We start from the raw sequence: 72,089 nt of genomic DNA, 5'->3' as shown, positions 1-72,089 counted from the left end.
TGGACAAATACAAAAACACAGGGATTGAAACAGACTGGTATCCAGTGAGAAATGTAATTTTCACCAAGGAGCTAGAAACATTGCTACACAACCTGTGTATATCTCCAGAACCACTATTCTTAAGTTATCCTATGCAGTGTAATGGGACACAACATTATTTTTTATAGATTCAGACACTGGATCATTTAGGGAGTGGCAGGGATAATCATGGATTATTCAGTTGACAACTGTATCAGGTTGTTCCTCACAGTCTCTAGAAGACATGACACTATGTGTACACTCTCTTTTCCCTTGTCCTATAATTGAAAATGAACAAGTAATTCTATGCTGTTGTAGGATTCTTTTTTGCCATTGCAGAGAGGTTGTTGATTGGACCAGCAGCTAGGAGATACAGCAGCTGGGAGCAAGGAGGTGAGATCACATGTTGGTGAATCAGGACCCAGACCCCTCCTCCACCTATCATTGGTGGGCTTTAGGGAGCAAGCGGGGTGATTGGCTTTCATTTTCCCCACCCACATCCCTATTTACATTTCTCCCGGGGTTTTCAGAGGTCTCTTGCCATTTTTGCTGTTGCACTGCCCTTCCCCTTCATTGTAGTGTAGAAGCGGTGTTCTTGAGTAAGCTGGGGGTCTGATCAATTGGGATCAGGAAGGAATTTTTTCCCATTGGGCCAAACTGGGGAAGATCTGGTGGCTTTGCCTTGGAGACATAGGTGGGTTGAAAGGAATATAACTTGAAAGTTTAATATTAGGAAAGATAATACTGTTTAGTTTGTTGCAACATTCAGTAACTGTCCAGTGCTGATAAAGGTTAAAAGGGTCAGCTCACAGAGATAAATGAGACCTGTTATTTCATTGGTGGATCTTATGCCTATAGGGGAAGTCTTCACTGGCCAAGATCCCCTTTTTGTACTATCTATCTTGCTAGAGATGGAAGGATTTTGAGGTGGATCAAATCCTAGAGATAGGCAGAGGCTATTTGCCAGAAACTGGGAATGGGCAACAGGGGGGATAGATCACTTGATGATTACCTGTTCTGTTCATTCTCTCTGGGGCAGTTGGCATTGGCCACTGTCAGGAGACAGGGTACTGGGTGAAATGGACCTTTGGTCTGACCCAGTGTGGCCATTTTTATGTTCTTACCCAATATTATCGGTTATACTGTGGAAGTCCTGTAACCCTGCTGGATCCAGTTAAATGCTTGGCAAGGGAGAGTGGGAAGTGGGCATATAGTAACCCCCCCTCCCTGCCATGTGTCAGTCACCTGTGTGTCTCGATCAAGGTATTAACTGCACATGGGATCCTCATTGTGGACCAGTCACACAGTAAAGAAGTTTGGGAAAACATGAATATTATCACAAAGATTATGCAGGTCTAGAGTATCAAAAACATAACCACAAGTGTTGTGACCAGAAATCCAAGATCCTACCAGTCAATGTCATTTCTTAGATTATTGTAGTAGCATAGCACTAACAGAAGTCTCTCACTCACCTGTGCATAGACTTTGTTTCCAGTATATGCCCTGTTTTAAGATCAATAGCTATTTAATACATTTTATTTTAAATCTCTACACAATCTTAGTTTTATAAATACATGTTGTGACAATGTAACTTGTGTTTTAGTCTGCATGGTTTCCAAGATTATCCCTCCTTTGGAAATACCAAAGGGTTATGTGGAAAGGACACTCTGTAGACTTTCCCCCAAATTGTTCTTTAAAAGGGAGAAAAGCGGGTTGATAGGTGACCGACTGCACGCTGATCATGGGTTATGATCAAGCCCAAAATAATCAACCTCTTTGGTGCTAACTGTAAAGAAAATACACCTGGTACATGATACATAAAAGGTGCAGTAGTACACAGGCGGAGATACACATTTTGTGAATGATTGAGGCATTTGGTAGCTCCCAAAGCAATTCCTTGGGAATTTGCAAAGCTATGAATATGATTCCTAAAAGATAGTATTTCTGCTGTCTTGTCAGCATAAAACTTTCAGACCTTCACATCTTCCAGGCTTTCTACTGATGTAGCTTTGGAGACAGGGTTTACTTTTGGTAAAGTGTTAAATTATCTCTTTTTTTCCATTCAACTCAGTGAACTTTAGGAATCTTACAGGATAATTTGGATGCAGTGCTGTTGTTGCCATGGTTGTCCCAGAATAGTAAAGAGACAAGATGGGTGAAGTAACATCTTTTATTGGACCAATTTCTGTAGGTGAGAGAGTCAAGCTTTTGACCTTACATCGAGCCCTTCTTCATGATAATTTGGAGTGAGAAGAATTTTTGATCTATAATGAATAAAAGACACTGGTTTGATTGGTCTCTCATGCCAGTGTAAATTGGGATTAGCTTTGCTTCTCTAAGAGATTGCATTTATGTAGAACTGAGGTGAGAGGAGAATCAGACCCACTGTTATATTCTGCTTATACTTTTCATGCCTGATAAAAAGTTCTAAAGTGTGTTAATGTTATTTGCCGACAAAAACAAAAAAACCCTTAAATATGTTCTTAAGTTTATCTAAATGCTTATCAACCCTAGTTCACTATTTAAGCAGTACTTTTTTAAAAAAAAATAATCAGTCATTATTAACAAGTGATGGTTTTTGACTTAATGGCCTGGGGTGAAGCCAAGGGCAGATAACACTAACAAACTGGTTGTTAACCTCATTAATGACCAATTTCCTCAGGATTATTTCTATTATAATCTAAATTCAATGGTTTAGAACAGAAATTATACATTTTTTCTTTAAATTAGCTGTGACATGGTTAGAGGAATATTTAGGCAAACAGATTTTTTTTCTTTCGCTATTAATGACTATCATTACCCTGGACAGAGAGAGGGATCCAGACCTAGTAAATTTGCATTGGATAATTCTGCTAAAAAACTATGCACTTAATTTGGGCAAAGGGGGCACGAAGAAACAAAGATGAATATACTTCAGCTTCACGTCTGCATAAAACCAATGCCAATCAATATTAATCTCAAAACTACTCCAGCGGGTGCTGCTTATGTCTGTTAGTAACTTTCCTGTCTGTGCATTTCTTTCACCATTGTTACAGACGGGAATGCAATCACATGGAAACTAGTATAAATCCCATGCAAATGATTCATACTGCTTATGTGCTATGCAGATTGAATGGTCTATATTCTACCTAAATAATGCAAAAGAATGTGATGCTAGCCAAGTAGTGCACAAAGCTGAAAACTCATTTGCTTTTCTGGCTTTGAATAAAGAGCTCTGCATTCTTCTGGCAGCTGATGAGTTCAAACAGAAAACATGCCAGCAGTGTAGACCAATGCATTATCACCCAAACCCTCTTGCTGCATAACTGTGCTTCATAATATGCCATAATATTGGCAAGCACAGCTCAGAGCTCTTTAAGAACAAGAAGCAACTCATGAATAATGGTTGGATCAGGAAAGTGATAATTAAATGAGACAACTGAATGCCAGTGGAGTCCCCAGTGGAAAATATTCTTCAGTGAAGATCATTTCCACCTTTCATTTTCCCTCTCAGTTTCAGAACAGGCTAGCAGTTCATTACTGTAGATACTTTTCAAGCTCCCCCAAAACCTTTTATGGTATTTTCATATTTTAAGATGTGTACAGGTGTTCTTTATGTTTAAAGAAAAACAGGCTTTAGTTTTGTGAGCTTAATGACATAATACATCATGTTGTTTTCACAGAACTGGTAGCCTAACAACCCACTGTAAAAGTAGTGAGAGGGCTAGATCCTGCTGCTAATGTTTCCTTGTGCTACTCTGGCTACATAAGTTGGCCTAAAACCTGGCTTAAATAGCAGTTAGAGAGTTTCCCCCTTGTGGGAGAATTCTGAGGCAGTGTATCCCAAGCTGCCATACATAGTGGCTCCTGCACTACCCCACTTCTTGTTCCCACAGCACAGACTGTAGCTAGGATGTTTCTATGCCCTGGCAATGTACAGCTACTGGAACAGCACATTGGAGGCGATTAGCAGCCACGGTGAACTAAAGTAGCCTTAAGGTGTCACTACTTTGTCAGAGTCTGGCCTAGTGACCTGCATCTTCGGATGGCCCCTCCAGCTTCCCTCTGAATTGTGCTGACTGTAGTCTAGGATCTGAGCCAAAGGCCAAGAGCTCTGGGCCTAACTGTCCACTGCCTTTCTACTTTGTGTAGTCCTTTACACTTGTGAAAGTGAGTTCAGAATGGATGTAAAAAGCTTCACCCACTATAGAGAGGTGTAAATGCCCACACAAAGTCAATGGAGGATCAGGCACATTATGGACCAAATACTGCTTTCACTTAGAGCAGTAGAAAGTTGGAGGGACTCCACTGACTTTAATGGAGTTACTTCAAATTTATGCTGGTGTAACTGATGGCAGAATTTATCCAGACGTGCATAATACAACGCAGTTTTGGATCCTACGATGCATGATACATTCATTCACGCTTTTCTCTGAAATAACTACAAACCAACTTTATAAGTCCTCTCCTTATGCTTAAAAAGTTTCACAATGAAAGGCACTGTTCCATTTCAAACCAACTCAGAATTTTTATCAGTTATTTTTGAAGTATTTGGCAGGATAGCTTTGCATTCAAAATTAACAGGATATTTTTAGCATTTAAAGTATTGGGGAAATAATTTTGTTTTGCTTGTTTATCAAATGCATTGAGCAGATGATTACTATTTGACAGACACTTAAAGATTTTCAGAAAAACGTCTTCAGTGTTCTAGAAAAAAGTGTTTCCTCAGAGTGGAAGAGTCCAAAAAGTTGAAATGCTTAGTGATCGCTTAGAACTGCATATTGCTGTAGTTTTTAAAAGGCAGAGTGACTTTCAGTTCACTCACACAAAGCTATAGTAGTAACCAGACCACCCAGGTGAGTGGGCAGGGAGGCAAAATCCATTTCTCAACCTGGGACAAGAGTACAGAAGCAAATGAAATTAAAAAATGGGGGAAATTTTCAAAAAAAATTGTTTGTACAAGCTCCCTTCCCTTCCACCACCCAGTCAGCTCTAAGCACAATGTCCAACTCTTAATAATTTAGAAGTAGTTCTAATTCAGTATTCACACATTCAGAAAAACCAGATGATCTATAGTCCACACACACAGAGTCCTGTCATGTAGTCCCATTGAAGTCAACAGTATTCCTTTATGTGGAGTAGCTGCAGGACCAGGACCATAAATAAGGAGTCATAATTAAAGAATAATTTAGTAGCATACCTATAAGATTGTGTATGGTCCCTATGGCTTTAATGTTATAGGGTTTTGAAAAATGTTGATAAAATATCATTTGCCACTAGCTGGAACAGAAAGCCACAGTGTACAATCGAAAGACAGGCAGAAAAGGACAGAAAGAGGTAAGATTGCACGCAATACATTTGCCAGTTTCACATTACAGGTGATTCACGTTGCTTACAACCATGTGCAGAAAATGAATACATTAGCATTTGTCAGAAGAAAGTTTCTCATAACTCTGAATACTAATTTGCATATGGAGAGGCTAAAAGGAATTGAAGCCTTTAAATAAGTACACGTTGTATAAGAGAGAACTCTAAAAGCTAGAGTATAGTGCTTGTTAATAAAGGTATAGATTTCAAGAGTCCAACACAGCCTCTGCCTTTTAGCAAAAACAAGGTACCATCACCGTACATGCTGCTAAGATTGATTTCAGCTCTAATGTTTCTCTTTGTAATCTTTAGGGAGAATTTGTTTAGAGAGTGAGACTATCATTATCCTCTTGAAAAGGGTACAGTGCTTCCCAGAGTTGTGTATTATAAGTGCACAGATTTAGTTTAAAAAATGTTCTGTTCAGTTTGGAATGTAAATGTGGAGGGAAAAGAAAACCCACCACCAAAACACTCACAGTAAGACTCATTGACAACACATCAAGCTGAGACATGATCTTTCATCTTAATTAGCATTATTATGCACTTTGTTTTACACTGTTTTAGAAGCAAAAAAGGAGGTGAGGTGGAGCTTGGCTCTGAAATGTGCCTACCCTGTTCTGATTGTTCAATACATTTTACATGCCTATAATAAAAGTTAATACTGAATAAAGTTTGCACTTTTATTGGAAAGATATCTGCTTAATCATTTTATAGATATGATTTTTGTGAAAATATTACCTTTAATAGCCTTAAAAGGTTCTTCATGCTTTGGGAAGTGTATAATCAAAATAGTATTGTTGCAGCATCTGGTTTATTTTTCATATGTTTAAATAGCAAACTTCAAAATGTGCAGTATCACAGAGATGATGTAAAGGAGGAATGAAGAGATATAAAAAGCAGCATAGTCCAGTGAGTGGAGACAGGACTAAGAACCAGGAACTACTGAAGTATCATCCCAGTTTGCCACTGATGTGGCGGGCAAATCAATTAATCTATCTGTAAAATGGTGATAACACATACCTTACAGGTGTATTGGGAGGGCTAATGAGTTAAAATTTGGAAAGCACTTTGAAGATGAAAAAAACCCATGGGCTTGAATCTGCAACCCTTGTGCATGCTGAGTAGCACCAATAAGCCTCTTCAGAGTATGGTACTATCCAAAGCGAGCAAGGGAGGTACAATAAGGTCTGACGGGGGTGCCTTTACAAGGTTCTCTTTTACCTTTTTTACCCCTAGATAGTATCAAGATAAGTAGATATTCCCTATAAATAGGATAGAGAATACTGACAGTGCTGTTAACACTACAGTACATTTTGAGAAACATTTTGAACATTTCCCCTCCCCCAAATTATTTGTGTGAAACATTTCAAAATTGTCAGAAAAAAATAGCCAGTTTTTATTTGGATTATCTAATTCACACAAAAAGCACATTGCCTTTTTTTCCCCAGAGACTATTGGAGTTTGATAAAGGAAAGCCACTAAAACAGCATGTGCGGATGAGACCAAGAATGAGACTTGGCACTTAGGTTGTCAGCTGTGCTGTCAGTTAAGTACCCGTCGACATGTTAGGGCTCTTGCTCCCTTCCTCTGACCCCAACGTTTTTGTTGTGTTGTAGGTGTTGTCACAATACTTGGATAGCTCTGATTTCATCTATCTAGGTATTTATGTGGCCCTGGATGCAAGTCACCTCCCCTGCATCCTCATCAAGTGCACTTCAGCCTCAGTTTCCCCTCCTTCAATGCCTCTGGTTATCGCACACCAGACAACTAGTCTTCCAAATGAAAACTCCTCTTCAGGGATCTGTTTTTTACTATAACATTTAATTCCAATACTTGCAGAGGAAACCTTCAATCTACATGTTGGCTTCAGGCTTCCGCAGCCCAAATATTAGAGTGTGCAAATAGACCTTTGAGCCTTTGGCTCGGGCTTCCAATCTTGCCAACTCTTATGTTAGTTGGTGTTTTTCTTAAAGTCTTTCCTCCTGTTGTCATGGAGTTATGTCAGAATCTCTCTTTTCATTAAAAAGCTCCTAGCCTTTATGACTGTGGTGATACGCTTGAAAACAAAAACCCCAAAGAATTTTTTTTAAAGAGTCAGAAGGTAAATATAAAGAACCCAAGTTGATTTTTTGTATTGAATGGTCTTTGGGGGGCTTGACTAGTGAATTCTGAATGTTTGGGGTTGGCAGTACTGGGCTTCACTACAGTCCTATTCCTCAGCAGCAAGAGTCCCACACAGCCCTCTTCCTCCTGGGCTTTGAGTGTAATTCCAGGCAGTCCCTGACCTCTCACCAGCTTCTGGTCACAGTTCCACTCACACTTTTTTCATAAGGGTAGCTTGAAGGAAAGACATGAAGGGAACAACTCCCTACTTTCCTAGTCTCCCTCTGACTGATTATTTGGTTAGCAGGACTGACAACCCCAAGTATTAAAAAAAAATCATGGAGTTAGGCCCTGGTTCCTTTATGTTAGTAATGATAAAATAAATAGATGCATGTGAGATTATTTTTTGAAGTCAATAAATGCATTCTTTCTATTTGCGTTCTGGTTTCTGAGGCTTTATGGTTCATATTTTCCAGCTTTCCTCTGTAACTATGGAGGTTAGAAATTTAGTTTTATTGTATTTGTTTTTTTAAATGAAAGCTGAAATTCTCAAATACTCACATCATTCAAGGAGATGCGGTTTAAGATTAACGCGAAATATCATGAGAGTCACACTTGTTGGCAATGATGGATAAATCACATTGAGTCATATGATTGCAGAACTACATTCCCTATCAATCCATTTGGAATACACCTACAATTCCACTACTTAAATGGCTAATAAACACTTAAATCAATGTGACATAGGTACCTAAATACATTTGAGGATCTGGGCCTAAGTGACTTGCTCATAGCATGCAAGTTTGGCAGAGCTGAGAATTAAACTCTGGTCTCTTGAGTCCCAGCCCAGCACTTTAGGCCTGCCATACTGAGTTTAGGGTGCAATTCCCAGCTCAAGCAGACACACTCTTGCTAGATCTCAGAGTTTACATGCTAAAAAGAGAATATAGCTGCAGCAGAAGGGACTAGCTTCCCTGAATATGCACCTGTCAGAGACCATAGGCACATACTCAGGGCAGCTAGCCCATCTTGCAGTTCACACTGCTATGAAACACATTTTTTAGTGTGCTAGCTCAATGAGAACAAAGCATGAGCATGTGTCTGTGAGCTGAGAATCACACCTCCAGCTCAAAGTGTAGACACATCCTTTAACTACCAGGCCATATTTCCTCCCCAAACACACAGAAGATCTGCTCATGTTTTTACATGCAGAGAAATGTACAAAATGAGTGTCTGGAAGTATCCCTATTTTTCTATTTGTTATTCAGCATTAGTTTCTTTTATTTATTTTGTGTTGCAGCCTGTACATTCTGTAGTGCAAAATCACTGAGTTTTAATCCCTGGAACATCTGCACTAGCTCTGGAAAAGGGCACAGACCAGATCACATTGGGACAGCTGCTAAGGAGCAAACAAGACACCCTATGTGAACGGTGATAATGTTTCTAGAGCTCCTGCTATTCTATGGCTTCCAGTATTGGAAATCTTTTATGATTAAATATCAGCCATTTTTGTGACATTTCTATTGTCTGGGGATGTTTTTTGCCCTCTAATAACCTAAAAGAAGCAAATGGGATTTTGCTTAAACTTAAAAATAAAAAGTAGAATACTCATTAGCCAGTCACCAAGCATGAAACATTTCAACCCCAATAGCTTATTTTTCAGAAAGTTATGGACACAACATTTGAAAACAGGGGCTTACTAAAACTGTTTTGCAACCTTGACTATAGTGTCTACTGTTAACTGAATGCTCCAATAATTACTCTGCACAGTACATATGGCATTGGAGTGTTGCATTCATAATGCTTCAATTAAGGTTTCCATTATGAACATGTATTTTCAGAGGCTAACTCCTAAGAGGCAAATTTTGGTAAAAAGCTGTCAAGCCATTTTTGATAGATAAAAGCAAAAACGAAAAGGTTTTTTTTTTTTCTCCACTAGTATCGGATGATTTCTTGTTAATCTTTTACAAGAAAAAACAGTTGCCTTTTAAAGCACAGTATTTAATTGGCACTTATGGTTCTCTTATTAATTTTATGTAACAATAGGAAATAGGTCCATTTTTTTCTATGTTGAAGAAATACACATTTAAAGAGTGGCACCTACTGTAAGGTTTGTTACTTTAAGAAATGAATTCAGTTGAGCTAAACTGATTTGCAGTAAATGCTAATCTAGCCCTTTATCTTCAGTCAAGTTACACTAAGAGAGAGTTGTTTTGTATTTGTTGTAATATATTTCATATCCAACTGTAACAGGGTTCACTACTCACAGCTGGCATGCCTCCTCTTGGCTCACCTCGGGATTAGTTCACCACTGTTCAGACACCCACTCCTAAGGTAGCTCAGCCCATTGTGTCTCTCTCACTCTGGGTAGTTGTCTTCTTTGTGATTTGGCTCTTCTTTAGGATTTTGCCTTGTGGCCAAGTCATTATAACTGTTCCCTTCTGTTGTTTGTTAAAGTGTCTTAGGACAAGCTATCCCTCTGCCACTCTAGGCAGTCTTCTAGTCTCCATCCACAGGCTGTTCCACTTGCCCAGAAGCAGATGGAAATCCCAGGCTCATCCTCTACACCAGGTTCTAGCACAGGGACCCTGTGCTCCACAATGATGGTTTACTTACCCCCAACCTGATTGTTATTTCCCTGGAGTCTGTATTACTTCCTCCTCCTATCCCCTAGCACTTCTGGGTTTATTATCTGTCAACATTTCCTCCACAGGTGCTTCCTACCAGATCCTGTACTTGCTAACAAATCTTCCCTTCTATCAAAAATGATTGCAGACTATTTCTACTTACAGGACTCATCTATTCTCAGCTTTCTAGAAGCCCTACCTGTTCCTGCCAGGTGAGCTTCATCCTTAATTAAGCATTATTGAGCCTTGGCTCCCCTCCAGCTGCAGCCTATGTGGTTAATTGGCCCATATAGCCTACATTGGTATGGGGTGAACACCCCATCATAATTCAGTAATATTGTAGTAACTGTAGAGCCAGTTGTGATTACATTCAACAGTAACTCAAATACACTGGAAGAACCTATTTTTATTGGACTATTGGAGGGGATGTCAGCTACTCTCTTCTCCTTTAAAGAAGTTCCATTGGATCTTTAAGTTGTTCCTGAAGAGACAACGTAGGCATTTTATTCACCAACTCATCTAAGGATATTATTTTTAATTGTGCAATGCATTTCAACTTCAGCATGATGAACATGTGGTGCAAGACTTGAACTTATAACCTTTGGCCCAAAACCAAAATACTGGCACTTGAGTCATGAAGACCATTTGGTTCAGATTGGCCTGTATGCTAATATATCTGGGTTAATTAACAACAAACATTTGGACACCAAATCCAACTTTCTAGCAGAAAACTGCTGCATCAAAATTTCATATAGTGTCTAACTCAGCCACTACTAAAGCATCTGGATTCTTTGCAAATGATCAGGACAGTTCACAGTAATCAATGTTACATACCTAAATTTTACTTAATTCTATTTACACACTTCTATGGAGCCAATTGACTCAAAACAAGGAGATTTTTATAAGACAAGTTTTCCAATACTTAACAGAGTAGGATGCAAACTTTGTATCATTTCACATTTGCCTTATTTTTTGTACCATATTGTACTGTAAATATTACATAGTGAGTTCTGAGAACATGCACAGAATATGAACACGTGCATGTTTAATGTTGAAATATCTAGAACAACTTTTTAGTTATTTGTAGCCTTTTTGAAAACTGGGTTTTCAAAAAGCAAGGTGCAACATCCATGCATGATTGGGCACTTTTATCTGAGTACAGGCAGATGGACAGGTAGGCATCAATACAGTCATTTGTGTCTGAAAATACATATGTTGTGTAGGTAAATACTGATTATCTCCCCCAGAGGGATCAGATTTTCCAATGTTCTCTTATTTCACTGAAGGCTGATGTTGTGGTGCTCACCTACCACATGGCCACCTTATACACTGAGGGGAAGAGGTACTTGGAAGAGGCTTCAACAACATGCAAGCTAGTCCTGACTGATTGACTTAAAACAGCTCAATCACTTGAGCCAGCACTGTGGGGAGTGATTATAGAAGGATATTGTCTGAGCAGTGGAGTCATCATCCTGCTTCCAATTCAGGTGGCTAAGAACTAGCCCCAGGAATGAGAAAGGTACAGGCTATCCCAACAGGTTGTTTCAGAGCTAGGCTCTGCACTTGTGTAAGGATGATTTCCAGCCTGTGTCTTTGCTTCTTCTGCTCCAGCAACAGTGAGAACAAAAATTGCAGCTGTCTCTGTATGCCACTAGAGTTCTTAGAAATGTAAACTACGGCATCTCAATTTTAATGCTTTGTATAACAAAGTTCATACATGTGCATAAGTGCTGAAACCCTGGCTTGAAGTGGTTTCCATCATATACAGAGTTCACAGTTTGGTTCAATGGCTCTCAGCATCCCCACTATACAGATTGTTCCACCACCCTTGTATATGTGAAAAACAAACCAATCCAAAAAATACTGTTTCCTTACCTATTCTATCAGACATACATATCTTGGAATATAAAAAGTATTTTTCCCCACTGTTTATACTGTTTCCATATTTGTCCCAGCTAGTGCAATGAGAAACATGCCAGTTTCATTTTTTTAAGTCCGTTTCTAAATTTCACTAGTATGTTTTCATTCATTAGGAAATGTCTGCAACATCTGAGTGTAAGAGCATCAAAGGAATGTTTATCTGATAATCTGTTTCCACTAGATTTTATTTTTAAGGAAACATTTTCTTAGTGGTCTCAGATTTGGTTAAAAATGATTTTTACAAAACTTACATTTCGGACCAAAGTTGTCCAAGCAATGCCCCTTTAAAATCTCAAATTCATTTTTTGTTGAAGTTTGCCACTTACTCTACAAGTTCTGTTATGTTTGTCTCTAAAGTTTCTGTCCATATATGTCCTGACAAGCACAGATGTTATGATTCAGTGCATTTTTAAATAATCACATTCATGTTAAATGTAGGTTTCCTCACACCCCTTATCTTTTTTCCATGGTGTTATTTTCTTTCTGTCCATTTTTCTTATATTAAAAAGGCTTCTATTGGAATTTAATTTTGAGTTAAATCTTCACCCCACCGATCAGCTGTGAGGCTGCATTAAATAAATCCCACTAAAAGTAATAAACCACTCTTAGCTGCGGCCTTGTGATATCCGTTGTCAACCTGTCAGCAAATGTAAGAGCTGAATTCACTGTTACTGCTACTAGGGGAAAGAGAATTTGAAGACCAAGTAACCCACAATATCAGAAATACTATGATTAACTGAGATATTTGATGCTTACTATGTTTTAACATGCAGGGGATGATAACAAAGGTGATATTCTTGATAAGACACATTTTCATCCTGTTAATGGTAAAACAAAATGGTGGGGCAGAGATGAGAGGAGAAAAAAACTTTGCCCATGAAGTTCTGCTATCCAACTATTGGTCTGTGTTTTCAAGGATTAAGCGCAATAGACACAAAAACAGTGTATATTTGTAAATAGCCTGTAATCCACTAAGGATCATGCACATTTGAGAGAAAAGGGAAATTGTTGATCAGTACGAACTTCATTTTATTTTTATTATATTCTTTATATGCAGTCTATTGGTATGTGTATACAAAATGAGTGTGAATGTGTGTGTGAGTGTATATATCTATACACAGACAGACACTGTGAATTTCAAAGCAAATAAGCATACATGGGAAAAAAAGAGAAACCTGAAGAATTCTCTCCCACCCACAAGCACTCTGGGATACTGGGAGCAGAGCACTCTAACATGGCAGGATTTATAGGTGTGACTAATATAAGTTGACAGCTCAGTTCAGATATGTCTGCCTGTCCTTAGCTAGACCATTTTAGTGAAATATTTGTTTACCCTTAAAGAGCTGAACTTGGCTCATAGAGGATGACTATTTTTCATTTGTTTGTGTACAGCCTGGAAGAGTTAAATTGTATAAACAACTAACAAGCCGGGCTATTGGTTATTTGGTTTCTTTTATGGGAACAACAACAGCTCAGCAATAAACATCCTCCCTTCACTAAAAGCAGCATAGTCTTTCCTTTGGGAGAGTCAGAGATCCAGGAATTCCCAGGGGCTGAACGCAGAAAAAACTCAAGGAAGGTATTTTAACTGAGGGCACTTGAGTACATTGGTGGATGGGCTAGTTCTAACAATTATCACAATGCTTTCTCCTTCATCTAAGAAAAAATATTTCCAATTTTTATCAGTGAAGAACGCATATACCAATTCATAGCAAGTGTTAGCAGATGACTCTAAAAATGAAGGCTATTTTCTAAAACAATAGTGGTGAGGGGTAAACAGGAAAAACAAATATGATATGGTCTTTTTCTCAAAGAAATTCTCTGTTTATGGGTATCAGCATATTGGAAAACACATTTTAGGGCTTTGTTTAGAGATAAGCCAAATACAAATGCAGACCCTTCCACTCCTTCTCTTAGCATTTCTCAGTGTTTTGACAGTGAGGCTGTAAAAGGGGATGTGGCATTCCCTATCATCTCAGTTCTTTCCACCGCTTCCTCAAAGTCAGGATTTTACAGAATTCCAAAAAAGAGGGGAAGGTGGACAGTAGCAAAGACTGGACTTCTGATCTTAGCACACTTTTGTGAATGGGGTCCCTGAATAGGATAGTTCTCTGAAAATGTCCACTCAATGTGCAGTGGCAGTCAAAAAAAGTGAATAGAATGTTGGGAATCATTAAGAAAGGGATATATAATACGACAGAAAATATCACATTGCCTCTATATAAATCCACGGTATGCCCACATCTGGAATACTACGGACAGATGTGGTCACCCTATCTCAAAAAAGATATATTGGAATTGGAAAAGGTGCAGGAAAGGGCAACAAAAATGATTAGGGGTATTGAACAGCTTGCCGTCTGAGGACAGATTAATAAGACTGGGATTTTTCAGCTTAGAAAAGAGATGACAAAGGGGAGATCTGATACAGGTCTATAAAATCATGACTGGTGTGGAGAAAGTAAATAAAGTATTATTTACTCCTCATAACACAAGAACTTGGGGTCACCAAATGAAATTAACAGGCAATGGGTTTAAAACAAACAAAAGGAAGTATTTTTTCACACAATGCACAGCCAACCTGTGGAACTCCTTGCCAGAGGATTTTGTGATGGCCAAGATTATAACAGAGTTCAAAGAAAAACTAGATAAATTCATGGAGGATAGGCCCATCAATGGCTCTTAGCCAGGATGGGCATGGATGTTGTCCCTAGCCTCTGTTTCCAGAAGCTGGGAATGGATCACTTGATGATTACCTGCTCTGTTCATTCCCTCGGGGGCACCTGGCATTGGCCACTGTTGGAACACAGGATATCTCAGGGCCTCAACAGCTAATGCTAAATTACACTGAGCAGTGAAGAAACTTGTATAATACAGTAGAACCTCAGAGTTACTACTATATCAGGAATGGTAGTTTTTCATAACTCTCTGAAATGTTCGTAACTCTGAGCAAAATGTTATGGTTGTTCTTTCAAAAGTTTACAACTGAACATTGATTTAATACAGCTTGGAAACTTTACTATCAAAAGAAAAAATGCTGCTTTTAACCATCTTAATTTAAATGAAACAAGCACAGAAAGTTTTCTTACTTTGTCAATTTTTTTAAAGCTTTCCCTTTTTAGTAGTTTGTTTAACACAGTACTGTACCATATTTGCCTTTTTTTTTTGTCTGCTGCTGTCAGGTTGTGTACTTCTGGTTCCAAATGAGGTGTGTGTTGACTGGTCAGTTTTTAACTCTGGTGTTTGTAATTCTGAGGTTCTTCTGTAGAATAAATAAATACTGTTACTAGCAATGGAAAATAAACAAAATATTATTTAAACATCATCTAGGCTTCTCTATCCATAATAGAACTGGAAGCTGAGACACAAATGGATTTCAGTTAAACACTGATGAGGCTTCACATAATATTTATTGTTGTTAGTTTTGTTCAGCACAGTTGCAGATAAATATTTATCTTATTCAATTGCAGCCTATGGGCAGTACATAAATAATTTTAAGATTGAAATGTAACAGGCTCTATATGTTTGGTCTACTGCATGGGAACATAGAACTGTATGTGATCCACAATCCTTTATCATAAATGCAAATTATTAATCTATATGTTATCATGAACTGCAAAGTAGAGAATTTTTCATCCTTGAAATATCTCCTATTCTTATATAGTGGATAGATCCAATTCCCAGTATAGTCAACAAAAAAACTTCCAGTGGGAGCAGGTCTGTAGAAAATCATTTTAAACCTGGGTCTATAAAAGAAGACATCTAAATAGAGCTAGGTGTATAATTTCTAGAACATTTCACCTCTTTTTCTGTTGTGTTTTTTTTCCATAAACAGATTATGAAATCCCAGATGTATTCACTGTAGCTGCTATGGTAATGTAAATAAATACATTAAAATCAATCAACTAATAATAATACATAATTCATCAAATTCCTTGAGGAAAAAATATTTTAAGTCTGCAGATCATTCACATTCAGATCTGGGACACCTGGAGTCCTTCAAACCAGCAGGGGGTCCCCTTTGCTCTAATCAGCCTCTGTACCATATGATTTGAATATAGCTAACAGAACACCTATTTAAAAAAAAAAGTGTCCAAAGGTTATCTTGGTAATTACAGGCTAATAAACTCTAACTTCAGTACCAGGCATACTGGTTAAACCTACAGTAAAGAACACAATTTTCAGACAAATAGATACAAATGATATGTTTTAGAAGAGTCAATATGGCATTTGTAAAAGAAAATCATGCCTCAATCTATTTGAATTCTTTGAGGGAATAAAATATAGTTTATATATTGTACTTGGACTGTTCAAAAGCTTTTGACAAAGACTCCTAAGAAAAGTAAACAGTCCTGGGATAAGAGGGAAAGTCCTCTCGTGGATCAATACCTGATTAAAAGACCGGAAACAAAAAGGTAGCAATATATGGGGTCAGTTTTCACAATGGAGAGATGTAAAAAGTGGGATCACCCAAAGATCTGTACTGGGACATTTGCTGTTCAACACATTCAAAAATGATCTGAAAAAGGCGGTTAATAGTGAGGTGGCAAAATTCGCATATGATACAAAATTATTCAAGATAGTTAAGTCCAAAGCTGACTTCAAAGAGTTACAAAGGGATCTCACTACACTGGGTTACTGGGCAACAAAATGGCAGATGAAATTCAACGTTTATAAGTGCAAAGTAATGCACATTGGAAAAAAATCCCAACATAGAAAAAATAGGGTCTAAATTGGCCATTACATATCAAGAAAGAGATCTTGGTGTCTGTAATGGGGTTGGACTCACCTCTTGTGAGTGCCCCCTGGCTGAGGGTGTATGCCTGCATACTCTCTCTACATGTTTGTGATGGTTCTTTGCTGACTCAAAGTCAAGTCATACACAATCTATCAGTGAGATAAAAGCAAAGCAAACCCCTTTCAGGGTACAAGTCCAACAGGGGTCTCTCTCAGTATCCTCTGTGATCTCTCTCTTCATTTGTCACTGCTCCAGAATAGAGCGGTGCCCCAGGGCTCTTTCCCTGGATGTAATATCTTTGCCCTCTCAGGGCCTTTCTGGCTCCAGTTCTGCAGCTGGACCACTACAGTTCAGTCCCCCCTTTTGAGGTGCCTCAAAGTCCAGGCCACTTTCCCAGTGTCTGGTAGGGGGGACCCAGGCCTGCCCCCTACTCTGGGATCCAGCCCAGGGACCCTATAGATAGCAGCCATCCACAATGTGCCTTCAAATAAACTGTGTTGATACTATAATTCCCTGGGCTACTTCCCCATGGTTCCCACACATTTTTCATCCTTACCTCAGGGCCTTATCCTGGTGGAGTCCCAGAAGCCAGCCCAGAGCACCATCCACACTTCTCCAGCTCTAACAAGGAACTGAACTTGCTCTGACCCTACAGCTCTTCTTATACTAGCCTACTGGGCCCCGACTGGTTGCTTCCCACACAGCTGCTCTAGGCAGTCTGGAGGACTTCCCTACTTCCCTTTTCTGGGGCAGGGTGTGGCAGGGACACAAGGCTTCCAACAGGAGGGCTTCAGGGTCTAGTCCACCCTGTCACAAAGTCATTGTGGATAGTTATCTGAAAACATCGCCTTAACATACAACAGTCAGAAGAGCTAACAGAATGTTAGTACTAGGACAGGGATAGATAATAAGACAGAAAATAATGCTGCTATATAAATCCATGATACGCCCGCACCTTAAATACTGCATGAATTTTTGGTCACCCCATATCATAAAGATATATTAGAATTGGAAAATGCGCAGAGAAGGGGGATGAAACAGCTTCCATACAAGGAGAGATTAAAAAGACTGGGACTGTTCAGCTCAGAAAAGAGACAACTAAGGGGAATATGATTGAGGTCTATAAAATTATGAATGTTGTGGAGAAAAAGTATTATTTTCCCCTTCACATAACACAGGAACCAGGGCTCACTCAATGAAATTAATAGGCAGCAGGTTTAAAACAAACAAAAGTAAGTACTTCTCACAATGCACATTCAACCTGTGGAAGTTGTTGCCAGGGTAACGGTGTAAAGGCCAAGAGCATAATTGGGCTAAAAAAGGAATAAGAAAGGTTCATGGAGGAGGTCCATCGATGGCTATTAGTCAGGATGGTCAAAGATGCAATCCCATGCCCCAGGTGTCCCTAAACCTCCAACTGCCGAAAGCATCTGTCACTGGCCACTGCCAGAGACAGGACACTGGGCTAGACGGACTCTTGGTCTGATATAGTATGGCCATTCTTATTTTCTTAAACCTGTCCTCCACTCTCTACAGTGGCTTCCCAGAGAATGCTGAATCAAATTCAAGGTCTTGGGCCTTATCTTCATGGAGCAAAATGGCCTGGGCCCAGGATATCTAGAAGATCACCTAAAGAGCTATGATGGAAACTGCGGTCAACAGCTTCTCTCTGCTAGCACAACAGAACTTTCTACAAGAAGAGTTAAGCTCATCTCATAGACTCATAGACTTTAGGGTCAGAAGGAACCAATGTGATCATCTAGTCTGACCTCCTGCACAAAGCAAGCCACAGAACCCTACCCATCCACTTCTATAACAAACCCCTAACCTATGTCCGAGTTATTGAAGTCTTCAAATTGTGGTCTGAAGACCTCAAGCTGCAGAGAATCCACCAGCAAGTGACCCATGCCCCACGCTGCAGAGGAAGGCGAAAAACCTCCAGGGCCTCTGCCAATCTGCCCCAGAGGAAAATTCCTTCCCGACCCCAAATATGGCGATCAGCTAAACCCTGAGTGTGTGGGCAAGACTCACCAGCCAGCACTCAGGAAAGAATTCTCTGCAGTAACTCAGATCCCATCCCATCCAACATCCCATCACAGACCACTGGGCATACTTATCTGCTGGTAATCAAAGATCAACTGCCAAAAGTAAGCTATCCCATCATACCATCCCTTCCACAAACTTATCAAGCTTAGTCTTAAAGCCAGATATGTCTTTTGCCCCCACTACTCCCCTTGGAAGGCTGTTCCAGAACTTCACTCCTCTAATGGTTAGAAACCTTCATCTAATTTCAAGTCTAAACTTCCTAGTGTCCAGTTTATACCCATTCATTCTTGTGTCTACAGTGGTACTAAGCTTAAATAATTCCTCTCCCTCCCTAATATTAATCCCTCTGATATATTTATAAAGAACAAGCATATCCCCCCTCAGCCTTCTTTTGGCTAGACTAAACAAGCCAAGCTCTTTGAGTCTCCTTTCATATGACAAGTTTTCCATTCCTCGGATCATCCTAGTAGCCCGTCTCTGAACCTGTTCCAGTCTGAATTCATCCTTCTTAAACATGGGAGACCAGAACTGCACACAGTATTCCAGGTGAGGTCTCCCCAGCACCTTATATAACAGTACTAACACCTCCTTATCTTTGCTGGAAATACCTCGCCTGATGCATCCTAAAACTGCATTAGCTTTTTTAACGGCCATATCACATTGGCGGCTCATAGTCATCCTGTGATCAACCAATACTCCAAGGTCCTTCTCCTCCTCTGTTGCTTCCAACTGATGTGTCCCCAATGTATATCTAAAATTCTTATTATTAATCCCTAAGTGCATGACCTTGCACTTTTCACTATTAAATTTCATCCTATTACTATTACTCTAGTTTACAAGTCATCCAGATCTTCCTGTATGATATCCCAGTCCTTCTCTGTGTTAGCAATACCCCCCAGCTTTGTGTCATCCGCAAACTTTATTAGCACATTCCCGCTTTTTGTGCCAAGGTCAGTAATAAAGAGGTTAAATAAGATTGGTCCCAAAACCAATCCTTGAGGAACTCCACTAGTAACCTCCTTCCAGCCTGACAGTTCACCCTTCAGTACAACCCGTTGTAGTCTCCCCTTTAACCAGTTCCTTATCCACCTTTCAATTTTCGTACTGATCCCCATCTTTTCCAATTTGACTAATAATTCCCCATGTGGAACCGTGTCAAATGCCTTACTGAAATCGAGGTAAATTAGGTCTACTGAATTTCCTTTGTCTAAATAATCTGTCACCTTCTCAAAGAAGGAGATCAGGTTGGTTTGGCACGATCTACCTTTAGTAAAACCATGTTGTAATTTGTCTCAATTACCATTGACCTCAATGTCCTTAAGTACTTTCTCCTTCAAAATTTTTTCCAAGACCTTACATACTACAGATGTCAAACTAACAGGCCTATAGTTACTCGGATCACTTTTTTTCCCTTTCTTAAAGATAGGAACTATGTTAGCAATTCTCCAGTCGTACGGTACAACCCCTGAGTTTACCGATTCATTAAAAATTCTCGCTAACGGGCTTGGAATTTCATGCGCCAGTTCCTTTAATATTCTTGGATGAAGATTGTCTGGGCACTCCGATTTTGTCCCATTAAGCTGTTCAAGTTTGGCTTCTACCTCAGATGTGGTAATATCCACCTCCATATCCTCATTCCTGTTTGTCATCCTTCCATTATCCCTAAGCTCCTCATTAGCCTTATTAAAGACTGAGGCAAAGTACTTATTTAGATATTGGGCCATGCCTAGGTTATCCTTAACCTCCTTTCTATCCTCAGTGTTTAGCAGTCCCACTTCTTCTTTCTATGGCTCTAGAACCTTTTACTATTGGTTTTAATTCTCTTTGCAAGGTCCAACTCTACATGGCTTTTAGCCTTTCTCACTTTATCCCTACATGTTCTGACCTCACTCAGGTAGCTTTCCTTGCTAATCCCACCCTTCTTCCACTCCTTGTAGGCTTTCTGCTTTTTCTTAATCACCTCTCTGAGATGCTTGCTCATCCAGCTTGGTCTACATCTCCTGCCTGTGGTTTTTTTTCCCCCTTTCTTGGGATGCAGGCTTCCGATAGTTTCTGCAGCTGCGACTTAAAGTAATTCCAGGCCTCCTCCGCATTTAGATCCACAAGTTCTTCAGTCCAATCCACTTCCCTAACTTATTTCCTTAATTCTTTAAAGTTAGCCCTCGAGAAGTCAAAACCCTAGTCCCAGATCTATTTTTGTTTATCCTTCCATCTAGTTTGTACTGAATTAGCTCATGATCACTCGAACCAAGGTTGTCCCCTACAACCATTTCTTCTATGAGGTCCTCACTACTCACCAAAACCAAATCTAAAATGGCATCCCCTCTTGTTGGTTCTTCAACTACTTGGTGAAGAAATCCATCTGCTATCACATCCAGAAAAATCTGAGCCCTATTATTCTTGCTAGCACTTGTCTTCCAGTCTATGTCTGGGAAGTTAAAGTCTCCCATGATCACACAATTCCCATTAGTGTTTACTTCATTAAAAACATTAAAGCGGTCTCTATCCATATCCAAATCAGATCCTGGTGGTCTGTAGCACACCCCAAGCACTATCTCAGGGGAGGCTCTAGTAGCTTTCTTTCCCAGTGTGATTTTTGCCCAGACAGATTCTGTCTTGTCCATTTCATCATTTCTTATTTCTTTACAGTTAACCTCCTCATTGATGTACAATGCTGTGATGGTGAATGAGCTTTCTCAAGGGCTGGTCTGAGATGGTGTAACAAACTCTGTCAGGAACTAAGGACCATTACAACACAAACCGCACCACCTCCTACCCTAGGCACATTTCTTTGACCTTGCCGTCTCTAACACAGACACATAACATCATGTCCGTGAGCACCTGTGGAAAGAAAAAAGTAATTCTAAAAAAAACACTGCACACATTTCTCCCTCTGGGGAGAGGATGAGAGACCAAACAGTTGACAAACATTAGTCATGTTGCTTAATGAACTACTGGAAGATGCTCAAACACTACAGAGATACATGCATGTAGGCTAGGATAGAAGAGAAGAGAATCCTGGTCACATTAACATCAATGGCAAAACTCCCATTGACTTCAATAGGACCAGGATTTCATCTTTGTATTCCCAGAGCAGGATATGTAGCACTTTGGCTTTGTCCTGACCCTTCCCTCCATTCTTCAAACCACACAGCTTTTTTATATTGCTGTTCTCTTGTGAATTTTTTATGCAAGACTATTTTTGTGTTGAATATACCAACCATACCAAGTAGGAGGCTATAGATTATGCATAGGAGTAGAAGACAGGTTTTGAAGCAAATTGCAATGTGCTTTTCAGCATTCAAACCATAGGAACATATGGCCAATATTCACACTTTTAAAATTTCATTATAGAGCAGATGAAGACTTTTTTGTTGTGGGTTTCTTTCTTTTTTTCCTTCTTTTTCTGCACCTTTGAGTGAGAAAAATTGGAAAATTGAATATTTGAGATTAAACTAACTAAATTTCTCCGTTTCTGCATTGCTTATGCTTTAGCTAATTGTGGTTGTGGTGTCCATTTTTTATACAACTTTACTAGTAGCAGATATATCCTGACCATAATTTATTTTCAGAACAAATGCATATATAATCTGAGGACAAAATGTGGCCATTTTCAACCACTGAAGCTGATGGGAGTTTTGCATACATATGCTAGAACTGAATTTCACACTTTGAGTTAGGTTCAGTATCAAATGAAGTCAAGGCAAAAATTCCCATTGATTTTACTATAAATTAAGGTTCAAACATGATAATAATTTCCGGTCCTGTGAGTGGAATAAAATGAATATTTATGCTGCAAAATTTGTCATCATGAATGCCATAAAATACAGTAAGTATTGCAGGTTTTAATTAGCAGAGAGAACTGAAAATGGTTCTGTTACATTTATTTAATTTTAACATTAACAATGGCAATTTTATTGCTTGCTTTATCACCATATTAGAAGTGTTTATTATATTTGTTGCTATTTTAAGAAAGACAGATATACTGTATTGTATTGTGTCTAACATTATGCTGGATGATTCATATTTAAAAAGCCACAAGTGATAGTCCATGGCTGCTGAGATTGAACATTACTATATGGGTTATTTAAATTCCACTTGTAACTGACAACTAGCACCTCATAGACTCATAGGTCAGAAGGGGACCAATCTGATCATCTAGTCTGACCTCCTGCACAAGGCAGGCCACAGAACCCCACCCATCCAATTTTATAGCAACCCCTATCCCAGGACCGAGTTATTGAAATCCTCAAAAATGGTTTGAAGACCTCAAGCTGCAGAGATACCACCAGCACTAACACCCTAAAGGTTTTTACAACTTTGATAACCATTTAACATTAAAATAGTCTGGATTTTCAATTGAATACAAATATATATGTTAATGAAAAGAACACTAGTTATAAAATATGCAAGCTTCCATCAGTCATTTATTTGGAATCTTTAGAATGTACTTGTGATGTGTCATTCCATATTCTTTATGAAAATATGCTTACGAATATGACATAACAGATATACTTTATGCAAGATGGCTCATGTGAGATATCATTGGAAAGGTTTTGATTTACTGAATGTGATTATCCTATTTGTATGCATGTATCTGAAATTAGGAACATTGACTATGTATTTGTATTTCCACTATGCTACTTTGGGTGACGTTAACTGCTGACACTTCAGGTACAAGGATGGAAAAGCCAGACAGGGCAGATGGCCCATCAGCAAGGACAATAGACTGTGAAAAGCTTGGCATTTCTGTGGACCCTCCATACTGCCCCTGTCTCATGGACGCTATAATCCTACCGAGTCAGGTGGTCTTGTCACCTGATACTAAAACATTATCTGGGACTTCTTGTAACTTTCCACTGTAAGAGAAGGGTGTGGGGGGGTCCTAACTAGGGAAACAAAGGACTCCTGCATTATGTAAATCCTATTTAAGGGTGGGAAGTGAGGTAATCCTGGTTGTCGGTTCTCCCCTGCTAGCCCACCCAAGATTACAGCTGGAAACAACTAAGACTGAACTGGGGGAAAGAACTGGGCCCAGGCTGGAAGGGCATCTGGACTGTGAAGAAGATTATTAGAACCACATTTAGAGTGAGAATTTACATGTAACCAGATTCTTTAGTGTATTAAGATAAGTTTGCGTGCTCTGTTTTATTTTCTTAGTAATCTGCCTTGTTCTGTCTGCTACCTCCTTAACTACTTAAAATACACCTGTTACAATTAATAAGTTTATTTCTGGTTTATAATGTAGCCCAGTTTATATGATTTCTAACTGTGGGGGACAGGGAGAAATTGTGCATACCTTCTTCCATATTGAGGCAAGAGGAGAATATAGTATATCTTTGAGTCTGTATTCCAAGGAAAGTGAACATCTGAGTGCTGGAGCAAGTCCCTTAACCTAAGTCTTCCCAGAGCTGATCTGCAGCTGGGTGTAGCCCTGCCTCTGTGTGTGTTAGAGGAAGTTTTAAGAGCCTGGCTCAGCAAGACAGTTAAAAGGGGGCCCATGTTGGTAGAACAGGTAGAGTCAGCGGTATCTCAGCACATTAGGTGACTTCCCAAGGGGTCTAACCCATCACAGCACTAACTATAGCAGGTTTTTTAAACTAATCTTACATTTGAAAACATCCAAAGGCTTTTTATTTAATCTAAAAAAGTTATGATTTGAACTTGCTGTGTGACAGAAGAATAAGACAGGCATATTTTACAGGTTTTCCTTTTGCCAGGGAATTTCTTTCACACTCCAGGACCTACACTAAATGCAAGAACTAGAATCATAGGACAGAAAAGGACCTTGAGAGGTCATCTAGTCCAGTCCTCTGAAAGTCCCGTTCCCTGATCAGGAATGAAACCCAGGCTGTGGCAGCACTAAGTCCTAACCACTAGACCACCAGGGGTGCAATTGATAGAATCACAATTGGCTAAGCCATAAACTTCTGATTATTGGCAGTATTCAAATTTTTCCATTTTTGTGAACACTCCATTCTATAACCTTTGAGTGCAGAACCATCTTCATTGCTCAGAGCTGTTTTTTTTTTTAATTTGGTCTCGGGCTATGAAAGGGGCCTAAGGGAGTTATGTACCCAACTCCCAAAGACTGAGTAGGATTTGGGTTTCCCAGGGCTTCTTTGAAAATCCAAGTCTTACTCATTTGGATTTAAACAACTGCAAGAGAACGGCTATACCACAGACACCGTTATGGTCTGTTCAAAATGCAACCTGTATACACTACAAAACGGAGAAAAACAAAAAAGAAAAAACCTCTCCAAAGTATCATGGTCATTCAGTAAGAACATACTCCAGAACAAAATCAACCCACAACACAGCCCCACCCATTAGCCTTCCCCAAATACTACCCAAAATGGTGGGCTTTGCAGTACAATGCAAAAGTCAGCATTTTCAGACTACTTTGAACAAAGCAGGGGAGTGAGTTCTAAAACTGAGGGATCCTCATAGAGAATGCCCCTCTGGGAGGTCAATATCTTATATATCCAAATAAATCCATCTCAAATGCCTCTGCTGATTGGAACTGAGGCACTGTAGCTGGTGGGGGGGGAAGAGTTAGACAGAGATTCTTGGTATATTCCTCCTTGCATGATACAATATATTTTAGTTTAGGATTTTATGCCTATGTTACACTAAAGACTAATTATTTCTCTGATTATGCTGCTGTAGATTTTATGTATTGGTGCCACCATTTAAAAAGCCACCTTTACAGTTTCTTGATCTTGGGGCTGCCAGGAACAGATATGGCTTCAGATAGAGTAAGTCAGAGCAAGCTCAGGGCTCCTCTAATTTATAATGACAATGAATTCCCCTTATATACATTATCCTGCTAGTCCAGGATCACTGGAATGCACTACACTTTGGACATATCCCCAACATGACCTCTATACTAAGGAAGGGACTGTGAGAAGGTGATTCAGAACCAGCTACACCAACTAGGGATTCCTCTGTGCTAAGGAAGTTCCTAGTTACCCCCTTCAGGCTGCTCTCCATCTATTTTGCTATGAGAAGTAACAGCCACAGATCTCAGCCTACAAGTTTTGGGTATGCAAGGGCTCTGTTTACATACAGCTGCTCCACTATAGTGCTTAGTGAGGACACTACCTACACCGACAGGAGAGTTTTTCCCATCGTCATATGTACTCCATCTCCCCGAGAGGTGGTAGCTTTGTCAAGGGGAGAAACCATCCTATCAACACAATTCTGTCTACACAAGGTTTTAGGTCAGTATAACTATGTCGCTCAGAGATATGAAAAATCCACGCTCCTGAGCGACGTAGTTATAGCAACATAAGTTGATAGTGTAAACCAAGCCTAAGGCAGTCAGGACCAGATGTCACAGCAAAATTCTCTCACACCTGTGTATACCTGGCAAAACTCCCCTATCTTCAGTGGAGTTACTGGATTTACAACAGTGTAACCGAAAGGAGGACTTATCCCTGGATGCAGACAAATTTTAGGGATGTTTTAAAGTATCTGATTTGATTTTTTTATATGTTTATTATATGTATATATTTCTCTATTTTAAAGAATTGTTGGACCAGTATGTAAGTGAATTAGTGCCTGAAAATATAATAGCACACATCTCTTTGTAGAGTTAGGGTACGGTATTCTCATCTGAGTTACACTGGTGCATATAACGGGCAACTTCAACAAAGTCATTGAGTAAATCCAGAGTAACTGAATCTGTTCCAGGGTCAGTATGTTGATATCACATCTTTTCCCCAGTGACAAATGGTGAGGTTCATCATGCTTCAGTCTTCTACATATAATTCGCATAAGCATCAACTACAGTGGAAGGTACTTCTGGAAACTGAGCTACGGACATAAAATAATTATTCTGGATGCACTACTTTCAGAATAACCTCACAAAGTGGTGGATCAGTAAGAATCTTATACCATATAATTCCCCTTAAATCTGTACATAGACCCTCTGTTCACAGATCTTCTCTTTCTCTCTAATATATCTTAATATAAAATATACTTTAAAAATATTACTTTGATTACAGTTAATAAATAAAAGGGTAGACATTCATGGCCCGGCTTCTCCTCATGCTTAAATAAGGACTAGCACTGTTTAAGTCAATGTGACTAATTCTCTAATGAATTACATCAGTGTAACTCTATTCATTTCAATAGGGTTACACCAGAATTAAATTAAGCTAAGGCAGTGGAGAATGAGGCCCCGTGGAGTTACATGATTGTGAAACCATGGAGAAGCAGGTCATTACATATCTGGCTTTTGTTTGTTTGTTTGCACATGCTGTAGGTCAAATTCTGGATTAGTATGAGTAGGCAAAATTCACTTGATGTCCACTAGAATTTTACCCACTTACACCAGGCCTGAATTAGGACCTAAATATTTTGCACATTGTATGCTCAGTTAATTATTGGTGTAGTCTCCTTGAAGTTGATTGAATTATGCTGAGAGGGAATGTGGACTATTTTGTTGTTGTTGTTCATGTAAAAGTTTGATGAAATTAAAGTGTTGACATATTTTGCCTGATTCTACTCACATCTACACATTGACATCAGTAGGTTAACTTCAAATTTACAATGGAGCATGAGTAGTATTTGGCCTGATACATTGTTTGAATTGTAGAGCACTTATATAACACAAACTAGCTTTTAGGTAACTGTCATATTGCAGGAATGTAAATTTAATACAATTTCTCCATGCTGTATGTATAAGAACTGCCATGTTAAGTCAGACTAATATCCATCTAGCCCAGCATCCTGTCTCTGACAATGGCCAGTACCAGAGCACTGGGGGAATATACACAACAGGGCAGATGAAGTGATACACTCTTGTCTTCCCCTCACAGCTTTGATCAGTCAGAGGTTTAGGATTGCCTCAAGCATGGAGTTGCATCCCTCTTGGTTAATAGTAATTGACAGACCTATCCTCCATCAATTTATCTAGTCCTTTTTTGAACCCGGTTATACTTTTGGCCATCACAGCATCCTTTGGCAATGAGTTCCACAGGTTAATTTTGCACTGTGTGAAAAAGTACTCTCTCTTGTTTGTATTAAATCTGCTGCTTATTAATTTAATTGGGTGACCCCTTGTTTTGTACTGTGGGCAAGGGGAAATAAGTCTTTTCACTTTTTCCACACCTTTCATGATTTTATAGCCCTCTATCCCCCCCCCTTAGTCAAGCTCAACAACTCTAATTTTTTAGTCTCTCCTTGTATGTAAACCATTCCATCTTCGTTGACCTTCTCTTAACCTTTTCCAGTTCAGCTATGCCTTTGAGATGGGGCGACCAGAACAGGACACAGTCTTCAACATGTGGGTGCAACATGGATTCATATAGTGGCATTATGACATTTTCTGTCTTATTTTACATTGGTTTCCTAATAGTTCCTAACATTATTAGCCCTTTTGACTGCTGGAGCACACTGAACTGAGGTTTTCAGAGATCTGTTTACCGTGACTCCAGAACTCTTCCTTGTGGATCAGCTAATTTAGAACACACCATTATATATGTGTAGTTGAGATTTTTTCCAATCTGCATAACAATTCTGCTACTGTGTATACTTCAGCATGTTAAAATCTTTTCCTCCACTGACACTCACTTATTATAAAAATAATGACATGATATGCTAACAAAAGACTTGCTTCTTTAAAAAAGAAAAAGAAAAGATGTGTAAAGTTAAAAAGGGAGAGAAAAAAGAACACTGCCCCACAAGAGAAACACATAAACCTTGTACTTAAGTGAGAGTCTTTTTTCCTGCACTTTTTTTAGCTGACTGTGTTAAAGATATCACACCTAAGTCAATTAAGAGTAAGATGCTCCTTTACTTTGTTCACTCTGAATGAAAGCTCCTACGTAGGGATAAGTGCATTGTATAGCGAATGCTGAGGTCAGAGTAGAAAGCATAAAGCCTTTTCATCAGAGAAAAATTGTGATTTAAAGTTTAAGCTCTTTCAAAAGCTCTCAGTGGGAAAAAGTCAGTCTGTTAAAGGTAGAATGGAAAGAAAACTGAAGCAGCTCTATACACCCCCATTATTCATCACCACTAAATAAATCAGGGACAAACATGGCCTTGTCTTGCTGAATTGTTCATGTTTTAAAAGAAAACTAGTTAATCAGAAATCTTTGCACTCTAGCTGGAAAAAAAAACCTCAACCTTACGGGGCCACATGAATCTCTGATGAAATAGCATTGTGTCTGATTTAAATGAATACTTAGAGAAGATGTTTAAAATCTGGGTTGATACCCAGATTTTGAATCTCAGATCTGAATGTCCATAACCTAAGGGCTTATAAACAGTCTCTTACCATTATTTCCAAATCTTTAACTGAATTTTCTTTGGATTTTTATGATAACATGGGCAGGAAGTTGGGGAGTCAGAGCACTCCACCTTGGCAGCCTGTCTTATGGACTTTTTTTTTAAAACCATGACATTTTTCATGAGACAAAATTTCTATTTTCTGACCAGCTCTACCCTGACCAGCTCAGTTTGAACTGTCATGCCTGTTAACTCCTGAGATCCAAGAAGATTTTTAAAGGGGATTTAATGCTGCTTGAGACCTCATTACCTCCTGGGTCCCTCTGCAGCTACTACTAAGTGAAATGGTTCAGGTCATCCCTCTTTAACTGAGCCCAGAGGTTCATTAAAGCCCTCCACTCCATCACCAGACAGCCACAAGAGTTAGTTCTCTTATTCCCCATCCCATTCAGGGCAGGGACAATGTCTTTCTAGGTGCTGGTACAGTACCTAGTACAATGGAGCCCAAATCCTGACTGACGCCTCTGAGTACAACCCTAATACAAATATTAAGTGACGGAGCTGATGAGACAATAATGGCTGAAGTGCCTGCAGTATGTTGCTGACACTCAGTTGTATATCTCCATTGTAACAAACATATACAGTACCATCTCCCAGCTTCTCAATGCCTCACTGATGATGAGCACACCACTCAGGTGTGCTGTAGTCTACACTGGCCCCCTTTCAAGTTTGAGGTTTCTGTGCTCATGTTCAAAGCTCACCACAGGATTGGCTCTAGCTACTTTGAAAGACCATCTCTCCTTCATGTTACTTCCTGGAACAAAATCAGTATGGACAAATTGTGCCTTTGCACATGGCTAGATATTCCATTGACTTTAATGGGAACCACCCATTCATAGCCAAGAAAACTATTTGGCTCCTATTTAATATAAAGATGACTTACCTACCTAGTTTTATATCCCCCTGAAAAACATCATTTTTCCCCTAGCCTCTGTTTCCAGAAGCCGAGAATGGGCGACAGGGGATGGATCACTTGATGATTAGCTGTTCTGTTCATTCCCTCTGGGGCATGTGGCATTGGCCACTGTTGGAAGACAGGATCCTTGGCTAGATGGACCTTTGGTCTGAACCAGTATGGCCATTTTTATGTTCAAAACAGATGCTGACAGAACTTTTACTATAATACAGTGACTTCCCTTAAAAAACTGCCAGTTTGGACATAAATAAAAAAATACAATTACTTCAGAATTTGCAGTATATTTTGTGCTTCACTTCATTTACTATATGCAATAGTTAGAACACTGAAAATATGGAGATAAACATAACTATTTATCTAAGGCATTTGGCAAGTTTGACTGCTCTAGCCTTAATACTGTGGACAGATCTTCGGACGCTGTCAAGTGACTTTAACTGAGTTGAGCTATTTAAACCAACTGAGATTCTGGCACTAAGAACTGTTAATCATGAAAAGCTTGTTTAAGTGATCACTGTCAAGGCTGGTACTGTAAGCTTAATATCTGACTTGCTGGGAAGCTTTGGTGTTAACTTCTTGATTCCAGAACTGTATTTCTTTTTTAAAAAATGAACAAACAATCTCTATAGAGACATAACATGAATTAATGTTAACAACTTCTTTATTTGGTTATTGGCTACTTCTCTATAAAATTATCAAACCATACAAGATTCTTGTTCCAGACATATTTCATTTAGCCATCGCATTGCTTCAGCAAATATGGGGTGGGCTATTATAAAGAGGAAGTAATCAATTGTTCTCCACGTCCAGTGAAGGTAGGACAAGTAGTAACAGGTTTCATCTGCAGCAAGGGAGATTTAGGTTAAATATTAGGAAAATCTTTCTAACTATAAGGATAGTTAAGAAGTGGAATAGGAGGCTGTAGAATCCTTGTCATTGGAGATTTTTAAGAACAGGTTAGACAAACACCTGTCCGGCATGGTCTAGGTATACTTGATCCTGCCTCAGCACTGGTGATGGATTAGATGACCTCTCAAGGTCCCTCCCAGCCCTACATTTCTATGATTCTATGGTCAGTCATATGATTAAGACAGAGGACCAGCCGGTGGTGTGAAGGACTCCAGATGAGTCAAATCTGAATGTGAATGGTCTGCAGACTAAGAATGATTTCCTGAAGGAAATTGATGAATTTAATAATTATGAATTATTAATAGTATTAGTAGTATTACTAAGCACCTACAGTGAATACATCTGGGATTTCACAATCTACTCGTGAACAAATCACAAACAGAAAAAGAGGTGAAATTTTCTTGAAATTATACGTGTAGTTCTATTTAGATGACTCTCTTTATAGACCCACTCCCACTGAAAGTCTTTCTATTGATTACACTGAGAGTTGAATTGGTTCCCTGTATTAAACCAGGAGACAGTTATAAGATGCAGTTCATGGTAACATATAGACTGATAATTGGCATTAATAACAGAGGACCGTGGATCACATAGAACTCTATGTTACCATGAAATAGACCAAATATAAAGTCTGTTACATTTCAGTCTTGAAACTATTTATGTACTCCCCATAGGCTGCAATTTAATAAGATAAATATTTATCTGCAACTATTCTGAACAATACTAACAACAATAAATATTATGTGAAGGCTCGGCAATGTTTAGCTAAAATCCACTCTGTCTTGGTGTCTAGTTCTATAGACAGACACCTAGATGACGTGTAAATAATATTTGTTGCCTCTTCTCCATTGCCAGAAACAATATATTTATTTATTCTATTATATAGGTTTCTTCACTGCTCAGTGTTGTTTAGCATTTGTTATTGGAACCCTGAGATTTCAGCACAACATTTAAAGACAGAACCAAGAAACCTGGCTTGTATTGGAAAACCAAACCAACTCACACTTGAAGGATTGCAAATCTGCATGTGTGTGACATACCAGGGCACAATGCTAATGAGTAGCTGTTGTCACCCCTGCCCTGCAACCCTCCATGCCTCATAATGCACTGCTGAAGTAGCTTCTACCTGGGTTACTCAGAAACACCCTTCCAGCATGAAAACCACACCCTGAGTATCTGTCCATAACTGCTGTCTGCCAGCCACTCTTTGGTTATGCTTTGGCTCTCACCAGCCTAGGTTATACTGTCTCCTGGACAGTACAAAATATTTTAAATGCTATTCCTTAAATGATAACACAGTAATTCAGACACTTCAGTTTAAACACATTGGATTAGATAAAACAGTAACTATTAACTACAAAGACAGAGATTTTAAGTGAGTACAAGTAATGAGGCATAAAAGCCAGAAATGGTTACAAGAAAAATAAAGCTAAGATGTTTACTAATACCTACTTTAACAAATAATATCAGATTCAAGAAAAATCTCATCACATTCTTTCAGCAGTCTTGCTGACCAAACCCTATCAGTCAGGACCCCTTTCCCAGAGTCCAACAAATGCTTCCTTTGTTGCTCCAGGTGCAGTGAATGCAATGGGGAGAAAAAGGGAGGTGTCTTGGGGTCTTTGCCCCTCCTTTTTATAGTTTCAGTCCCTCTCTTGAAAAACATTTCCATCTGGGCATTAGGAGACAAAGTCTATGTGAAAGGATGTTCCCTGCTGTCTTTTTCTCACCTGTTTGAGCTTTCTTTTGTTCCTTTCCTGCTTAACGACTCTTTTACTGCTTAAATGCAAGTTAAGCAGTGCACACATTCCTTTGTTTAGGACAGACCTGTTTGCAAACCTCTGTTTGGGCAGGGCTGTGGGGTTTGGAATATGTGTTAACATAATACAGGGAAATCTTATAACTTTGCATATAATGTTGCCACATATATTTTATCAGGACAATACTGACCCGCTAATTATGAGCTTCAAATGGTACCTTACAAGACATATTTTGTAGTGTGCAGGTGTGAATATAGGCATGTAATTCCATCACAAATTGGTGGTTAGAAAGGGATACTAACTCAATGAGTGTTCTAGTAGTGCTCACGAAGTGTGGAGAACTCCAGGTCATGTTCAGGATGGTGCGTTCTGGGGACACAGTCCTTCTCTGGTTAGGAACAGATGTGTAGCACTGGAAGGGGGCATACTGGGGCTAAGGAGTGGCTGGGCTGGTGGTGCAAAACCCAGGACTATTTTTGTGGAAATTTGCTGTTGCTGTAACATAGGCTGCTGCATTGCCTGTAAAGGGTTGTGGTACCAGGAGTTTCCAGATAACTCACACAATGGTAAGTAACTCCACACTTGATGCTGCAAGCTCCTCTGGATAAGGTGTGGTTAATCTCCTCACTGCATCTCTCTCCTGCTCCATGAAAGAACAAACCCTAAATGGGGGAGTAGTGAACTGTATAAAGATAAAGATGTGAATGATAACATGAGCATGAGCCAAACCAGCTAACTCCACTCAGGTAAATCTTCCATTGAAGTCAGCATTTGGTCTGGGTCATTACAATGGAAACCTTACATGTACCCCATTTGTGATATCTTGTCCATCATTTGAAATCTCACAAGACAAGATATCTTTGTAAAACATAAGCTACACCTTAAATAAAAGCTAGGGACCTGATATAGAGATTATTGAGTAAGGTTATATGGTCTGTGTTATACAGGAAGTCAGCTGGGATGGCCTTAGAATCTATGAAAGCTGTAATAGCTCGATATCTCTGTCTTCACTGCATAGTACCCACAGTGGGCTAGATCCCTTTACTCTTATGATTTTCCTTCACATGCACTCTTCTGTAATACATATTGCTTGCTACCTTATGCAGAGGCAATTTTTATAAAACACGGCTGTGCTAAACCTTTAACGCCACACAAGGAAGAGCAACTATAAATAAATCATTTAGAAAGGAAACACCTGTGTGGACCTGCTCAGTGCCTTTTCCACATTCATTCTATCATTTCATGTGCGCTGGTTTGTTTATGTTGGATATCACATTATGTTGGATATCAAATCACATAAGTAGATCTGTATGATATTTGCTTTGTATGATATTTTGTTTTTTTTTAATTTCATGGCCTTACAACTTGGTTTTCAAAAAACAATTAAATGGATGAAATTAGGATGCTAATATTTATAACCTATAATAAATTTCAAGGTGGTTCTACCTTCCAGATGCTGATCTAACCACTAAACCAATATTTCCTGAAGCATGGGAGCAAAAAGTATGATAGCAAAGTGCCATAACTTATTGCTGCTAGACACACATTTGGTTTTAGGCATAGGTTTCAGAATATTATCTGGGAAAGAACATAAGGGAAAATTCTTAAAGCTGAATCAACTTTTCCTTTAATTTGGCACCCACAAATTTGTATTCACAATTGATTGTGCCTGCAAATGATAGCACTTTCAGATCTAAATAATTGATTTGTAGGCACAATCAATTAATTGTGGGTGCAAAGCAGAGCCTGTTTTTTTAAAAAACAGTAGCTCAAATAAATCAAAACAAATACTTATTGTCAGAGAAAGATTATAGAAAGCATCTTTGCATGGTTTTAATGTGTTTTTCAGACCACAACAGAAAGGGACTGTTTTGCATTTTGAAATTCATAATACGTCTTTTATAACCACTCGTGAATGATTTGTTAAGTTCTTTTATCAGGAATCACACCTCGATGATATTTTTTAAAGATATCAAGCTAAGCTTATTAGGGCAGGGACAATGCCTTCTTACATATGTTTGCATGGCATTTAACCCATTTTGGGTACTACTGGAACAGAAACAGATAGTAATTAATAATGTGTGAATACAGGCAGATCAGAGCTGTAGCCAGAGACACAGGAAGATGCAATGGCATGTAATTCCCTTTCCTGTCTCTCTCTTACTGTTGTTCACTGCAGACTCAGAAGACATCTAGAAAGATGTCATCACAGAAGCCCATGACAAAAAAGATAGATATGACCTTTAATAAAAGTGCTATGGAAATTTCTTACTGATCTCTATGTTTCTAGCTGCAACTGATATTCCTGTCTTGATGCATGTCTTCAAACTGACAATGGATCCAATTCTCAGAAGGACTCTGCAATCATGAAACTTACTCTTATGCAGAATCTCTTTTAAAGTCATTAAGACTCTGCATAGGAGTAAGGGCTCATGCCTTTGGATCCCTTTGCAAATGAATGCGTCAGCGTCCTGCATCATTTCATGTCACTTTTTTTTTTTTTAAACAGAGCATTGCAGCTTTACTTTAACACTTAACCCAGACTCACAAGATTCTAAACATTTTTAGGTACAGTTTACACGTAATCTGTAACACACACTGTGCCTTTCCCTCCACTGGTGTGAATTCAAGCCTTACTTGTCAATGTCTTAACTTTATTAACATGTGTCATAACAGATAATAGGCAAGATTGCATTTGGTATCTTCCTATTTCAATGATAAATTTTTAATAGTTGCTTTTTATTACCAGTTCATTGAGAAATCCTTTTGAGTAGAAATAAGCTTTAACATGAAATTAATTTCAAGCTGTATTTCACAGTCAGAGTATTTGGATGTAGAAAGACCAACAGAAGTGGATACCTGTCCTGTATGATGGAAATACTAAATATTGACTTATTGTCCATAAAGACTGAAATATTCTCTTTTGTATAGCCTTAAAATAAAGGTAAACTAGATGAAGGATCTTAGTGGCATTTTTTATGTGGTGACCTGTAAAAAAGGAATGTAGTTTTAATGCAAATATAAGGGGTCAGTTTTTAACTGCATAAATTCCAGAAATGCTAAAAATGTGCAAAATATCAGCTTCCAATATCTAACATTTTTGCAGCAAAACAGACTCTGGGTTTATGGGAAGAAACAGCATCATGAATAACTCATCACTGTTGGTGATATTTTATTCATTATTTGATAGTCCTTAGGGGGTCTCACCAGTCTTGAGCCTACTGAAAATGTTAATTTTATTGCTATAGGTCCATGTATCTTGTATACAACACTGAGTCAGGAACTTCATCTGACCACTTCTTCCTGTTTTTCATAAAATATATACAATACTTTGATTTGTCTAGAGATTTATTTTTCCCTGCTTGTAAAAGTCCTCTTATGATCATGACAACAGAGTTTGGAAAAAACAACCAATCTGGTATATATTGGTCAAATTTTCAAAAATATAATGTAACCACAATATCTGTGCATATATGCATAAACTCATCATTATTATTTTGCATTCATGATCTTTATAAGGAATTTCCCCCTATGCCCTCAAATTACTCTGAGTGACTTAGTTTATGGTAAAAATAATTAGAACAGTAAAATAACCCACAATAAACTAAAATACTGAAGGTAGTAAATACAATAGTCATGATAGTTAAAATAAATAGAATCTTTACCATAAAATCGTTTGCTGTTTGATCTCCCTGGAAATAAAAGCCTCAATCACATTGTAGTGGCTCTTATTACAAAAAAAAAAAAAATCAGCAAAGGGGGGGAGCAAAGGAGGGAAGGGGAAGGAAAATGACAATACACTCTAAAGAAAGAAAAATAAAAAATTTGAAAATTACTGCACCAAAATATTTCATTTGATGTCATTATAGAAAGCACAAATTAAAAAAAACACAAGGGCACATGCTCAGCTGGTGTAAATCAGTGTAGCTCCATTGACTTCAAAGGAGCAATGCTGATTTATAGCAGGTGACAATCTGGCCCATTGTCTATATTTATAGACTCCTCCCCTCCCATTTCCCAGTAGCAGAATTACAGATTCAGAATGAAACTCCAATATACCAGCTCTTCCAGCCACTAATTCCAAAGAATAGCACTAATTTAATTCCCTGTCAGCTTTGACATGTGTTGTAAAAAAAAAAAAGTCAACTAATTGGTCAGAATTGTAACAAAATAGAGACTTTATTGTCCCACTTAATTTGGCATATTCAATGATAAAATAATTTCAGTTCTTCCTTAATTTATCTAAGGGATGATAAAGAATAAAATCTCTCTTTGGGAAACTATAGTTTGTATCATGGTTGGAAAAACTAGTTTACCTAAACGAAATGAGGAACAATACTTATTTAGAGCCCCTGGTGGGAAAACCCCCGAGTTCCTTACTTAGAGCCAGATTCTGGCCAGCCCACTATTAGTGTACCAGGAGGGGAAGGAGTGGGAAGTTGCCTCAGAACTTGTATCCCTGCCTGTCCAGGATCTCATTGACCTGCTGTCCCAAGCTAGTGCACCTGCAGATGCTAGTTGCCTGAAAGTGGCTGAGGCTACAGTGGTGGTTTCAATAGGAGCTGCGGGATGTTGAGCACCTTTCAAAACCAGGCCATTAATTAAGGCACGTAAGTACAGACATAAGAACTTCATGCCTGAATCAAAACCCGTTGAAGTCTATCAGAATCCAAACTCTTTAAATGCCTATTTTTGGAAGGTTTAGCCATTATCTACATTTGCAGTAACTTGAAGGCTACGCTGCTTAAGCCTTGCTGTATATTTTTTAATCTTGTGTATTTGACACATTGGGCCAATTTCACCCCTGGTTTCATACCATAGGATTCAGAGGTGTAAAGCCAGGGATATATTTGAGCCCTTCATTTTTACAACTTATTTACAATAAGAAAATAAGTACTGTCAACAATTCTGTATACCTTCCTTACAAATAACTATAATTTTTCTAATCTCTCTCATTTTTCAGCATTCAGACTGCCATAGTTTCAAAATAGTTTTTGCATCTTTAACTGTCACAAGTTCTATTGCATTCTAACAACTGAAAACAAGTTCTCTTTACACAATATACAAGCATTCAAAAGATACACAGAAAATATCCATGTTCAATGCACAAAGTATATCATTCATCAGTCCTTGGGAGATACTTTGTGATTTTATGTCCTTTTTATACAGATACAAAATTTACAGTTTTCCTCATTAAGGTCCCTATTCAGCAAAATAATTAAGCAAGTGCTCAACTTCAGGCACATTAGTAGCCCCAATCAGACTCATGTGTTTCAAGTTAAGTATGTATTTATGTGCTTTGTTAAACTGAGATCTTATTTCATGAATATTTTTCTGGGCCATCTCTTCTGTTCGTTTTTAGTTTTATTGGTCATTTTTCATGTTAAGGAGTTGAGGTGTTCTTTAATTATAATCCTCAAGTTCTAGTTCAATTTCCCAAGGCACTGTAGCTGCTGGATTAGACCACTACTTCCTGTCTGTGAAGTATTTGGTGTAAATGTAAGGATTCCCTTCAGGTAGGTGGGGCAACTAAGCAGTATTTGCTACTAACTAAAGTGCGTATTGCCATCTGTCATCCTTTGGTTATTACAAATACTGCCAGTGCTGTCTGGTACTCATTTCCTAGTCCTTGATATAAGGACTAGTTCTCATTTTCTGGGCAGCTTTATTTGTGCGTTTTTGATGGAAATCAGATATGTAATCAAATTATTTTGATTTTAAGAGCTTTAGTGTGATTGCTGTTCTCTCTTTTCCTTTTCCCAGAGATAAACCTTTCCTTGCTATCATGTGTTATCACTTATCACAGACTATAAAACTTCATTATTACTCATTACTTGGAATTTTCTCTGTATTTTTAACTATATGTTTTCATTAGGCATAGTTAATTTTAATTAAGGTAGTATTTCCAATTCCAGAGCACCATTTAAAAAAAACAACTTTAAAAATAGAGTGTCAAGGATTAATTGGTGGAGAGAATTCTAAACAAAGTAGTAAAATACTGCCTATATGTGACTGATTACTATCTATCACTATGGGCTTCTGAATCTAACCACAACAGTTTGCACCTCTCTATAGGTTATTTTAGTTTGTAGAAAACACTCTACAAAGAAACAATATAGTTATTCATCTTTGTGGCATGGTATGAATTATGTAAAGTCTCTTTTACAAGACTGAGTTAGATTTTTGGAAAAATAAGGAGAAGGCACATGGTTAAGACTAATCTTTAGGACTGGTGCAAGTTAGAGCATTCTGTGGGCAATAAGAATGTTGCTTTCTAGCCATTATTACCTTGGCCAGTGCTGCTCATTAATTTAATCTGATAATATGATGACCACTTTAATTCAATTTTTAATAACAATTTTAACTACTATGGGCCCAATTCTCCTGGGCATTATGGCCACTTTGTGCCTTACTGCCAGCATTATCTTGCACTCTCCATTTAGACACATTTTTATTCCCAAGTACTTAGAAATGCATGTTTAATTACAATACATCAGTATTAACACTGATCCAAAATATATACAATTCTTTTGTCAGTAATCTAAAAAAACTGAATGAACTTAACACAAAAGCCTTCTGAAAAGAGAACGTAATTATATAAGGACACTTCAATGGCACCTATTGATCAGCCTCAAACGTAAGTCCATAGATACAATTTTAACATAAATCAGTGTTCTATACTTTTCATATTAAAATTACAAATACATTATTCTCAGGAAACAGCAACAATAAGTAAATTACCAAAAAGCTCCGTCAGTAGATAAAGATATTACATGATATAATTCCCACGCAAAAGCATCCATTAAAAGAGAATAGTTATTTTCAAAAATCAAGATAACCAAAATGATACATTAAAAAACAAACTATGGGTCAGAGTGAACAGCTGTAGTATTGGGATGAATTATGCATTTATCTGTACTTGATAAGAATAATGAGTTTATGAAGTTGGCAGTATGCAATTTATAGTGTCCTTAACTATTCATTTCCTTGCTCCTAAGTGTTTGGATTTTGTGAACAATATAAGAGGTAAATATATTGTTTTTTCACCTTTATTTATTTATGGTCAGATCTTCCGCTTGTATAAATTTAGGTAGCTCCTGTAAGCTGGTTAACACTAGCTGAGGACATGGCTCTTTCATAGTTACATAAATAAATGTCTGTCTAGGAACCTACATAACTTGCCACATATTAAATATACAATTGTAGAAGTACAAAGTTAGGTAAACCCAGCACCTTCCCAAAATTAAGAATAAATAAACTCTAACCAAGCCATAAATATCAGCCTGGCATACACATCCCAGCTTTCAAATTACATCAAAAATCCAGAGAAAAGAGAACCTTTGTAATGTTCTGTGAAGATCAATAGACCTAATTTTAAGGTTTAACCCTTTGCTATCACTTAGAAAAACTACACTGATTTTTGGAATGAAGTTCTCTTTTTGGTTTTGGAATATATCAAGACATAACAAGTAACAGCAGAGTGTAGTATAAAAAGTATATGTATGCAATGAGCCTGAAATATGGTTGCTACCAGAACTATAGCTTCATTGCCATCTCACTTACACAAGTATAAATCAGGAGTCACTTCATCACTGAAGTTATGCCAGTGTAAAACCAATGTAAGTGAAAATGAATTGGGCCTTATAACTCAGGAGTTCTTTGTTATTTATACATTAATTCATCATTTTGTATTGTCATGCTGTTGGTTTTACTATTTGTCTTCAGACACAAGGAACAAAATATTATAATTTAAGTGCGCCTTGAAACCTGTTTCCTCCATTTGTTGAAGAGTCGGCAAATCACAAAATATTGTGATGACAAATGGTGGAAACCACCTACTCACCCATCCATCATCTCCTAGTGCAACACTGACAGGAAAAATATTATGGGCTCATTTTTTCCAGAGTTCTGAATACCAATGATGATGGCTGCTTTTTTCATAATACTTACAAATCTATGACAAGATACACCCTCATTGTTATTGTTAGGCCACACCCATGACTACTCCAAACTTCATGGGGACTGTGAGTCGAGAATTTAGATTCTGCTGGCCTCAAGGCCCAGACCCTTTTCCCTTGACCTAAAGAAGGAGCTTTTCTATCCATGAGCAGTATGAGCCTATAGTGCAAGGCTGAGAAGTTCTAATTCCATCCAGTAGAGGCAGTTGCATGTATATACATTTTTCACCTTATTAGAGCACCATATGCATCTTTCACTGGTGCTCTGTTACACTATATTCTTACAAGTGGAGGAATCTCTTCGCCTCTGTTTGAAATCAGTACTCAGCTAACTGGGTTTCCAAACCATGCCCATATACTGGGCCATGCCTTTACGCTTTTTTGCTAAATTCAGCTTAAGAAAAGCATTTCCCTTTTTGTGTATACAATCTAAGGTCAAGAAAACAACCAGTATGCTTAGGTGCCAAAAATCAGTTGAGATCAGAATCTGGTTTTCCACAGTCACAATAAATCCCAGAAGTTTATAAAAGGCTCAGTAATATATTGCGCTGATAGCTATCACCAACAGTTGATTAATGGCAAACATTTACTCAAAACCTTGCAGTACGAAAAGGGGAAGTGCAGAAACCAGGTTGCACTGGAAATAAGTGTGACATTGTATGGCATATGGGAGACACTTTATGATATTGTTGATACCAATATTATAAAAGTGCAATGAGTCTGACCTGCTGTGTAAGTTATCTGCGAAAATGTTATAATATGCCAAATATGATAATCTTGTGCATCACCTTTGTATTGTGAGTTATAGATGTGTAGGGTACAGGGCCGGCTTTAGGAAGTGTGGGGCCCAATTCGAACATTTTTGGCGGGGCCCTGGCAGGGATGACTTAAAAAAAAAAGTGGAAAAAAAAGCCTTTCATTTCTGTCATGTATTATTTACTTTCCAGAACTATATGAATAATAAAATTATATATTATATACATTGCATCATATATGCTGTTGATTGGCTATTAATGACTGCCGTTTCACATGTGTGGGTCCCCGCCAGTCCCTGGGGGCGTGCACATGTATTGGTCCCAGCTGCTCCCTGCCCCCCCTCATTGAAGCAGGTGTGCAGGGTTACTGCCTTGGAAACTGCAGGGCAGAAGTGGACATGGAGCTGGCTGGAGGCAGGGCAGGGGCTCACTGGAGGTAGGGTCTGGCTGCAGGCAGGGCAAGGGGTGTGGGGCTGGTTGGGGACGGGGGTGTCGGACGGGCTAGCTTCAGGCAGGGCCGCCGGGGGGTGCAGCAGGGGTTTGCAGGGCTGGAGACAGAGGAGTGCAGGACCGGCTGGCTTCAGGCAGTGGGGTGCAGCAGGGGTTGACTGGAGACAGGGCAGGGGGTGCGGGCTGGGCAGGGTGTGCAGGCAGCAGTGTGTGTGGGGCTGGCTGGCTTTGGGCAGGGCTGCAGGGGTGCGTGGCAGAGGTTGGCTGGAGACAGTGCAGGGGGTTTGGCAGGGGCTGACTGTGGGCATGGGGTGCAGAGCTGGCTGCAGGCAGGGGGTGCTGGACTGGCGTGGGCAGGTCAGGGGGTGCAGCAGAGGCAGCTGGAACCCCAGCCCTTTAAGTAGCCCCCAAACTCCCTTCTACCCCGCCCTGGACCTTTTAAATAGCCACGGGAGTGCTGGGGAATGCATGGGGGAGGCGGGGCTCTGGCGGCTATTTAAAGGACCGGGGTGGCAGAGGCAGCTGGAGCCCCGGGCCCTTTAAATAGTCCCCAGAGCCTCTCACTGCCCCAGGGCTCTGGGGGCTATTTAAAGGGCCCAGAGCTCCAGCTGTGGTCACGGGACTTGCCATGCTCTGGCCGGAGCTCCAGACGGGAGAGTGGGGCTTGCTGCACTCCAGCCGGAGCCGCCGGGCTTGCCGCACTCCGGCCGGAGCGCAGCAAGCCCCGCGGCCTCGCTCTCCCAGCCGGAGCCCTGACCGGAGCGCAGCAAGCCCCGCGGCCCCTGCTGGAGCTCTAGCTAAGAGAGCGGGGCCGCGCCACGCTCCCGCCGGCACTTCGCTCAAAGGAGCAGGACCATGGAAGACCCAGGAGCAGACTGCAGCCGGGGACCGGGATAAGTAAAAAAAAAAAAAAATTAAAAAGGTGCCTAAGGCGCTAGGCCCTCTTAGGTGCGGGGCCTGATTCCCCGGAATCGGCCGAATCGGCCTAAAGCCGGCCCTGGTAGGGTATATCTGCATTTCCAGTGTTGTGCTGTGTTTCTGGGTGACACCCCCAGACAGATTGGCATCGGCACTGCCTAGCCTGTTTGATGGCCCATCAAGGGCTATGAGCGGTACAACAAACCCATTGAAAAGCCAGAGATTACACCTTATGAGTCCGCAAGGCATGTAGGGGCAGGGTGGAGAACAGAACTCTAAGGTTTTTCCATGCCATGTGCTGTGCAGCTTGCGTTTGGGACACAGGAAGTACAAGCCACATGGCAAAAGAATATAAAAGGCAGCTGCATCTTCTCCATTTTTTGTCTTCAGTCCTGATTCTTGCCTCTGGTGTGATTTTTTTCTACAAACTGAAGCTGTGAACAAAGGACTGAATGACTCATCCAAGCTATAGATGTATCTAGAGGGACTTTCAAGCCAGCAGACTCACCAATACTGCTAAGAACCTGATACATGAACTTTGAATCTTTGTATGTATGTGACTGCTTTACCATTTAACAACTCTCTTCTTGTTCTCCCTTTTTTTCCTTTATAATAAACCTTTAGTTTTAGATGTTAAAGGATTGGCTGGCAGTGTGGTATTTTGGGTAAGATCTAAACTAATATTGACCTGGTAACATGGCTGACCCTTTGGGGTCAGAAGAACATTTGTATAGTGAGCAGAGTTTTTAAAATAACTTTCACTCTACTGGAACTAGGTGCTGATTTGGAGCCAGAGAACTGGAATGCAATAAAATGGGCTGTGTCATTTCTTTTTTAGCTTCTCGATAACCTGTGTGGAGGATCAGAAGCACAATTTGTGACTGTCTGGGAAGTTTAATTTCGGTGTTACCTACCAATCTTGGTAGTATCTGCTCTCCTATTTGCAGCCTGCCCTGAACTTGGCATTTCCAGCGAGGGCTACCCCAGACACCCTATGCCACAATAAGTACGAGAAAATATTTACCATAGAATTCAGCAGGAATGTTATCATTATGAATCATACTAGTCTGATCTATTTAAATTGAAAGATGTAATCTATATGTCACATGGAAAACAGAACAAAGGGCTGGTCATTTATATTCAATTAAGATATTCCTTTAAAAGTCACCTTGAAGAGTAGTACTGCTATTTTGTTGATTACTATTCATTTGTTAATAGATGTGGTAATTTTCATCTCTGCTTTTAGACGTTATTATATCCCATCAGGGTTTCAGATCATCTATTTGATGGAGTTAACAATAGTAAGCAAAAATCTCAGTAAAGTATTTATTTTACTCAGCTGTTAATTAGGCTATTTTCAAAGCATTCTCACTGATGCTTGTCCTGATAAGTAGCATGTTTTAGGGAACATACTACTGCAACTTCACCCTATTGGTGACAAAGCTTCTGCTGGGGGAGCTGATACATCCATCCCCATCCCTTCTCTGACCATCCCTCCCTTCTCTCCAAAGATACTCCCTTCCTTTATTGATGGCAAACTGTTTGTTTTCTTAGGGCATTTGGAAGGTATGTTTCTATACTACATATGATGTAGTTTTCCTGGCACACTTAAACATTGTCCTTTGCACTACTGCTGAATTCATGCCAAGCTGGTGTAAAACACTGCATCTGGTATCATTTTACAGCTGCTTTGCATGGATGTGAGTGACTACATAAGGTGCAGGGCAACAATCACCCGCCCAGTATTGTTGTCTTTTAGTTGTCTATGCAACAACAGAATTGCCTGGTGGTGGTGATAGTGAGTTTATATTCCCATTATTTGTCATTTTTTATTTTATAGTGTTGAAGTGTGCTCAGCACTTAACATAAAAAGCTTACAAGTTCTCTGTATACACACTCTTATTTTTATGATTTTAATCTTCAACTTTGCAGGTACTACTTCCATTTCACTATGGTTTTTAGTTAGTCAGGAGGTAAATTTCAGTAACAGTACATGTAGAATTTCATTTTCTGGAAAGATCAGTATTAATACAATAAATTTCTTAATGAGAGAACTCTACAGTTAATTACATATGAACAAATCATATATATAGTCTTACTGCAGAGCAGTAAGCACTCAGTTGATCAGGCAACCTAGTACATACATAACTTTTGTGAAGCTGCACATTTATGCAGTTTAGACTTTGGCTGGACCAGAAGAAATGAGAGAAATAATTAGCTAATTCAGAGACAGAGTCTTTTTAATACCAAATCCATATCTCCCAAAGTGGTCCAGAAGATACACAATCCAACCCCCACAGCCAACATGCATCCCCACCCACCCACACCCCATCTCTGGGGATTACACAAAAGACACAAACCAATTCCAAGTGTTCACCTCTTTTGACCATAGGTTTGGACCACCTTATCATTGTTAAGATAAGTTCCTGTCTGCATCCTAAAAGACTTGCCCATACCGGTATTGCCCTGGCCTCTTCCTTTGTCAGTCAGTGTTAAAGGCATTCTGAACTATATGCATTTCCTCACCTTTTGGGGGCGAAGCCAGACTTTCAGGCACTTGCTCCCCTACTTGGTGTAAACTTTGCTTGTACCAATCAGAAACGAACACACACAGTTTTTGGGCCCCGTCCCCTATGACACTTCTATGATGTCATAGTGGGTATTTTAGGCTGGTCTGCCATGTGCAGGCAGAAGAGGAGAAAGAAAAACGAATCCTGTGTAGCTTGTGCACACCCGTAACCGAGCCTGATCACCTCAAAGCCTCTCTCAGCTCACGTGTTTTAAGCAGAGTTTCTACGTTTGTCGGTTGTTATGAGTTGGTTTGTATTCGTAAGTATTGGTTATTACTAAATGCTGCATCCGTGTTTATAAATATTGTTTACTGCATCTTTGTTTATAAATATTGTTTAATAGTAAATACTTTAGCCATTGTATGTTTTAAGTTCCATTAACCCTATTAGCTAATCATACGCTGCTCCCCTACCCCTTGTAACTATCCCCAATAAAACTTTTAATTAATTAATTTTAGTTGTGTGCGTGCCTGCAGTTTGCATCGTGACCCAGACCCTCCTTGCATCCCTTACCTATACAGTCTATTGCCACGTGCAGCCTGGTAAATAACAGCTCTGCATTTTTCTTTCGCCCCTAAAAGTACGTGGCAATCTACAATCATAACTTTCATAGATAGATAATTGGGGAGGAAGCTGGATATGGGCTGGGAGGAGTGGAGTTAAAGAAAAATCTAAGAGGATCTTTCCTCTCTTTGGGCCATTGGTCTGAAATTTGTTGCCCTTATGCACGTGTCTGCACTTTTCTCAAGAAATGTTTTCTACTCCCCCTGTACTGTCATGGCTTCAACACTGGGGAAATCTCTCTCCGTTGCACTAGTACTGATGAAGCTCTACCTGTGCTAGCAGCAGTAGAAAAACTGTTGTCTAGCTCTGCTTTGTTGAATCAAATGGCAAACAAGGAAATGTGGCTCCCACAAAGAGATCTAACTCCTGGCTGCCTCCCTTGAAAAACAAGTAGGACACTGCTATGCTTGTAATCACAATCTCTGTGCCCCCTTGTTAGTAACAGAACATACCAGTCATATCTATATTGCAGACATCCACAGAAATAACCACTGAAAACAAGGGGAGAGAGAAGGGGAAAAAATCAAGAACTTTAGGCCCTCAGCAGGGACTGAATCCCTCTCTGGTGCAAATATCTTAGCTTACTCAGTGGGAGTGGATTTTTTGCTCTTCCCTGCACCTGCTTTGCCGAATTTGGCCTAATGCAATGAAACTTTGGCCTAATGCAAGGAAAAATTAAAAAGGGAGTCATGAAATGGAAAAGTCTGCTAAAGCAAAGGCTCCCAAACTCCAGGTCCAATAAAGACATCAGCATATGATAGAGAAATGGCTTCATTTTCAACCAAAGGTCTGTCACAGTATGCAGGAACTCAGATACCATATGTAGTTGCCCATAAGCCGAATATTTTTGGTAAAAAAGTGACACATCAAAGAGCAGGGGTCAGCTTATAAATGGGTCTATACCAAAGTTTGATGATTTTAAACTTTATGGACTAATTGAATTGAATATCTAATACATTGTCGTTTTGTTTACCTGGGGCGTCTGCAGGCATGGAGCCCTTTGTCTCCCTGTGGCCGAAGTTCGCTGTTCCCAGCCAATGGTAAACAAAAACATCTAGGCCTGCTAGTAGCTTACCCTAATGGGCCAGGAGCCAAAGTTTTCCAACCCCTGAAATATAGGGTATTCTTATGAGAGGGTCATACAGTTTTTTGCTATTTTTACCTAACCATCTTGGGGGGTTGGAAAAATCTGAAAATACTGCATTACTACAAGGGTATCATTCTTTATAATAGGTTAATTATTGTGACAACATCCAAAAATTGCTCTGGGACCTGAATACTATCAGCACTGACATTGTCAAGGTGCCTGCAAAAACCCAGTGGAGAAGCAGAGTGCTCTGGGGACTGTTACAAAACTAGACCACATGTGACAGAGCCAATTTTGGCAGAACAATTACTTCTCATAGTTTCAATCCAAAAGAAGTAGAGAAGGGTCTAAAGGAGCTATTTCACCTTGAAAGGATGGAGGAAAATATTTTGGAGACTAGATGGGGGGGACGTGCTAGTCATTACCAGTTCACAGATTGACATTTGTGCTTTCTATAATGATATCAATGTTTTTTAAAGAGGTGCTTCAGGATAAAAGCCTAAGGCCTGATTCTGCTCTCATTTAAGTCAATGGGAGATTTGCCATTGACTTCAAAGGGAACAGAGTTGCCCACATTAAATAGAACATGTGCCTGATTCACCTCCAGTTGCAGTTAGTGGTAGACCTCTAATTGACTTTAATAAGAGTTGGATTAAACCTCAAAGGACCTGTAGGTGTTCACTGCAAACTTTTCATTTTTTGATGTACAACTGTTCAGAAAGAAGGAGATTAATCTGGGTCACAAAGTTCAGGTTTTGAGATACAGAGTTTTGGTTCAGAGCCATCTGCAGGTAAACAAGAGGCAAAGCTTGTGTTATCTATTGTTTTAGCTACACTACAAATCCAGAGCTTTTAGAATAAGGGATAGGCGAACAGGTTTTGATGAAATAAATACCTGTATTTTTGTCTAAAACTTGAGCCTATTTTGATGTCCCCCCCAAATTTTCTCATTGCTTTTCATTTATATGTCTTGCTGCACTTTTGGGTTCCAGCTGGGCCAACAAGCAGAAGTGCTAAAATGCACCAAGAAAGCATGTTTGCAGGATTTGTGGACCCTGGGTGTTCAGTAAATATTCAAATCAAATCTGAGAACTTTCTAAACTTCAGCCATCCTGTAGCACAGTTTCAGTTGGTGCGACGAGCCGTTGGGGATGGCAGAGAACTACTGCCTTGCCAAAAGGCCCTGGTCATAACTGTCTCTCAACAGGGAATTAGCAGAGGGAGGGGTGCCATCACAGTTGGACTGGCAAGAATCTGTGGCACAGCCTGCAAGCAGGGCAGTGCTGGCAAGAGTCTGTGATGCACTTCTCAGGCATGGGAGTGCCGGCAAGAATCTTTAACACTTTATTGGGGTTCTGCCACCCTGAGGCGGGGTGGCAGGGGTAGGGGAACGCAGTCAAGGGCCCTGACAGTGGCAGAAGAAGAGGGTCCCACCACTTGGTCAGCGGGGATCCACCTCCAAAACACTGACCAAACACCAACTCACTGCACTGTCCTATTCCGCCCCTAAACTACTTCCTACCTAGGGTCTCTTGAGTGGGTCCCTTTGGTCCTTTCAGCTCACCATAGTGTTCAGCAGCTGGTAGCCCTGATAGCTCCAGCTCACCCTCAGCATCAGACTCAGGTCAGAGCCCAGGGTACTCTGTGGCTGGCAGTCCTGGTAGCCCAAGTCCTTCGTCTGGGTCAGGTTTCCCCTGGCTCGGCAGCAGGATCGACAGGGAGCAATCTGTGTCTGTCTCCCTACCTGGTGCAACCCTAACTGGGCTAAGGGCTCCACCTTTTGTACTTCCTGTTCCACCCCTTCCCTTCCCAGGGGTGGAGTAAGCTTGGCTGGCCCCACCCACTCAGGCTGAGATAGTGGCTCCTCACCCTATGGTTTGGAGGGAAACCACACCGGCTCCCTACACATCTCTACTTAAAATAGTCTCTGAGCCACCTTTGTTTTGTGATGTAACTTATAAAAATATAAATAACTATTCATTGGAACTGCACTGCCAGGGATAATAGCCTGGAGCTTCCAGGAAGAAGGCTCAACCCGCCCATTAATCCATGAAGATTTCAGCCCGCATGTGGAGTTTGCTCTTCAAATGCTAATGCCACTGGTCAGAAGGGTTCCAAAGAAATGCCAGGAGATAGACATCAAGCTCTTTAAATTCTACCTGCAGATTTCCTGCACGAAGGGGCTATCAGACTCTAAATGTGGGGAACAATTTATACTGTAGCATGAGAAAGTTGAAAGGAACTGTGTGTCTGCATTACAGTAACCTGATGTATACATATGATGGGGGAACAATGAAAACAGGAAAACCAAGGCCAAATTCTGGTCACTGTCTTCAGTGGACTTGCACTGAATTTACCCTGATTTAAACACTATTTAAATCTGGTTCTAAGTTTCCTAAGTTATCAAACTGATGGCGAGGGCTATAGCTGTGTGATTTCCACTAAAACCAGTGGCAGTACTGCAGCAACCCTCTGCTTCAACTCTGCAAATGCACCCCTGCATTGGTACTTGCACCTAATTATTTCTTTTTTAAAAAAGAAAAAAACCCGAAGTTTTTCAGCTGTAACTGGAGCCCCCTCAAAACTATGAAAAATGTATCTTGCTTACCATTGAATTTGTACCGTCTTGGGCACTGGGCTTCTCAGATCTCACAAGACCAATGAGGTCAGAGCTGGTCAGTATTTGGATGGGATACTACCAAGAAAAGAAAAAGACTGATGCAGGAAATTGGGTTTGTAATGCAATTGGTGTTGCTTTTGCCTCTGAGTCAGTACTAAATTAATGCTCTGATCACAGAGTGACTCCAGCATTAAATCCAGTCTCTGCTTTATTTTCCCATCTGGAGTCTGATACATAAGTCATAAACAAAATAGGGTCCAAAATCACCTGGGTCTTTGGCTACAGTCTCTCCCAAATGCATTTCAACCAGCTTCCCAACACAATTGTAGTATGGAATTGCTTAATGGAGGCAGGGAACTTCCTTTCTCCCCAACCTGAGACCCTGGAAGAAAGCTCATACTTGCAGTGGGTTTGCAGCAGATACTGCTTTAGTGACCAAGGTGACTTCCTCCACCCCAGTGGAAAGTATCCAAACAAAAACTGAGCCCACATATATAAATGATTTTCCCTGTCCAAGGTTTCTTCCTCTTCAGTCCCTCAGTTCTTCTATCCCTTTCAGATCTGTCTCAGAGAGACTCATAATCAACAGCTACCAATCTTCTCAATGTCTTTCTCCATCACGATAGAGAAGAATGTTTATATAGCAGGCCTTACATTTCTGTCCAAGTTAGCATAATGCAGGAACAGACATCTATACATTCCATTATACCTCACTATGGTTTTGGGGACAGTATTGTTGGAGTTGTAGGCCAAATATTACTCTCCTAAACCCTGGCAAAAATTCCCAAAAATTCCACTGACTTCAGTGGGGATACACGAGATTTACACCAATGTAACAGAGCAAAATCTGACCTGATACTGTTTTGATAAGGAGTAAAATGAAGATCTTGACAACTTACACTTTTTGTAGTCTGGGGCTGTTAATTTAAGTGTCCAGACCAAATTCCAACTTACAATTACAATTTGCTACCTAAATTCTCCCTTCCCACTCCAGTTTCCACTGGATGCTGTATACTTCTTCACTTCCTGTCCTAAGCTTTAAGTAATGAAGGCTGGAGGACTAGTCATGGAATAAGTATGTAGTTTGTCTTGTATCCTGTCCATATAGTGCGGGGGGAGGGGAGAATTGTGTTTCATTAAATCCACGCATATTTCATCTGCATAAACATTGTTTATTCAGGATTCCAGCAGGCTGTGTGTAAATTTCACCTGACAGGTTTTTATTGGTCTTAAAAGAGAAGAGGGTTTTCACTGACATGACATTCTGAGCCTTCATCCTTTTACAGGCTTTCTGTGCCAGTGGCTGCAGTCACAGAGTTCAGAGCAAACAGCTTCCTTTTTAAGTTAAAGCCTAGGTAGCAAGGTGTGCAAAGCTTAACCTCTCTACATATCAAGTATGTCATTCCATTTCATGCTTCACTTCCAGCATCAAGCTGGTGAATGAGAGAACAAAAGTCACTGCCCTCAAGCCAGGGTCTCCACATGCCTCTCCTGAAAAGTGCTGTTGTCACAATGCCAGCATATCAGACTTTCCACACCTCCTCCACCCCCAGGTGTTTGTTAATAGCATGGTTAAACCTTCAAAGGAGGTTTGATTGTAATTTTTGTTTGGTAAGGATCAGAATTGTACTATTTTACAATAAAATGACTGACTTCCTCTCAGTGCCCCCAGCTGAACCCGAGGCTCGACCAGGTGTACAGCCAGCGCTGCAACCAGGGAGTTGCAGCGCTGGCCGTGCTTTGCAAGTGTGGCCACATCCTAAGTTGCAGCGCTGTAACCCCCTCACCAGCGCTGCAACTCTCTAGTGTAGCCATGGCCTGAGTCAGACATTAAGCAGAGCATAATCTCTGCCTCCTCCTCACAGGAGCTCTCTAGCACTAAAACAAAAAATTCAAAAGCCTCAGGTGCCGTGTATAAATCTTACTCTTCCAACAACCACTGGTATTGCTTCCATGTTCTGTAACAATTCAGCCCCTCATTGTGACTTGACTAAAATCTGCTACATTTGACTGTCCTGTCAGTTATGCATATTTTTGGCACTTGAAGTCAGATACCAATCACAGTGTAGGGTGTTATTATTGTACAGTTAAGTCACATTAGCAAAACCCAGGACAGATTTTTGTGTAAAACTTTCTACTGATCTGGTTTCATTAGGACAGATGAAATGGTAGGAGCACAGTGTTTCAGGCTGAATTGTAAAGGGATACTGCTGCATATCTTTTCTTATATAGGGTTACATTGTTGCCATGCTTGCTAGTGTGTGTAATACTTTGTAGCTTCAAAATATTAAATTATATGAACATCCTCTTATTTTCCCATTAAAACTGTCCATTTTTATTTGTTTTCCCCCTCTATTTTCAACAGGGCTCTGTAGTAACTACTACACTGAATAATATTAATCAGTTATTCCTTGAAAAACCACTGTAAGGTTGCTCAATATTATTATCTACCTTATCCACATGGTGATATTAATTAAGGAAGATAAGTGGGGACCAAGCCCACACAGCAAGCCAGTGGCAGGAGCTGAGATTAGAACTCTGGCTGTAGTTCCCCAACGTGGTTTGATTTTGGCTACTACTTTGTTCCCTGGCATCTTCAATAGTGTTAGTTTATTTCTAGGAAGAGTGATTGCCAATTAACTTCTTATGCATTTGCTGCCTGACCAGCTAGTTTGTTCTGCTGCAAAGTTTTTTTTTTAAATCACTTCAAAAGAATTTAGGGTTTTAAATATGAATGACAAAAGAGCAAGAGTTGAAATTTAAGGGTTAAAACTCCTCTCTAGATTTTAGGAGTCTATTCCTCTTTCCCCACTGCCAGAATGGGTGAAAGTCACCCTGGTGCAGCAGGACTGTACAACACCTATGCAGCCTTTAAGCTTCTTAAACTTTATTTTGAATTTCACCTGACTAAAGTAATTTCCACAGGATTCAATAGCAGATTTATTCATATCCTTAGGATGGAAGAAAAAGAGCCTGAAAAATTTCAAGGTGTCCAATATGGTGCTTAAAGTGTTTTGGAGCATCACTGAAATATGGAGACAATTTAAGGACTAAAATATTTCAAAATGTTGAGTTCTTAATGAGAATATGCCATTTTTCCCTCACGCCACATTAACCACTATTTTTTCCAGCTAGCTTGGAATAATCTTATCATGTGACAGGAGCTCAGGGATGTACTCAGTGCCAGACTGGAGTGAAGGAGCATGACTAGGAGGTCAGTAGAGTAAATAATCAGACAGTTAGATACACATTCAATCAGGTGCTCATCCAAATCCCATTGAAATTAATGGAAAGATTTATATCCAGTTCTCCCATTGAATCAAGCCTCTAGTGACACATGAAGCAACACTATTTTCATCTGTTAACTTAAGCCACTTCTTCAGTTTTGTGGAATGTGTGCTCTACAGAGAAATATTTTACTCTCCCTAAACTGCTTCAAAACTCTTAGCTTATACCTTCGTTAATTCAATGCATGATACACTGACAATCCTCAAAAAGGACCTAATAATCTTGACAAAATGCACTTTTTAAAAAACCAGGATCCAGTCTCTGCTCAAAATTGCAGAATTCTTAGCAAATTAAACAGTTTTATCTGCTGCCAGGAGAAACAATTTTGATGGCATGTCTTTTTAGAAACCCAGAATAAGAAGGCAACAAGCCAGGGTAAAAATTAAATGGCAGTGTAATCCTCCAAGGAAGATTCAGTTAGATATTCCTTTTAATGGAAACTTTGTTTTGCAGACAGCATGCACTTTAGCCGCACAAACACCAACAACATCTGCTGCTGCTGCTAACAACTGACCTCTTAATCATGAGCTACTCATTTTAGAATGATTGCAGGCCGTTAGAAGAAAAGTCTTCTTGAGAAGTCTCTTTAGCAACAAGACTGAAAACAAACAATCATCTTTTACCTTCCTTTTTCACAGGAAATATAGTAAGCCTATAGATATGAAAATCAGTCAATGCCTACAGCGAAGAACACACCAAACCAACCGGAGGAAAATAGCCTGACTTCCTCTGCTCTGTTCTATAAGCATTTTGCCATCATTCGGCATCTTTGTTTTTCAGTGTAGATTTTTCCAATCAGGATAATTTTTTCCCCTTCATTTTCATGCCATTTGTCTTATAGTTTGAGCTCCAGATGTTTTATTATTGTTACTTGATTACTGGCACCTGTTTTCTGTCATAGTTCTAAAGCTGCGTGTTTCTGGCCTCGCTGTTTCCTTTGTTTGAAGGCTGGATTATCAATTGTTTGGCAGAGCTGGATCTAGGCATGTGGCAAGTGTGCTGCTGCACAGAGATTTACACTTTTAGGAACCCTGCTTTGTTAAGGACCCCAGGCACCATGTACCTTATTCAGTGATGCATTAGGACTGTCGCACATCTTAAAGGATGAACTATGAGGGCCTAAACATTCTTCCACTTTCCAAAGTCTACCCCTGCATACGCATTTTCTGACTGATAAACTCCTTCAGCCCATGTTCTTTGTATCTAATAAGGAACTATATTTCAGACTAGGGTCACTGCATGCCATCAGAAATGTCTAGAGTGCTGACCTTCTACCTCCCTAATTTGCTGAACTCTCCCATACCCACTTAATGACTCATCCAGCTAACAAATCCTCCCATCCTTAGATATGCTGTGTGTGTTACAGAAGTTAGCCTGAGGCATTGCATGTCTGACACTGCAAAAGGTTCTGAACTGTGTAAACCACTGAATGATAGAATAGATTGGCCCTCTCCTAGATGTACTTCAAACCAGACAGAGCTAGAGGAGCTCTGATCCCTGTGCTCCGCACTTTGCTATAAAATTTGGTGGTGTTTGAGCTGCCTGGCCTTCTTGTTGGTTCCAACCATGAAGTCAGAGTGCTAGAAGAGATGAAGTGCCCACTTTTCAGAGATGCTGATCACCTGTAGTTAGTTATTTTGAAAAATGTATCCCTACTTTCTCCCTGATCACTACAGGAAGGGGAAAGAAGACTGATTAGATCCTCTTGCTGCCTTTATATAAGTGAGATGAAGGGAAAGAAAAGGTTTGCTGTCATCTCCCCAAATACGTAAGATGAATGGAGAAATGGAGCCAGGCCAGCACTGTTAGCAATGGATAGGTTCAGGTTGGGTAAATCAAATGTCTTACATAAAATCTTAGTCTGCAGAAGAGAAGAGTAGGGGATATTTGATAGCAACCTTCAACTACCTGAAGAGGGGTTCCGAAGAGGACGGAGCTAGGTTGTTCTCAGTGGTGGCAGATGACAGAACAAGAAGCAATGATCTCAAGTTGCAGTGGGGGAGGTCCAGGTTGGATATTAGGAAAAACTATTTCACTAGGACTGTGGTGAATCACTGGAATGGGTTATCTAGGGAGGTGATGGAATCTCCATCCTTAGAGGTTTTTAAGGCCCGGCTTGATAAAGTCCTGGCTGGGATGATTTAGTTGGGATTGGCCCTGCTTTGAGCAGGGCATTGGACTAGATGACCTCCTGAGGTCTCTTCCAACCGTGATATTCTATGAATCTGCCACAAACATATGATTTCTGAATCCAGGATCTTTCAAATTCTGAAGTTTATGATTTGGATATATTCATGATCCAAACTGCTGTATTGCGAGGTTTCTCTTTGCCTTGTTCAAAGAAAATTACTAGAACTGGTTGAATTGTTTGGCTGGAACAGTTTAGCCATCAGCAAAGGCAATTTCCTGTGGCAGATGAGGAATAGAACGCAAATCATTTTGTAGGAGCATGTTGATTTCAACAGCATTTTGGATGGAAAAAGGCTGAAATGAAATGTTTTGACTTTATTATTCTCTCAAAATAACATCAAAAAGTTTCATTTAGATAGTTTAAATTTATTTCATTCTGATAAAGCCAAAAGGAAACATTTTCACCCTATCAGTTTGATTCATTTGACTTTTATATTTAAATGTTAACTTTAACGTGATATATAGTTAATATATTTTATATTATATAATAATGTTTCCACATTGTCAAAAATGATTTAACATTATTGAAATGAAATATTTAAATGGTTCCAAATATGGTTTTGGAACATGATGGAGGGTATTAATTTTTCTTCTGCAGGAAATTGCAATATTTTGTCTTTTCATTCTGATTTGGAACACATTTTGAAATGTCAGCATTTTCCACAGAATGAAAATTCTATTTTCCAACCAGCTCTGAGCATTGCTGTAAGGAAGAACTAAAATATGTAGATCAGCAATGGGCAGGAGACAGCAAATCTCCGATGATTCTTGCTACTTTTAGAACTTGGGGCAACTGATATTTCTCCCTCACAGAAGATTGACCCCCTGATTATGAAACATTTATTTCTATGATTTTCTCTGGTTAGTAACGTACTGAAAAAAATAAGAACAAAAACTATCTTCTACTTCCTCTTCCACTGAGCTCTTTTTTTTCCCCCGTGCCAAAACTTTGTTCAGTTATATAATCATTTGACTTCCATTTATTTTAACTGGTGATACAGAGCTTTATGTTGTACTTTGATATTTTTTTCTGGTCTCTGACTGTTTACCTAGTAAATATTCTAGACTGGGATTTTCAGAGAATCCTGAGTATCTCTCTAACTGGGAGAGCAAATCTCTCCCATGACATACTGTCAGAACAGAGGTCAGCAAAAGTGCTTGAGCTAGATGCCCCTCATTACAGAGGAGGCTGCCAACAGAGTTTTTTCTATAAGGGCCCCAGGACTTTGAAACATACTCTCCCTCTTAGTCTGAAATAGCCTAATTGGTGACCTACCAGGCACACTGCAAAAGCCATTGGATAGAGGTTTAGGAAAAGGCTGAGGGTATGTTCCCAGAGACAATTCGGATGAAAAGGAACTTTTTTGTAGCTGATTGGCTGGCTGGCTGAGCTGCGTTAATTTGTTCCTGTTTAAATATTTGTTTTTTCTTAAATGCTGCTGTATGTATCTTGCTGTTGTAATATTAATTGTCAGGGCTCCTAGAGGTCTTGTATAGATTTTCTTTTACTATTACTTAAATCCAAACAAACAACAATAAATAAGGGAAATTTAGTGGGATTGGAGTGCCTAAATACCTTAGGCTCTTTTGGAAAACTCATCTCTAATTTCCTCAGTGTCATCATGAATGGCTACCATAATGAAGGGTTGCATTGCTCTGCAAAGTTATTACCATAATATGATGCTGTAATGTTCTCCTTCCTGTTACAAGAAAAGACCATGCACAGATGTTGCTATTGCACTAGCTGAAAAATTAGTGACCAGTCTAACTGGAACGGCTGAGAAATCCACTAGGATCTGTTAAAAGGCAGCTGCAAAGACACATCTAGCTCTAGTGCTAAAATTGGAGAAGATCAACCCCTGCATTTTTTGCAGGCTCTGATATTTGAAACTTTGGCTCTTGATGCTTTTACCACAAACACATAGAGATGTTACGGTGCTGTCCATCTCAAAGGACTTTGAAGACCTTAGTGAATATAATGACAAAATTCAAGTGAGGCAGGTAAGATTTACTGTCTCATTTTCCAGATGAGGCAACTAAGGTGCAGAGACACCAAGAGCTTGCTTCTGCTCCCACTGAAATCAATAATGAAACCTCAGTTGGAAAAGTATCAGCATAAAAGTCTTGCTTAAGGGCACATTGGAAGTCTGTGGCAGATGAAGAATAGAAGCCAGGTCTCCTGATGCTCAGTCTTGTGCTTTAACCACAAAACTGCTGTTCTGCCCACAATTCTACTTTGAACATTAGCACTCAAGTCTCTAATGTAACACTTACAATGAGGCGCAGGCTTCACTACATTAGTAACCCAAACACACACAACTCCACTTCCCTCACCCTGTTTGTCTATCATATTTATCTAACTAGCAAAATGCAACACATCAGCTTATAGAAGGACCTGCAAGTTAGTGATGAAAAAGTAAACAAAACTGGGGGAGAGGAAGAATCTCCGTTCTAGTAAAACAAGTTTAGTTGGCTGTGCAGGCTTAGCTGAATTTAGCTCAATATATTTACCATAATACATTTCAAAAAGGGGATCCTGACAGCAAAGAGTTCAGGGACCCTTGTTCCAAGATCTTTTTTATTTAAATCTCATTAGTTTTCTTTCTGGGGATATATTTTAAATAGGTGTAAAACAGTTCTGCTCTTTTAGAACAATTACTTTAATGTTCTTCCTTGTTTTACTAGACTTGGTGCAAAGTTCCATTGCTTCACATGTCATGCAGTTATGACACTAAAGGAAAAAGGAATTAATTCATTTTCAGTGAAGCAACACAACTTAAGGTTCTTATTTTCCTGCATGGATATACATACTCTCAAAGGCATGCCCTTTGTTCTAGATCTAAGACAATTCTAACACAAAATAACGTTTAGGGCATGTCTGGTCCCTCAGCTATAGTAATCACAGTACTTCCTAGACTAGTCTATTCAAAGTTACCATTAAACAAACCTATATCAAATCAAGGGGCTCACTTGTTTAACCTTCTGTAACATTTCTTTTGTAATGTGTTTCAACGGTTTAATTGTATTCTATCTAGAGGCATACTCTAATCAAAACTCCACCTCTGGATCTTGATTTAAATTGAGTTGGCAGCTCAAACTTCAGCTTAAGGGGTATGGAGTGGCTGCAGTATGAGGAGAGATAAATAAGACCGGGACTTTTTCGCTTGGAAAAGAGATGACTAAAGGGGATAAGATACAGGTCTATAAAATCATGACTAGTTTGCAGAAAGTAAATAAGGAAGTGTTATTTACTGCTTCTAATAACACAAGAACTAGGGGCCACCAAATGAAATTATTAGGCAACAGGTTTAAAACAAAAAAGGAAGTATTTTTTCACACAATGCACAGTCAACCTGTGGAACTCCTTACCAGAGGATGTTGTGAAGGCCAAGACTATAACAGAGTTAAAAAAAGAACCAGATAAATTCATGGAGATTTGGCCCATCAATGGCTATTAGCTAGGATGGACAGGGATGGTGTCCCTAGCCTCTGTTTGCCAGAAGCTGGGAATGGATGACAGGGGATGGATCATTTGATGATTACCTGTTCTGTTCATTCTTGCTGGGGCATCTGGCGTTGGCCACTGTTGGAAGACAGGATACTGGGCTAGACAGACCTTTGGTTTGACCCAGTATGCCCATTCTTATGTTCTCTTTGTGATGACCAATGGACCAGATTCTGATCTCACTTGCACTTGTTTTATACTGGTGTAACTCCTTTGTCTTTACTAGTGTAACTCCTGATTTCAGCAATAACTGAGGCCACGTCCAGACTAGAAATTAAAATCGATTTTAGATACGCAACTTCAGCTACGTGAATAACGTAGCTGAAGTCGAATTTCTAAAATCGAGGTACTCACCAGTCTGGACGGCGCTGCATCGATGTCCGCGGCTCTCCGTGTCGATTCCGGAACTCCGTTCGGATTGATGGAGTTCCGGAATCGATGTAAGCGCGCTCGGGGATCGATACACCGCGTCCAGACTAGACGCGATATATCGATCCCCGAGCAATCGATTTTAACCCGCCGATGCCGCGGGTTAGTCTGGACGAGGGCTGAGATCAGAATCAGGCACAACTCTGAACTATTCAAACTTTAGGACAAATCAAATTCAAGATCCAGTTACCAAGTCCTTCTGGTTGACAGCACTGAGAATTTTGGTTCTCTCCAATAATGAGATACAAAGTTCAGATGTGGAGTCCAGCTACATTGTTTTGATTTAAATTCCACTTTAAATTCCACTTTCCACAAAATGCTCCCAGATATTTCCATGAAAGGCATCATGTAAGAAGAGGGGATAAAGACTTGGTTGAAAAGTGTAAATGTTCACCTGTAGGATAACTTGTTTTATTTTTCCAGTGATCTTGGACACACCATTTGGTGACATTATGCTCCTTCAGATGCCTGTATAGCATCATCATAATGTCTAAGTTTCTCTCAAATATTTAAAAATAGAAATAACAGTAGTCTCCTTCCTCTGTTTCTTCTTTCTCAGCCTCTAGAATAAAGAGCTTAATCAATGTAGTGTGTGTGTGTGTGTGTGTGTATACATATATATATATATATATAAATAAAGAGTTTATTGAGGGAATGCTAAATTGAAAAAGTTTTGCATATAACAGAGAATGTAGTAAGGGCTGTGGCCATTAGTTCATCTGTTAGTGACTGATGAATATCTTCCTATTGGTCAACAGTTTCATTGTTCCCATGGAATGAAGCTATCATGGGAGGCCATAGTCATGGAGGAAAATGTGATTACCTAGATAGCTTAGCCCATTCCTATGGAGGACTTTCAATATCAGGACAGGGACCTTGAACTGAATTCTATATTCAATGAGCAGCCAGTAAAGAGCGCAGAACCCTGGGATGAGGGCCTCATGGCAACCAGTGTTGTATCAGCTGAAGCTTTTGGGGGTATGTGATTTTATTTGTAGGTATAAAGAGTTGTAATAAGCAAATCTGAAGGTCATGAAAAATGGAACACTGTGACCAGATCTTTGTCAGCTAGGATAGCTAACCAGCTGCAGATATGAGAAGGCATTTTTGGCTTTTATAGATATTTTGGCATTCAGTGTCAATAAGGAACCCAAATTATCCTAAAACTGTGGGCAAATTTAACAATCTGAGGGCAGGTGCCCTTAAGACTGAGGGATGTTATAGAGGAGGCTAGTTCTTCAAATCTCTTCCTCTTCCTACCAGTATTACCTCAGTTTTGCATAGGGTCACATTTAGACAGTTCTTCATCCAAATGCTGATTTGAATAGGTTCAGAGAAAGCTAGAAGAGTGTATTTTTGATACTGACAGTTCTAGTACAACGCAAAATCATAGATGCTATCAGCCAGGACAATGTTTTAGTAAGATTTTACTAAAAGTCATTTAGATCACTAGTATAAAGTGCAACAGATTTGATTTCCTTTAAAATGTTCATATCTCAGACTTGGAAGCTACAGGCTAACTTCTGCCATTTAAAATGTTAGAAAACAAAGGACATTCTTGAAGGTTAAGCTGCTAAAACTTATTCCTGCATAAAGTGACTATTCAAACTGGGGGCTGGTCCACACTACGGGGGGGAAAATCGATCTTAGATACGCAACTTCAGCTACGTGAATAACGTAGCTGAAGTCGAATATCTAAGATCGGATTACTCACCCGTCCACACCGCGCGGGATTGATGTTTGCGGCTCTCCCTGTAGATTCCGGAACTCCGTTGGGGTTGATGGAGTTCCGGAATCGATATAAGAGCGCTCGGGGATCGATATATCGATAGATTAGATGCGATATATCGATCCCCGAGCAATCAATTTTAACCCGCCGATACGGCGGGTAGTCTGGACGAAGCCCGGGCGGCTTAGCTAGCTAGATTGTTTGTGACTCAAGTTCAAGTAAGGTGAGTCTGAGCTCTTTTACCCTGTAGTGAACCTGAGTATTTCATATTTTAATTGACAACATTCATATCTTTGAGCCTTTCATTTAAACTTTGATAAAATCTGCTCACAAAGGCAGATGGCAGGCTGTTATTTTTAATTCACAAGCCATGTTAAATATATGCCATATGTTATAGAACTTTTCAGGCTCAGCCTTTTGAATGCTACCACAATAAAATTACAAACTTACATTAAAGGAAATCTGACAGGCAGAATGATGCAGTTGTGGATTACATTTCTGAAAATGGAAGTAAATGACTTGACTTTTCGCTTGATAAAATATCATTATAAAAACTATAAAACTACCATGGAAGTTTTAAGACTGGTGTAAAAGACAAGTAGGTTTGGGTTTTTTTAATTACTATTCTGTGTCTGGAAATGATACCCTGTATTCACAGTAGGGCGCTATCATTTTTCTAAAGGAGCTATAAACTTTGGGACTTGCCTTTATTCATGTAAATAAAAAGCATGTTATCATATTTTACACTATGTATTTTGAGAGTGCCATACGTAGGGTTAAGTAAAGTAGTAAAATAAATGGCCTGAGTTTTATGCATCTCAGAGACTGCCTCTCCTCTTGTGTTTTACTGATGGTGATGTTGCCTGAGGAGCCACTCAAGCTGCAGCTCTCAGCATAAAAGAGAGGATGTTGCCAGCAGCGCAGTTTCTGTGAAAGCTCCTTGACTTCATAATACCACCTGGGGAAGCATCTTAACAAGATGGCACATAGCTAAAGAAAGAAGTCCACTGACTTACTTTGTGACGAATGGTACATGGACAGGTCTTTGGGTACCAGCTACAGAAGACCTGCCACACCCTATTGTGTGTCTAGGACATCCTACTATTAATTAACATCTATGGGGTTAATTCCCAACCTGGGTTCAGAGGCAGCTCAGTGATGCACTCCCATATGTGAGTTAATGAGGTGCAGCCAAGTTTACAAGAGGATACACAAAACAGTTTGGGTAACTCCCAGAGAGGAGAAAGAAAGGAGGTTAGTCATGCTGGCTAAAGCCAGGGATCTCTAGAGAAACATCAGAGGTATTTTGTATAATTTGTATTTTTAATTTCACTGATTAGAAAACTGCATGGAAGCTGCATGTACAGCAAAAGACTTTTAGTCAAGGTGATGTCCATTCAAGTTATACCAGAATTCCCACAATAAAACCCAGCTCAGCTAGATGACTGATGTTCAAACCTGAGCATCCAGCGAATTTCCTGTTTCATAACTCTGCCCTACCCCTGTTTTGTGTATCCTCTTGTAAGCCAAGGAAAATTCTCATTTGTGTTGAAACCAGACATGGAAAATTTAACCCAAAAAAGAATTTTTGAGAAGGTTTACAGCTGTAAAAACATGCATTGCATTAAAAATTGAAACGTAACCTTAATTATAGCTCACACTAGTATGAAAGCTGGGAACTTCCCAACTAGGTGACAGGAGCCAATTGCAACCCAGATCTTCCATTGGGGCTCCACCAATCATCAGTAGGTGGGGATGGGGAGGGGGAGGCTTAAGTGGCTCCCAGATACACTAACTATCAGACTGAATTAATAATATGGAGGTGCTGGTAGTGGCCCCACAGCTAATGTGATTATATTAGTTCAGGTGATTCTGCATGGGCAGGTTTATTATGCTTCTGGATTTTATTCCTGATTTTAATACATTTCAGCAGCTGAAAACTGCCTGGAGCCACTGGAATAGGAGCTTTAAAGAAATAATATAAGTATGTGCTGAATAGCAAGAACATTTCTGTATAGTGCAGGGATGGCTGAATTATTCATTATGAATAATTTAGCCAACAAATTTTGCATTTTTTCTTGAATACATTATTTATGATCCCCCCATTATTTAACTGAATGATCGAATAACATTTGGCAAATAATATATTAGCAATTGTGAATATTTTTTTCATTATTTAACACAGCATATCAGCTGCTCCTGATTAATCCAGTCACATTGGGAACACCAATATTTCTTATGGCTTGTAAAACAATAGACTAATGAGACTCCAGCATTGTTAGAAAGACAGCAAGAGAAATTGCATCACACTGTTTTGTTTGTTTTTAAATAAGAGTCAATATTTGCTAATACTGTTGATGGCTGGACAGAGCTACATAAATTCAGAGAGCTTTGTTTGGTTACAAGACATAGATTTCCAGAACTTGTAATGGTTTTAGCATTTGGTCAGCTTTAGCAGAGTCATTGAAGGGACTTTAGAATTCCATCTTAAAGTAACTTCAGAAGTTTCTCCTAACTCCCATATCTATTAAGTGGAACTGATTTGGATCTTGGTTACATTGGGGGTAAATCCAGAGTAAATTTATTGAAGTCAGAAGTGTTACATTGGTGCAAAACCAATACAAGCAGGGGTGGTTCTCAGCACCTTTGTATGGTGAAGGTGCTGAGAGCCATTCAACCTAACTGTAAACCCTGTAAATGATGGAAACCACTTCAAGCCAGGGAGTGCAGATGCACCCCCAGCACCTATGAATATAAGTGATAGAGATAAGGCAGGTAAGATAATATCTGTTATTGGACCAACTTCAGTACAAGTTTTCAAACTACACAGACTTCTTCCTAAGGTCAGGGGAAAGAAATCAGAGTGTCTAAGCTAACTACAAGTTGGGCCAGATAGTTACATATAAGGAACAACATGCTGTAAGAGCTCACTTGAGGTGGAGTGGGCAATAAGAGTTAGATTGGTATGCAAAAAGAGTTTGAAGGGCACAATTATCTTGTAGATATTTGATGTAGGTGTATAAGGAGGTGACATCCAGGGTGACAAGGATGGTGTACTGGGGGAGGCTGTTAATATTGCAGTTTCCTGAGGAAGTCAGTAGTGCCTTGGGGGAAGCTGGCCCTTTGTGTGGTGGGTGGTCTGAGGTTGGTTTCTAGGAGTCCTGATATTCCTCCGTAAAAGGGCTGTGGCCAGATATGATGGGTATGCCAGGCTTTCCTTTTTTGTGTATCTTTGGGAGGTCCCTAGGGTGAGTTTGTGGGGGGATGAGGTTGTAGAGTTTTTCTTAGAGCTGTTTGGGAAAGATCTGAGGGTATCTTTAAATTCCTATGTTTCATATAATACATGCAGATGTGCCATACAATAGTCAAGGTCCAGAAACAAGGCATGAAATTCCATCCAAATAATAGAAAGATGTTTATTAGCCCTTTGCTTAGTGTGTATATATACGATCAAAGTTGCTACTGAAAAACGTAGGCTTTTGAGCCTTTCCAGTAAAAACAAACAAACAAACGTGCGAAAATGTCGTGATAGGGAGCCACAGTCAAGTGAACTTTGGGAAAGAGGATCAGTTTCCTCAAAAGTCTCTTAGATGTTGACGACTAATTCCCATCTCTGTGGAAATAGATGTTAGTTGGGTGAGTATAGGCAAAAGGATTAAAAACACAAACTTTCTACAAACTTTCTCTTGCCTGGTTTCCATGGAAATGAGAGTGGAAAGGCCGCTGGCAACCAGTAGCTGAGTGTGAGAACTCTCACTTGAAGATGTCAGTTGCTGACTGTTCACTGAATGCTGAAAGTGTTGGTTTCAAAAAAATCAGCTGCAAACCATAAGTCTTATCAAATCTGCAGTTATTTACATTTGAAAAAAAAAGTTAATAGTTTAAAAGCTATTAAATAAAATCTCTACATTAGCCCCTCATCCTTCCATTTTAACGGCTAGTTGACTTCATTTTGTATGCTAAGGACTGAACAAAGATATGTAATAGAATTTGTTTGAAGACATGTAATATTTTACATAATGAGGTGGATAAAATGGATAGGCCAAATTCATCCTGATAATTGCATCCTGGTAGTTATATCAATTGCTTCAATGGAACTTGTCCCCACAACAATCCATATTGGGCATTTCCCTTTGCTCTTCATATAGATGTTGAGGATTGTGCCCCAGCATTGTCCTCTGGGTATTATGCAGTGCAATTCACTGACTGAACTGCTGCTCTCCAACCCAGGCAGCTGCATTTCAGTGTTGTAGTATGCGTACAGGGCTAAATTATGGCTTTGCTACAAGCGCTGTGCATGGGGCAGCACCTTGTTGCACTGTTCTAAGATGATTGTGACAGAAATTGCCTGCCTGTCTTGTGTTGCCTCAGTAGTTAAGAACATCTGGCTACTAACAGCCCGCACATATATATGTGGGAGGGCTGGAGGCTTGGCATTCTCTGTCACCATCTTCTACTCTGCAACTGGCTTCCTATTTGGTCCAGCAGAGCCTGAATTAATTGCCCTACAGGACTCAGCTACCTATGAAGTTTTTGGAATAGTAAATACATTTTTGGAAGGGTGTAGGTTTTTGTAGGGAGAGGGGCAGGTAGGTTTTTCATATTAGATATACCGTAAATATGATTGTGGCGAAATTGATGGGTCTAGCTTTACCTCTAAAACCAAATAGATGTATAGTAAAAAAAGAAAAGAAAGAGAAAAGGAACATTTCAAGGGTGTATAGTAATTATATTGGTTTCTCATGGTTTACTGGTAGAGGGCATGTTCCATGTTTTCAATAGACTCACTCATTGTGAACCCATGTTCACATGTACTACTGAAAACTGTTAACTACAATGTAAATCTGCCCCTCTTCCTCCGCATGTTACAGAGAAAAGCTGGAAACCCACATGTGCCACATGTAGCCAATGTGCACTCTCTGTATCATACTAACCTCCGATCCATGCATTTATTCCGCTGTGTACTTTCATAGCCAATTTACTGTGCTTAAATAATACACAGTGGAGTAATGAGTAAAAGGTGTTTTTCCTAAGATTACAGTCTTGAAGACAGATAAGCATTTTTATGGTTTACAATAATTATCAGAGTAATGTATAATTTTCCCTGGATTGACTGACTGTTAGTGCGCTAATTCAGAAAGCACTAACTCATTCACAAACAGCATCATTAGGAGCGGAGGTAAATAAGCAGCTGATCTGCCTTGTACAGTACACTGAAGCCTCAAGACTTTCTTTTTCCCCACTCATTAATTCAGTTTTCATGGCTGCTGCAGCAGGTGGAGCATTCTATCTTCTCATCTCATTAATCACTTGTGGGTACTGAGGAGGACTCTATTAATACCTGGTCAGGAGACAGAGACAGTATAATCCATAACAGCTCCAGCAATAGCACAGCCAGCTGTGGAGCCAATGTGCTGTAATGTAACTAAGGCTTAAGCAATGTATGTAAACTAATGTGAGGCACCTGTAAGGTAAACCTGCATTGTTTATATACAAGGAACAGGATTATTGCTTAAACACAAGACAACGTTGTAATTATACAACAGTAAAGTTGTGCACATTGATTGGATGATAAATAGGATTGAGGATTTTAACTTTGCTGATTTCTTACTGCCGTCTCTTTTTTACAGAGACATATTCAATCTCAAAGCAGTTGCAATTTTAACTATCCCTTGAATTGATGCAATTTTAACATATAAAGTTGTCTCTTGTAGTGCAGCATAGAATAGAGATGAAAATGACCTTGCTATGAGTGCCCTCTTTCTCTCTCTCTTTTTAAAAACAATATGTTCTATGCCATCTCCATGCCATCTCCAATCTGCTGGGATTCATCAGTGAAGCCAAGGAAGCATCCAGTGCCCTGAAGGGAGCAAGATGGGATAGTTTGGGGCACAGGGACAATGCCGTATATAGAGCTTCTTACTGCTGCTTTATGAAGCAGTGGTGTTACATGCCCCACCAGTGTGTATTGCCAGACACTGTGAGCACTCAGAAATGGGGACCAGGTCATTCCCATCAAGACAGCTGATCAGCAATTTTTGGACCATGCAGCACCAGCTGAAGCATTAACCAGCTGCCTAACCTGCATTCAAGGAAGCACTGGTATCCACATCTGTCTGACTCCCATGTCGGTGCATTGAACTCCTGCACTCTTCCCCCTTTAGCCATCCTATTGGACATTTGAGGCTTTCCACAGTGGTTGGGCTGGTCTCTTCCTTCTATCAGCTGGTACTCCCACTCGTCTCCTCTGAAGCAAAGCCCCACACCCCCTTGACTGGTGGACTAGTGGAGAAGAAACAAAATATTGCAGCATTTCCTAAGCAGTGAATTTATATTCACATTGGAGTTGCTGCAGATGGTGACAATTGACATTTGTTGGCCACACTGCTCTTTAGATCTACTGGGGCTTACTCTGTGCTAGGGTATGCCTCACCTTCCTTGGCTATCTACTCACTAGGCTCCTTCTACCTGCAATCCCCCATCTATTTTCTTGTTTCCTGATTCAAAGGTCTTATTTTGTGGGCAAAGTTTCCATCTTAAATTGCCCTCTCTAGCCAGGCCAGAAGAGCTCCCTAAACTTGGATTTTCCAATCTTCAGCTAATTCTCTGTCTTTCTCTCTCTCAGACATTTTTTTCTCCCAGTTCCCTCACATGTTTTCCCATTCACCATGATTATTTGCAATGGGAATCTTCCATACCGGAACACCTCCACTTTATTAGGTCATGAAAGGGGCTTCTTTACCACCCGACCACAACATTCAGGAAGCTAAGATAATAAAATATGATGATTTATACCAGCTGAGGATCTGGCCCATTCTTTTTAAGAAGCTTGCAAAAACAGGGAAAACTGTTATAGAGTTAAAATATACTAAAATTTAGCTGAAACTGGTTTCAATTACACAACAGTTTATTTTTACACTGCATGAAAAATGCAGTTTTTCTTTCTGGGGATAAACTAGTGATTTATATTGATTTACATTTTTACACATGATTTGCATCTAAGTTTTTAATCAGTAAAAGCTAAATAAGTATGTGCAAACCAAAGTTTGCAATCAGTTTATGCAACGTATATTAACATTTAAGCTTTTAATTAACTCCTTAGGGTAAATGTTCCTGTAAACCTGATAATAGTACAACTGAACTCTCTGATAAAGCAGTGACTGACATTGGGTAAATCATATGCACCCATAATCCTGCACACTGGAAAACATCACACCTCCAAGCTGTGTATATAAATTAGAGAATTACCCCACATTACCACTAGTCCACAGACATATGTAAAGTGCATTGTTCATGCACTATTGGAGGTTTAATGCCTTTCTTTTAATACTTATTTAATCCTGAAGAGGGAGTGAATAAATGTTGGTGTATGGTTATCACTGAAATGTAACTAACAGAACTACTGTGGATGCTGTAAGCCTGACAAATATATGACCCTGTCTGCACTTCATTTCCTTCTACATGCCCAGCCTCCCTTAAAGAATCCTATGTCTCATTCTTCTATTCACAGCCTCATGCTTTTTAATATCAGAAGAGGCAATTATGATCATCTAGTCTGGTTTTATGTTGCTCTCTGTGCCCAACACAGACCATCTCCTTCAGGGAATTAAGCAGCATGGCTCTTCCCCTTCTTGGATCCCTTGAAAACTCAACTTTCTTGACCAGCTTCTGCCATCAGCCATCCACTCCTGCTCTCAGACCTATCCTCATCATCATCTACTTTCACTCACACCAAGACATTTTTCACTCTCCATTTCATTTATTATTTAGCCCTTGCTATACTAGGCATTTGCTGAACTGGAAAAAACAGCATTTAAGGCAGGGACTAGCTCATCTCTATGTTAGTACTGTGTCCCGTTCAATAGGGCCCCGATCACATTTGGGGCCCCTTGGTGCTACTGTAATACAAATAATAAATAGCTCTCCCTGTTCTAAAAAGCTGACAATATAAAGAAAACACAGTTTATAACAGCTTTTAAAAAAAAAATCTTTAAAACCAACAAGACATATGATAGACTTGCAGCTCAATCACTTTTCCTGAATATTAGCCTCCTTCCCTGCTTGGCATTTAGCCTAATTTACTGACAGACCCATAGGCCACTGAAGTCAATAAAAGTCTTTCCATTTAGTTCAATGGTCTTTGGATCAAGTCTTTATAAACAAATAAAATAATAATACAAATCAGATATTCATTATCCTAAGCCAGGCTGTATTAGTACCCTCTTGGATAGAAACAGGAAAGAAATACTGTTCAGATTCCTGTTCTGTCCTCCCAGCTGCCAAGAGGGAATTTTAAATAGTTTGCCTTTCTTTGATTGCATTGTTTCTGGAGGATTGATATGTATTTCTGTGATATCAGAGCATCATTCAATAAGTGTTGTTGTGTTCAGGTTTCATCTATGGCAATTGCATAATTTCATCATTTAAAATTTGAAGTAGTTGGTGGCCAAAGTACCCAATTTATCTTTAGGGTTCTATCTCTGTGTCAAAGGCGTCTAAACCAGTTCCATCCAATCTCTAATCTGGAAGAGCATTCTATATTCATCCCCACACCCCTTCATTAGCATGTACTTTTGAAAGAAAACTAACTCAGTCTTAAGAAAGAAGCATCTGATAGAGAGCACGTCGAGTGACAAATCAGACCCTTCTAATGGCAAGACTTGTTCAGTCACATTTTTAATCACAGACCTTCTTCCATAGCACATGGTAGGGATCAAATGTTCCGTTAGAAGCTTCTTTTAAATATGCAGGATCAAAATCACATGTACTGAGCTGAAGCACCCAATGAGAATTCAGAATGACCTTCCCCAAGAAAGCAAGAACTTCTTGAGTCATTAGCATACAGCTGCTAAGTGTCACATAGTGCAGCCGGATTTCAGTCTTTCACCACCATCTCACCACAGTACCCATATCACGAATTTCTAATGACAAAAGACAATAATCAGCAGGACCACCCTGCTCAGTGTTAAAAAAATCATAAAATTAAAGAAATAAATAAGAAATGACCCTGGGTTTACAGTGAATATTCAGTGACATACTTCATGTGATAGACCACTAATCACTCTTGATTCTATGATAAAGTTGAATACTAATCGCCTTTGAATAGGGATTAAGCTTCAGTGTATAGGGGAGGGATTCATTAGAATTCATCTCATCAAGACACAGCATGAACGAAGTTCATAGATCCTGTATATCACAGTCTTTTCAGAGTGACAACCAATTGCCAACACTAGCAGAATTACCAGTGAGTGACTAAAATCAGACTGTAACCTGTGAACGTTCTTATTTTCTGTCAGGAGCTTCCATTGACATGACACCTACCTAAGAGAATACTAGTTGTAGGCAAAACAATTCCTAGGAAATCACAGTTACAAGAAGTAAACTATTGCACACGCATAAAAATAATGGTGATGATGGATGAGGAAGATGGTAGTGATGATATGGATCTCTAGATTCCCTCTCCCCACCTGTGATTTATGCATTATCCCTCCTGGATTTGACAACTATCAAATTACTTAACCAGTTCAGTGTGGAAAACAGCTCTGACAATAATCTATCAGTGATGATCTATCTAGATGATCACACTGGTTCCTATTAGCCTCAGAATCTATGAACTGGCAAGCACTTTCCCATGAAACATTGGCAAATACTGGGCTAAATTCTAGTGATAGTTCACAAAATTTAATATTACTACACACAAATGCACAAAAAGGCACCTAATGTGATTATGAAACTAGGCTTTTTTTGGTGTTTAGATATTTTCACCTTTAACCTAGAAAAAAATTTTTGGTACCAAATCCTCAGCTGGAGTAAACCAGCAGAGCTTCACTGACCTCAGTGGAACCATGCTTATTACATGAGCAGAGGATCAGGTCAAATAGCTGCAAAGTTCATGTTAGGGTGGGGAGGGACTAGACTGTCTGAGCTGCTTGAAAATCACCCCACAGTTGCAGGGTAGGATTGCTCAGGGAAGGCAGCTAAAATGCATTGCATATAGTTTCTCTGAACAGGAGCAACACGGACACCTTGATAGCACTTGCAATACATGTGCTAATTGGCTAAGGAGAGTGGCCACAGCCCACACCATTATACTGCATCCTGTGGAGAAAGTGTGTGGGGGCCAGTGCCAAGTGTTGTAGATTTGAGGTTACTATATATTATTTAACTTTAGGGTTCATGTTTTAGATTTGCAGTGACCAGTAGTAAATGGTGAATGACAATGCAAGGTAACACGGCTCTTAACTTTTTGCACCATGGAACACGGGAATAAGTTTCGCGGTTGAGAGGCTGACAGCAGCCTCTGTGCTTAATTTTCTACTTTGTTAGTATACAGCTATATCTGAAGAAAGGCAGCTTCCCAGAAACAGATCTCCTCCATGTTTCTGTGACTGGTCTCCAAACTGGGGTACGAAGTAGACAACCGTGGGAAGTTCACGCAACACAGAAATCTGTCTGAAAAATAGTCACTAGCCAACACATTAATCACAAGCCGCAACTGACTTTGAAAGGAATAGTTCACACTTTGAGTCTCATTGAGCTTACACTATAGTCAACGGAAACTGGTTGGCTAATTGACTTTTAACACATATTCCATCTTAATCAGAGATCTAAATATAGAAATTTAATACTCAGTGATATCAGCTGGTGTTTGTCAATACCTTGGAGAATGTGGGCCTCAAAATCAATATAGGTATCTCAGTGATCCCAAAATAGAGTAATTTCATCTGGAACACAAAAAATTGATGGCATTCTTTTTTTAACAAAAATTACATTTCACAAACATGTATGAGAGAATATCAGAATGAAAGGTACAGCTGTGAAAGGGAGAGAGGCTGCTGAATTAGATGGCAAGTCCATCGGAGAAGTGAAAGCATGGCACATACGGAGCTTGCTTTCCTTTCTGTTCACTGAGAAGCAGACAGCAAATGCTGCAATCTGTGATGCTAAATATGCAGTGTTGCAGTGCGTATCACTCACTACACTGAGCTGGTGCCTCCTGCTGGCCATCTTGGGGAAAAGCTCAAGGCCAACACCCCAGTCTGCTGTCTGCACACTGTCATTCGAGCTCCACCATTTGCCTGCAGCCCTTTTTGAAGCCTCAAGAACCACAATGTCCTCTTCATGGCTTGAGCCTCTTGCTGTGTCACTGTCTGTGTTCCCCCCTTCTGCAGGGGTTTAACTCCTAGTCCAGCCACTTCCTCAGTGATGCGTGGGGGACCCAGGCCCACCCACTACTCCGGGTCATGGCCCAGGGACTTTGTAAATGGCAACCACATGCTGTGTCCCCTCAACTCTTCAGTACTTTTCCCTGTGTCACTTCCCCATGACCCAGCCCCTTCGTTACCCTTACCTC

Source organism: Gopherus flavomarginatus, chromosome 3 (assembly GCF_025201925.1).
Source record: "Gopherus flavomarginatus isolate rGopFla2 chromosome 3, rGopFla2.mat.asm, whole genome shotgun sequence".
NCBI lineage: Eukaryota > Metazoa > Chordata > Testudines > Testudinidae > Gopherus > Gopherus flavomarginatus.
Note: the sequence above shows the minus strand (reverse complement) of the source record.